Source organism: Coregonus lavaretus (genome assembly GCF_964263955.1).
Source record: "Coregonus lavaretus genome assembly, chromosome: 11".
Classification (NCBI taxonomy): domain Eukaryota; kingdom Metazoa; phylum Chordata; class Actinopteri; order Salmoniformes; family Salmonidae; genus Coregonus; species Coregonus lavaretus.
In genome coordinates this window covers 35,888,858-35,960,946 of record NC_139998.1, presented here as the reverse complement: position 1 = coordinate 35,960,946, position 72,089 = coordinate 35,888,858, and the positions used below count along the sequence as shown (strand labels likewise).

The window sequence follows — 72,089 nt, the reverse complement described above, 5'->3', positions numbered from 1 at the left end:
TAGCAGATCTAGGCAACTGTCCTTTCTAAGTAGGCTACAAGTAACACCAAACACATGCCGTAGTTGACCAGCATATATTTAATTGATCTCCATAGTATTAATATCCAATGTAGTGATTGACGTTCCTTATTGGAAACCCTAAATTGGCTTTGTACAATATTAAAACTCACGTCTTTAACCACATTACTTCTGGTCAGTTTATTCAGAAACCCCATATTAATTATGTCTCACCCATGACGTATGTCTACGTTTGGGTGAGCAAGTTAATATATAATTATTATTCCAATTATTATTTTATGAAGTCTCTAGCCTCTCATTCAACACAAATCCCCTTCATCAAATATACTCCCAGCTGAACTGACAAAAAAAAACACAGACTGTGATTTCCAGGACACTGTCCCTTTGTTTACATTTACATCATTTAGCAGACGCTCTTATCCAGAGCGACTTACAGTTAGTGCATACATTATTCTTTTCATACTGGCCCCCCGTGGGAATCAAACCCACAACCCTGGCGTTGCAAACGCCATGCTCTACCAACTGAGCTACCTCCCTGCCGGCCATTCCCTCCCCTACCCTGGACGACGCTGGGCCAATTGTGCGCCGCCCCATTGGTCTCCCGGTTGCGGCCGGCTACAGCAGAGCCTGGATTCGAACCAGGATCTCTAGTGGCACAGCTAGCACTGCGATGCAGTGCCTTAGACCACTGCGCCACTCGGGAGGTTTGTTCTGGCCTACTATCTCCCCGCTCTGCTCTTGGTAAACTGCATACCTTTTAACCTCAATCAGTGTTTCTGTACCCCAGCCAAATCAGGGTCTTTTTTATTGTTTGAGAAATTTCAGGCCTCATTCCGCTTAAAAAGGCTATTTTTAATTGTTGATGATACGGCCCATCTGCTACCTGTTTGCACTCATGGATTTTAGAAAAATCAGCATGTCTATGGTAGTAATCTCTAAGATTGTTACGTAGTTGATTAAGTTTATCTCGATACTCTCCATCTACGGCCCACTGTAAAATAAGTCTGTCCCCCCTTCCTGGGGTCCAGTCTCCCTTCACAGCTGCCCAATCCTTTCCTACCACTATCTGTCTCACTGCTCTTTCCAGTTCCCCCGTGTTTAACTTAAAACTTGCAGTGAGCCCTTCCATATCTCTCCTGAATTTCTACTCCTATTTTCAGGTGTACCACCCCTTCTACGGCTCGGACCACATCTCTCTGGGTCCATGCCCTGTATGCGTCTAAGGTTGCCGGGGCTCCCTTAGCCACTGCCAATCCATTGGGTAAGGCTATCATTGGGTACCGGCCCCCTCCTACTCTCTCATCTCCTGACTCATACTGACTCTTCCTCTTCTGCCTACTCTCTTTCCTTTCTGTTGGCCTCAGTTATGTACCTCTCTGGCTTTCTCCTTTTCTCTACTTTCTCTCTTTTCGACTCCTGTCTGACTTTCTCTGCCCTTGTCCTGTACTCCTCTACCTCTGGCTCTTCCTCACCTTCGTCTTCCCTTCCTGCTCCAGCCCCTCCTTCCTCATAGGGAGGTGGGGCCGGTGGGGGGGCGATGTTATTCCCCTGCACTCTCCTCCTCACTACGTACTCATCATCTGGATTTTCTCTCCATGCCTGGTCTGCCAAGTTTGGATATAACATTTCTTGCTTAGCTTTTAAAGGGGCTGGCAAGGTCTTAAACTCTTCTTCACTGCTCTTTTCACCCACTTCTCTTTTCTTGCTGCCTCCTTCCAGCTTTCTAGCTTCTGCTAGCCATATCCTGGCTGTATCTAAGCCCTCTCTTTTCTGTTTCTTTAGATCAGTACCACAATTTACATGCATTTGTTTAATCATGGATTCCAGTTTAACTACATCAAGTTGCCCAATAAATCCATATTTCCTTCTCCAATTAGGTCCATAATACACATTCAGTTTGTCTCGCATTTCCATATATTTCTCGTCCCCAGTTAATTCTGGGACCTCTTGTGAGGATTTGCCTCCTATGAACCTGGAATCACCCCTTTCTGTTTATGTAGTCTTGACTAGTCCCCCAGAATTATCTCATACCGTTACAGAGGAATGAATCCCCTCAAATGTAATCTTGATAATTCCTGACAGTCTCATACAACAGAAATGGGTTCTCCCTCTTCTCTATACAACCACCTGGAATCACCCCTTCCTGTATAGGTAGTCTTGACTAGTCCCCCATAATTATCTCATACCGTTACAGAGGAATTTATCCCCTCAAATGTAATCTTGGCAATTCCTGACAGTCTCATACAACAGGAATGGGTTCTCCCTCTTCTCTTATTGTTAGATTAATTTGGATTTTAAGAATAATGACTAAAGAATTTCACCCCAAACACAGTATAAATGTTAGAATGATCATATAGTGTCAACCCACTAACAGAGGGGGCGGTACTAACCATTCAAGGGGGAAGGCGGGAACTGTTTTAAGAAAGCCACCTAAAGGTGGGAGGAGCATAGTGCCTTTGTTTGTCAAGAAGTATAAAAACAGTGTGTATGTGTTTTTAGCGGGAGAGCTCTCTCCATGAATAAATATACAGATAGTACTTGTTGGTTGTGGACCTTGAATCATTGATGATTAAAACCAGAGCCTTACAACCTCTGGTAATGATTCAAGCTTAGGTTGAATTAGAGATAGAAATTCACATGACAGATTGGTCCTTCGAAGCGGAGCTTAATACATCTTTATCGTTCTAAAGACACCGAAATCCGTGCATGGGCGGGTGATCGCATCCGTAAAAGAGTCCTGGCCTTCGATGTTAAGGTTATAAACAGGCCGGTGATTACTCTTTAGGAACGATAAAGACGTTAACAAGTTTGAAAAAGCATTTTAATCCAGACTGCGAGGAAAAGGTCAGTAATTTTTATTCATGGATTTTGGTAAAATGATTTGAACTTGTATGAGAATAAGTGATTCTTGTATGAGGGCAGATAATAGTTACCAAAGTCAAAGGAAGTAATAATTATTGCGAAACAGGGAGGGTCCGCAATTGACCCTAGGTAAATAGCTATTACCAGAATAATCTAGTCCGAAATGACAAGGGGTGAAGGCCATCACCAATGTAAACTAGTTTTTTATTGAGACTGTATTGGGTACAGTACTACGATAAACAGGGAAAGGGATGATTTTCGTCGTGTGCTATAGATAAAACGGGTCAAAAGTCGCGTATACAACTGGGGATTTGCTAGAACTCTGTGTGTTTCATGAAACTACATTTACATTTACGTCATTTAGCAGACGCTCTTATCCAGAGCGACTTACAGGAGCAATTAGGGTTAAGTGCCTTGCTTAAGGGCACATCGACAGATTTTTCACCTAGTCGGCTCGGGGATTAGAACCAGCGACCTTTCGGTTACTGGCACAACGCTCTTACCCACTAAGCTACCTGCCGCTAAGCTACCTGCCGTAACTAGAGCAGTTACGACCTCTAGGTTACAAATAGGTTTAGCAAATGACTGTATAATGTTATGTACGTGTGAGACTTGAGTATCCATCAGTATACGTGATAATTATTTCTAGGAAGGAGCTAAAAAATTAGGTTGCGTGAGAAAAAATGGTTATCGACCCCTTTCATGAAACCGGAGTTTTAAATAAAAGCTCTGGGTTAGGGGTTAAATAATTTTAAATGGTTAATTACAAAAGCAAATCATACGTTGGCTCAAAAGACGCACTAAAATAATAGCTCCTAGAACAATAATTCTGGGAATTATTACGAAAGGGGAGAATTTCTTATTGTTCCACCATGGGAAAGACATCTTCTGAAGAAATATGTTTTATGGATCCATTTGGGAGAAGAGGTATGGATTTATTGGGCATCTCGATGTTGCAAAGTTAGAAAATATGATTACGCAAATGCATATCAACTGTGGAGCAAATTTTTAAAAAACAGCGAAAGGAGGGGCTGGAGACAGCGAGTGTGTTTTTTTTAAGCGCGAAATTGCTTTAACGGTAACAAAGGAATATTTAACTATCGTGACTGCATGGGTAAAGAAAAGGAGGAGGACAGTCAATTTTTGGTTCAACGGGTAAAATGTTTGAAAAAATGATTAGTGTCAATTAAGAATTGGCTAAAAACACCACAAAGCGATTATTTGAGAGGTACCTATAAAGTCCAACGATGCTAGTGGTCCTCTGTAGCTCAACTGGTAGAGCACGGTGCTTGTAACTCCAAGGTAGTGGGTTCGATCCCCGGGACCACCCATGCACAAAATTTTTTTTTATGCATGCATGACTGTAAGTCGCTTTGGATAGGAGCGTCTGCTAAATGGCATATTATGTGTATGAACTTTCGCACTCAAACGTAGACGTATGTAATGAGTGAGAAAGTAGAGAATATTTGCATTTTTGGTCAGTTGGCGGACGCTCTGGTCCGGAGCGACTTGAAAAACCAATAGAGAGTTGCATTGAACTATTCTGTCGTGTTGGGCATTTGAATGGCATAAGGTGAAATATGTGTGTATGAGGGAATTAAACGGCGGGTATGAATGATAACCGGATACTACTTAGTATTTGGTTGGTTAAATGCTGAATAAAATATTTGAGGCGTGGTTATGGGGTAACTAGGAAGACGCACTTATTCAATAGAGAATGGGTGGAGAGAGAGAGTTTTTTTACGTGTATTAAAAGTTGCATGAGATAGGTCTATGAAAATATGTTACAAGTACGAATGACATTATTTCCTAAGAAGGAAGATTGTAGGGAAGTTTCCCGCGCCTCCCCCATAATGTAGGAAGGAGCAGGAGAGGGGGGGGGGAGACAGTAAATAAGTTCAGATGGTAGGAATGTCATGTATGCTGATCAACGATATCAAGCATTTGTTTTATTGATTGGGGCCGAATCAGAGAGAACTGTTAAAGATATTGAATAGCGAACTGAAATGGGTTAGCGGGAAAATACAAATAGTTGGAACATTTTAGAACGATAATTTATTTTCGTTACAGGGAAGCAAGTGGCATTGGCTGTTGTGCTGGGGGAATAGCGCCAGCCTGTGGTGTGTTCTGGATTTGTTATAAATAACTTTATATTTTAAACTAAAGTGATGGAATAGACTACAATTATAACATTAGAAAAAGGACAATATAATTCGTAATAGTTATTATAATTATTATTGATAGTTATTGCAGTTATTATTATCCTGAGTGGCGCAGTGGTCTAAGGCACTGCATCGCAGGGCTAACTGTGCCACTAGAGATCCTGGTTCGGATCCAGGCTCTGTCGCAGCCGGCAGTGACCGGGAGACTCATGGGCGGCGCACAATTGGCCCAGCGTCGTCCAGGGGAGGGGGGTATGGCCGGCAGGGATGTAGCTCAGTTGATAGAGCATGGTGTTTGCAACGCCAGGGTTGTGGGTTCGATTCCCACGGGGGGAGGCCAGTAAAAAATAAAAATAATAATAATAATAAAAATGTATTCACTAGGTCGCTCTGGATAGGAGCGTCTGCTGGGTGACTAGAATGTAAATGTATTATCATTGATTCAGTAATGATAGGAGGGAAGTAGCGATAGAGCTGTGAGGGTTGAGTTGAGGACAAGGAGAATGATTTGTGGCTCTGGTTGGCGGGAAAAAGGAGAGGCAGAGACAGAGGAAGTTAGAGAGGAAGGACAAAATAAAAAATTATTAGAGATGCAAAGAGAAAGGGGCAGAAAAAAAAGAAGTTTCAGGGCCTCCCCCAGAGCAAAGAACAAGGAGGTTATATCCAGAGTTGGTAGAGCAAGCTTGGAAAGAAAGCCCAGATGATACCGTTGTCATGTGTAGGAGAAGATTAGGGGTGATCCCCGTCCCTCCCCCACCATATGTCGGCCAAGCCGGAATGTTGGAAGGGCAAGAAGAGGGGGGGCAGAGTAAAGAGGCCAGTAAAGAAATAAAAGAAGGGGCAAGCAAGATAATCGGGGTGGAAAAAGAGAGAGGGCCTACAAACACCCATCACCCAGTTCCGGTAGGGAGGAAGAGGAAGATAAAGCATGACTAAAACAAGGGGAAGATAGTAGTACAGATAGTGGAGGAGAGGGGTCAGAGGAACCCAGTGATATGGGGTGTGAAGTGTTTGAGTTGGAAGCAATTGAATTGGCGCTGCAGCAAGAACAGAAACCATACCTCACCTTAACAATATTGGGGAAAAATATTAAATTCTTGTGTGACACAGGGGCATGTCGTACAGCGATCTGTGTAGCCGACATACCCAAAGGAATTACAATTAATGGGGAAAAAATCATGGTACGCTCGGCCTCGGGCCATCAATTTATAGAGCGGTTATCGGCCCCTGTGACTTTAAAACATGAAGATTCAGGGGGAGAGGTATGCATACCTGTACTTGTATCAAGCCTGTGTCCAGTCAATTTGCTAGGAAGGGATGCCATGACTCAGTTGAACGTAGCTGTAAAGCCGACGCTGAGGGGTATGAAGGCATATGTCGTAAGGGATAATATGGTATTGAGCGGGGAGGGAAAACCATGCTATTGGTATAGCCAGGATCTGCTAAGAGGGGGACTTACAGACATACCGAAATCACTAATAGACCTAAGTAATGAGTTAGTGATTGGATCAACCAAGATGACAGTAGACGACTTACACTGTACATTATGGTGTAATGAGCACCCAGGCCCTAACCCAGATTATGAGGAAGAATTGTTAAAAACCACAGAAAAAACAATTGGGTTAAAATGGGTTCACTATGATAAAAAACGGGCAGCTGTAGAGGTGGAGTTAGGACCACAAAGCCAGAGACTGTACAGAGAGAGGTGGAGCCCCCATGTTTCCCTAGTGAAAGAACCTTCAGAGGAAGGGTTATCACTAGGTCAATGGGTAAAACAGGGGAAAAACATCACTGACTGGCAAAATACACCAAATGGGGATCAGTATAGCCACTCCACGGGGAGATATAGAAGAAAATTGAATTGGAGAGCAAAAACCCAGCCCGGGGTCCACCTGGAGACAAATTTTAATGGATGACAGGAAGAGATTTTCTTAACTCAGGAACAGGAGGATGAGTTGGCAGCAATTCCGTTCAAATTATGGTCACAAGGACCAGCCGATGTGGGACTAATTAAGGGGGTAGCTCCAGTACAAGTGATTCCTCGATCCGATCATAGACCATACCAAAAGCAATACCCTATGAAACCAGAAGCAATAAAAGGGATAACACCTACATTTGAGCATTTACTTAAGGGAGGGGTGATAATTCCTGGAGATGAGGCACAATGCAACTCTCCAGTATTTCCTGTTAAAAAGGCGGCACCTAGCGCCGACTGGAGGATGGTAATGGACTTGCAGGGGGTTAATAGAAATATCATTCCCAGAGCTCCATGTGTACCAGATCCACATACATTGCTGAACCAATTGAAACCAGAGTCAGAGAGATTTTACTAGGGGGTGGATCAAATAATTGATAATGGATCATTTGAAATGAGATCACATGTAGCAGATTTAGAGTAATCAATTAAATAATCATTGTATACTCGAGGAATTTTGAGGGATTTTATGAAGTTAGGCAGTATTTAGGTCATAAGAGGGAGCTACCAAATTAAGTTGAGCCTAACTATCTTTGATTGTTATTTTTCAATTGGGTTTTTCAAATAAAATAAAAAACACACCCAGCATGATGTTTATAAAGGGTTGTTATGTTGAATTTAGGGGATTTTCAACAGTTCATAGGTGATGTTTACTATGCTGTGGGATGGAACGGTTTATTGGGTGATATTTGAAACTAAAATTAATGGAATAAGCTGCAGTAATCAGAGGAATGTACAATCTAAGGCGAGACAACTATTGCCTAGATCATTGATTTAGCAATAGGATCAGGTAGATAAGGACTAGAAAAAAAATATTTTTAGATGAAGAATGATGAGCTTTTTGGTAAGGATAGACTGCTGTAAAGCTTGGGTACTCATTATGTACTGCATACGGGTAAATTAAGTGATCTTATCTATGGGAAGGCAATGGCAGCCCATGGTAAAATCATTTGGAACTCTGAGGAGGAAGAACAGGTTATGTTGTTGCTCTCTTCCCAAACAGTCTTAGCTTTTCATACATATATCAGGGATGTTACCCAAATAGTAGAGAGTAAAGAGGGATATGACATTGGTCGTGATTAAGATGATGGGTTTTTTTTGGTGGGCTATTAGAGATAACTGGGTTAATCACGAACATAGAGGTTTTTATTCTTTGTTGCTAGGCAGAACACTTAGGTGACCTAAAAATGGAATTGTCAGGTCCAACAATCAGTCTTCAGGTCAAGCCCGGGAGAGCCGGGGTAGAACAGAGGTTGAACTAAACATAAGTGTTTTTACAAGATAAGAGATTGTTTGATTGGATTACTAATTGATTCTGAACTGAATGAAAGTTGAATTTAGCCGCCATAAAGACAAAGGAAGTGGGAGGAGCAATAAAGAAGCAAAAGACAATCTCAAAAATGAAAGGCATGGCAATTGGTTGATAAATTACCTAAGGGAATGTTTAGGAAGGTGGAAAAAAAATTGACACATAAGCAGAACTATGTGTCAAGAGGGGGGAAGAGGCTAATTGTAGGATTAAATAATATACGAAGGAGAGGACAAAATACTTTAAAAAATATATATATATTTTTAGATACAGTCTAAAAAGAGAATGCAGTCAGAAATTGTTACATTAATCTGAACATGTGTGAAGATAGTTTATTAACCACACCCGTATGTCAGAGGTTTTGTGCCCCACAGGTGAACTAAAGGAGAAGGTGACCCACTATCTAACCAGGTGACTGGTGAGCATCCAGTCACTAGAAGGAAAACTGGAAGCAGGCCTGTTGGGAAGGGCCCTATCAGGTTATGTTGGTAACCACCTTGGCCATTAGAATAGCAGAGAGAGGAACCTGGGTCCATGTTACCCACTGCAAGAAGGTAAGACCACATACAAGCACCGCTTAGCACACGCAGAGTTGACGAGCGGAACTGGGCCACAGGGTCCGGGGGTCACCTCTGTCAATGAAGATCTCCTACCCAGACCTATCATCACTGTAGTGTGTTCCTAGGGTGTGAGTATGGGGTGGTACCGAGCAGAAGGACTCAAGACAGGAGAGGGTTGGCGGTTTTTGGGAATATGGGTGACCCTGAGCTGCATCATAGTCTCGACAATAGTCGTGGTAGGTCAAGATCCACCACCACCTCGCACCAATTACGCTATGGCCTTACCATTATTAAGAAATAAAAGGGAAGCGACCCGACATACTGACCGTCAAGGGTGAGTGATCTACAAAATAGGAGTCAGAGAGGGGTGGGGAGTAAGATTCAAAATTAGGATTAGGGATCTTATCAGAGCGGATAAGCAAGCAACATGGGATTATAAGATCCCGTTGTATTTATGTTCAGCTCCCTCGGCAGATTGTTCCTGGGCTCAGGTATTTAGATATACTGGGGGACGGAGATATGAGACGGGGGGGGGGCTGGACGTCCAGATGGAGGATAAGAAGGTATAACGACATCCCCACGGAAATGGTAGTAACAATAGTAAAAGTCACTAAAGAGGACATGAAAAGAACTTACTGGGCTTGCGCGGACGTATACGGACGGGATACTTGTCTAAGATTATATTTGATAGAGTCAAAAGATATAGAGGGAGCAGGTACTGTCATTAATCCACTAACAGCAAGAGACCGAGTAAATCAGTCAAGGGATGACGGAGTCAATTTGACTAACCCGTCCACTATGAAAGATTTTCTCCTCCAAGAATGGAACAATGGGGAAGTGGAGGGGGTCCCTGATGAGAATCTCTGGTTAAAGTGGATGAAATACACCGCTAGGGCCTTGGGGGAGACCAATTGTTATGCATGCTCCATTGGGCGACCGACAATGTTGACCGCCCCAATGCCAAAGGCAATATTTCCCTGTGTATTAGACCTGGGGTCCAATCAAAAAGAGCCAAATTGCACAGGGATTGGGCTGGCAAAATTGACATACTGGGCCAGCCCACCTAGATTCACTTTAACTCCTGTTGAATACCAGTGTTACAGACATAGAAATGGCACCCGTAACTTGGGTGATTTTGATGGCTGTAAGGAGATAATTAATGTGACTGATTTAGATAAGGAAGGGAGGAAAAAAAATTAGGAGCCTAACCATCCCTCTGACTGATGTGTGGTGGGCATGCACTAACAAAGGGAGCATTCGGCAGACATTACCAGAGGGATGGGTGGGTACTTGTGCACCAGTATTGTTGGTCCAACCTGTAAGAATTGGTCATCAAAGACCAGTGACAGGAAGAATAATTAGGAGAAAAAGAAATATAAGTCAGGAAGGAAATAGCCCAATTTGGATAGATGGTATAGGCATCCCCAGGGGTGTTCCAGACGAATACAAAGCTATAAATCAAATATGGGAGAGTTTTACTACAACATTTTTCTGGTGGGTGACAATAAACAAAAATATGGATTGGATAAATTATATCTATTACGACCAACAACGATTTATTGACCAGACCAGAGATGCAGTAAAGGGGATCTCTGAGCGATTATCCGCCATCCTGCTCATAACTTAGTAGAGGTTGGTTCTAGATCAGGCAGAAAGGGCCGGTGTCTATAGAAAGATAAGCCATTGTTGCACATTTATCCCTAACAACACCACACTGGATGGGACAGTCACCAGAGCTCTTACAGATTTAACTGCACTAAGTGAAGGATGAACTGAACTCAGAAGTTAGTACATTGTGGATAGATGGTTTGATGAAATATTTGGTAAATGGAAAACCCTAGCAGCCACCATCTTAGGAGCGATCAGTGTTCGTATGGGTATTCTTGTATTATGTGGTTGTTGTCTTGTTCCCTATGTACGAGGATTGGTGAGTCAGGCGTTGGTGAAATGCAGTATCTAAACAATGATGAGAGATGGACTGACTCCGGACTCTGACCAGGGGAATGTGAAAAACGATCCTCCAGGCTTGGTGGATGACGAGGATTTGGACCCTGAAAGACCGCAATTGGATGAAATGTTTATTAGTTCTGATGTGATCTCTGAGATTAATCATGCTTGTAAAATACATTTATCCTGAATGTGGGAATATTTAGTCAAAGGGGTGGATTGTTAGATTAATTTGGATTTTAAGAATAATGACTAAAGAATTTCACCCCAAACACAGTATAAATGTTAGAATGATCATGTAGTGTCAACCCACTAACAGAGGGGGCGGTACTAACCATTCAAGGGGGAAGGCGGGAACTGTTTTAAGAAAGCCACCTAAAGGTGGGAGGAGCATAGTGCCTTTGTTTGTCAAGAAGTATAAAAACAGTGTGTATGTGTTTTTAGCGGGAGAGCTCTCTCCATGAATAAATATACAGATAGTACTTGTTGGTTGTGGACCTTGAATCATTGATGATTAAAACCGGAGCCTTAGAACCTCTGGTAATGATTCAAGCTTAGGTTGAATTAGAGATAGAAATTCACATGACACTTATACAACAAGTTATTCAGAACGGCTTCACACAACACCTGGAATCACCCCTTCCTGTTTAAGTAGTCTTGACTAGTCCCCCAGAATTATCTCATACCGTTACAGAGGAATTTATCCCCTCAAATGTAATCTTGACAATTCCTGACAGTCTCATACAACAGGAATGGGTTCTCCCTCTTCTCTTATACAACAAGTTATTCAGAACGGCTTCACACAACACCTGGAATCACCCCTTCCTGTTTAAGTAGTCTTGACTAGTCCCCCAGATTTATCTCATACTGTTAGAGAGGAATTTATCCCCACAAATGTAATCTTGACAATTCCTGACAGTCTCAAACATCAGGAATGGGTTCTCCCTTTCCTAGTGATCTTAACCGTCCACATTTCCGGTTAGTTTCTTTTGGTAATGGCCTATTACCGTGAATCGTTACGGACCCACACTAACCAATCCCACACTGCTTCACTTTTAATTGGCTAATCCATTGATCTGTTGCTACTTTGAATTATGACGTTTACTTCAGTCAATATTTTAGCAAGTTCTCAAATCAATTTCCCCAGTGAATGAATAAAGACTACTGACCTTATCCTTGCAGCTGAGATTCAATGTAGGTTGGATTCCGTCACCGTCTCTGTCATTATCCAGGTGTCCTCTGGCCTGTTTTAACCCTTAATGCCAAAGGGCAGGTCTTTCTATTTACGAATGTATCATTCGCCCGTCGACGGTTTTCAGAGTTACCTGGAATGACAGAGGCAGGTATTGGAATCCGGCTCGAAGGACCAAGCTGTTAAGATAATTTATTAACTTCATTAATTATTTCAGTGTCTCTGTGCGTTTCCCAAAGTTTGTAAGACTTTGGTTCAAGAAACGGACAGAGCCTCAATGCAATAGCCAGGTCTTTATTCAGAGAACTCTGCCCAGAGAATTCTGTTATCACAATTTCAGAGTCCATCTTTTATACACACACGTCATACAAAAATCCCACCCCGCTTTAGGCGGGCTGTATTTTTCCACTGTAAATGGGTTTAGCTCATGTTTTCCTCTGCTCTCCTGACCATCAGGTCACACACACACATACACACACAAACACACACACATGTTCTTATCATAGTCTACTCCTTGCTCGGGCAGGCTGCATTTTTTTTGTTATCGCCGTTCTCACAATATTCTGACTGCCTCATTGTACTTCTAACTAAGCTACACATATTATCAGATTATAGTCTTATGATTCTAACACTTTTCACACAGTTTCAGGGTGTAATAATTAGTCATTAATAATTAGTCATTACCAAATTCTTCTATCAACATGCCCGTCTGAAGTTTGCCAATGAACATCTGAATGATTCAGAGGAGAACTGGGTGAAAGTGTTGTGGTCAGATGTGACCAAAATTGAGCTCTTTGGCTTCAATTCAACTCGCCGTGTTTGGAGGAGGAGGAATGCTGCCTATGACCCCAAGAACACCATCCCCACCGTCAAACATGGAGGTGGAAACATTATGCTTTGGGGGTGTTTTTCTGCTAAGGGGACAGGACAACTTCACCGCATCAAAGGGACGATAGACAGGGCCATGTACCGTCAAATCTTGGGTGAGAACCTCCTTCCCTCAGCCAGGGCATTGAAAATGGATCGTGGATGGGTATTCCAGCATGACAATGACCCAAAACACACGGCCAAGGCAACAAAGGAGTGGTTCAAGAAGAAGCACATTAAGGTCCTGGAGTGGCCTAGCCAGTCTCCAGACCTTAATCCCATAGAAAATCTGTGGATGGAGCTGAAGGTTTGAGTTGCCAAACATCAGCCTCGAAACCTTAATGACTTGGAGAAGATCTGCAAAGAGGAGTGGGACAAAATCCCTCCTGAGATGTGTGCAAACCTGGTGGCCAACTACAAGAAACGTCTGACCTCTGTGATTGCCAAGAAGGGTTTTGCCACCAAGTACTAAGTCATGTTTTGCAGAGGGGTCAAATACTTATTTCCCTAATTAAAATGCAAATCAATTTATAACATTTTTGACATGCGTTTTTCTTTTTTTGGGGGGGTTATTCTGTCTCTCACTGTTCAAATAAACCTACCATTAAAATTATAGACTGATCATTTCTTTGTCAGTGGGCAAACGTACAAAATCAGCAGGGGATCAAATACTTTTTTCCCTCACTGTATATACTTGTTTGCAAGCTAATTCTATCCAACAGGTGCCAACCATTATTGAGTGTCACTCCTCGCCACATATAGGATCACGATATCATGTTGCACCCTAGTCAGGATATTCCATGACATACTCCTTCCAAGATTAGCACCAGCGGCCCCCCAGCTATCTTGGCCCGCATACCTTCTGGCACCCACCAGTGACAGAAATAAATACATGGAATGTCCTCATCCTCCAAATCCGTATGCAGCTCTCAATATTCCAAACATTAACTAATACTGTATAAAATATGTAATATCACCTGTTGTCTGTTTCCTTGCCCCCAGAAACCTCACATTTCCCTGTTGTCTGTTTCCTTGCCTCCAGAAACCTCAAATATCCCTGTTGTCTGTTTCCTTGACCCCAGAAACCTCCTATTTCCCTGTTGTCTGTTTCACTGATCCTCCAGGTCTGGGTTATATGTTCATAATCCCACGTGTTGTGTCTGAGTTCTATGTGTCACGTGTGTTGTGTGTGCGGGAGGGTGGGCGGGCGTGAGCGTGCGTGCAATACAACTACACAGACCTTACCCATCAGCACTGAGACAGAGAAATTGTAACCATAGCAAATGTCGCTGTCCAGATGAGAACTGTCTGTGCTTTGTGAGTGTCATGACAGAGGGAGGTAAAGGTTCAAACACATGCCACCTCATAATGTGACTGGAGGTTTCACTTATTCTCTCTCTTCTCCTTTCAGCTGATGTGTCACACAAAAAACGAAGGACTGGAGATAGCTGAGCCTTTTGAGGGTACAGCTACTGAGAGAGAAGTAGTTGGGAGGAATCAATCAATGTCAGGTCAGAATCTGGGAATTTCTCTCTCTCTCTCTCTCTCTCTCTCTCTCTCTCTCTCTCTCTCTCTCTCTCTCTCTCTCTCTCTCTCTCTCTCTCTCTCATCCCTTCACCTCTGCCCCACATATCTCTCTCTCTGTTTCTCTGCTGACCTGTCCCAGTCATCCTTTTCCCCTCTTTTCATCCGTCCATCTGTCCAGTGGTGAGTAGTGACCCGCACTGGAAAGCTAGTAGAGTTGGAGCTCTCAGCTGTGCTTTTAAATAGCTGTGATGTTTTAATGGCCCCTTTCTGCATATTTATCCCTCTCCTATGTGTGAATGTTAATAAAGAGGACCTCTCTCCCATGTGACGCTAACATGGTCAGGCTCGCTCTTATCTCTGCATACATTTAAATTAATTGGGACGTGCGAAGCAGACAGCTTTTCATCTTCAAATTCTAATTAGGTACATTTTGCACACTCTGTGAGTGTTAATTGTTACTTTAGCCACTCTGATTCCCAACTTCTGCAGGTACAAATAGGAGGTTTTAGGAGGTTCTATCAGATTAAATGGCTCACAATACGTAATTTGTCCCAAAAGTTATTTCATGGTTTGTTTCAGGTCAGCCCTGAATGCTATATCTGTGTTGGGTTGTGCAGTATTTGTCCCCATGCCCCAAGCTATCGAATTACAGTGACTTTGCTTAGTGACCGTGCTGGAATATTGAGACGTAATGACTAATGTTCTACCTTCAGATAACATGAGCTGATTCCCAATGACTAGAGCTTCAGAAATAAGACAAGCACACTGGCACAGGCCTAGACCAGTGGTTCATCCGAGCACAGAAACCTCAGGTCAGAGGGACAGGAGGACAGTTGGATGGGGACAGAGAGAGAGGAACGCCAAGGGTTTGGTTTCTAATGTCCCTCAGATTGCTTTGGCCAGTCAGTGCATGTGTGTGCATGCACAAAACAAAGCATTTGGCATGTAATGTATGCATGTGTGTGTTTGCATGTGTACTCTATGTGTACACTTGTGCATGCATCCATAGGCTCTAACTTATGTGTCCCTGTGTGTCCTGGCCCACAGGGCCTGTTAAGGTGGCAGTGGAGATGACAGTGGCTCGTCAGAGTGAGTGACATGGAGGTAATGGTGGTGGAGGAGAGTCAGGAGACAGTGACTCACTGTGGGCCTGTTATTACAGGAGAGGATTGGCCTGCCTCCCCTCACTGGGACGCCAGCTATTGATCCTCAACGTCAACACTTCACTTCTCCTCTGTTTGCTGAGGATGTCAAAGACCCAGCTCGCCTCTGCACACACTCACAAACGCGCGCGCGCACACACACACACACACACACACACACACACACACACACACACACACACACACACACACACACACACACACACACACACACACATGCAAATACACGTAATAACACAAACACAATCATCATCACTCCACATGTGGTATCTTTAAATCCCTATACATTTTCTTGGATCTCTGGAGTAAAGTGAGAATAACATGTTTTTTCACTACTGAGCACAGTGCAGCACCGCAAAACAAAACAGGTTATTCTCACTTTGCTCCAGAGATCCAACAAAAACGATAGGTTTTTAAGGATACCACATGTGGAGTAAACTGCACAGTAAACCACACAGCACAGATCACAGCGGTGCACATTCACCCAGAGAAATGCATCCAAACACACCCTCACTCACACATGCAGTGGATTTGTTAATTATCCCCAGACACTGTGGTTGTGTTTGCCCTCTCAGACGTGTGCTTTGAGGGTGTTTATGTCATTAATAATGAACATCCACAGTAACTTCAAAGGAGTGCCAATAATCAGCCTCTTTTCCACTGATAAATCATGCTCCACTACAGAGTAAAGAACTCCTCTGCTACTACGTATCCCTTAAACACATGATACTTATGCTAATATAGAGGCTACTCTACCATTCAACGTGCTTCCGCTAGAATATGTGTTTGTATTTTCATTGTGGATTTAGTCATTTAAATTATACCAATATAGATTCGGATATGGCACTGTTATCCCAGCTAACATCAAACGTTCCCACAACTTTAGAGAACGTTCCCTTTAGTCTCATTAGGTCATTAATTTACGTTTTCATAGGAACGTTCCCATGATGTGCAAGGAATGTTTCCAAGAGACCATTCCCTTAATGTCAAATAGAATTGACCCAGAACGTGGTTACCATGTTCTCAGAACTTGAGATATTAACGTTCTAGACACGTTTCATGGGAACATTACAAGAACATTCATGCGTCCAATTTTCTGTGGGTTACGTGAATATTCCATCAACATCCCACCAAACATACATACAACATGGTTGCTACATTCTCAGAACATTCATTAAGATACTAATGTTCTTGATATGTTTAATGGGAATGTGCCAAAAACATTAATGTGTCCAGTTATCTGTGGGAGAATATTCCATCAACGTCCCACCAAACATAAACAGAACATGGTTGCCATGTTCTCAGAATATAAGATATTAATGTTCTAGACACATTAAATGAGAACATTCACAGTGCTTTTAACATACAGTGTTTTCAACGTACATATTTGACATAAATGATTACATTGTACATTTTCATTTATACAGTAGTTATTATTCAACATGTCCTCACCTGGGATTTGAACGCACATCCTCTTGGTTCTCAGTAATCCGATCTTCCTGCTACGCCACCATGTCCATGTCATGTATCAGTTAATTTGACTATTCTCTCATCATTTATTTGATTTCCTTATTTCAGCAATTGAAGGGCTTTCTGTATAGTTGTCTAATGTTGGTGTGGTATATTAACCTGTTTTAATGTGAGAGTAGGGCAACTACCCTAGTCTCAAACCCAGGCCACATGATGAACGCCCTAACCACTGTCCCAATAAGGGATATCTCTAAGGCATGTGCTTATTGGGCCAGTATAGTTAGGCCCTGTCCAGAAGAAACCCTAAACCCTCCTCCCTAGGCATGTCAGTGTAGCTGTAGGTGGGTGTGGTGGTGGAATCAGGCGCAGGACGCAGAACGTTAGTCCAAAATACTTTAGTAGATGCACAAAACACAAGCACGAATAAATGCCCTGAGGCGAGAACTCCGCACGCAGGCGAAAACAAACGGGCGCACAAAACAGGTGCGACAAAACACTCCAAACACTATGGAGAACAGCTCAACCGAGCAAACAGTAGAAGTACTAGCCAACCGCACGACAGTAAAACAAACACACACAACACTTGACAAACACAACGAGAACTTATAGGACACGAATGACACTAAACGATAACAGGTGTAACAACAATCAGACAAAAGCAAACGAACATAGAAACATGCAACGGTGGCAGCTAGTATTCCGGAGACGACGAACGCCGAAGCCTGCCCGAGCAAGGAAGAGAGGCAGCCTCGGCCGAAACCGTGACAGTACCCCCCCCTTGACGCGCGGCTCCAGACGTGCGCCGACTCCGGCCTCGGGGACGACCAGGAGGACGCGGAGCAGGGTGCGTCGGGTGACACGATGGAATTCCGTCAGGAGAGACGGGTCCAAAATGTCTCTCCTCGGCACCCAGCACCGTTCCTCCGGGCCGTACCCCTCCCACTCCACTAGATATTGGAAACCCCCCATCCGACGTCTCGAATCCAAGATGGACCGCACGGAGTACGCCGGTGCCCCCTCGATGTCCAATGGGGGCGGAGGAGTCTCCCTGATCTCACTTTCTTGGAGTGGGCCAGCTACCACCGGCCTGAGAAGAGACACATGGAACGAGGGGTTAATACTTTTATACTCAACAGGTAGTTGTAATTTGTAACACACCTAGTTCAATCTTCTCAGGACTTTAAATGGCCCTACAAACCGCCGACCCAGTTTCCGACAGGGCAGGCGGAGGGGCAGGTTTCTGGTAGAGAGCCAGACTCGATCACCAGGTGCGTACACCGGTCCCTCACTGCGGTGGAGATCGGCGCTCGCCTTTTGACGACGGAGGGCCCGCTGCAGGTGGACGTGTGCAGCGTTCCCTGTCTCCTCCGAGCGCCGCACCCACTCATCCACCGCAGGAGCCTCGATCTGGCTCTGCTGCCAAGGTGCCAGAACCGGCTGGTAACCTAACACACATTGGAAAGGGGTTAGGTTAGTGGAGGAATGGCGTAGGGAATTCTGGGCCATTTCGGCCCAGGGAACGTACCTTGCCCACTCCTCCGGCCGGTCCTGGCAGTATGTTCTAAGAAACCTACCCACATCCTGGTTCACACGTTCCACCTGCCCATTACTCTCTGGGTGGTAACCCGAGGTGAGGCTCACCAAGACCCCCAACCGCTCCATAAAAGCTCTCCAGACTCTGGAGGTAAATTGGGGACCTCGATCAGACACAATATCCTCGGGTACCCCGTAGTGCCGGAACACATGGGTGAATAGCGCTTCGGCGGTTTGCAGGGCAGTAGGAAGGCCCGGCATAGGGAGCAAACGACAGGCCTTAGAAAACTGGTCCACAACGACCAGTATAGTGGTATTCCCCTGTGAAGGAGGAAGGTCAGTGAGGAAATCCACCGAGAGGTGAGACCATGGTCGTTGTGGAACGGGCAGGGGTAGTAACTTACCCCTAGGCATATGTCTAGGCGCCTTACACTGGGCGCACACCGAGCAGGAGGAAACATAAACCCTCACATCCCTCACCAACGTGGGCCACCAGTACTTGGCACTAAGACAGTGCACTGTCCGGCCGATACCAGGGTGTCCAGAGGAGGGTGACGTGTGAGCCCAATAGATCAATCGATCCCGAACCTCGAGCGGAACGTACTTCCGACCCTCCGGGCATTGAGGTGGACTAGGGTCGGTGCGTAACGCCCGCTCGAGTTCAGCATCGACCTCCCACACTACCGGTGCCACCAGACAAGACTCCGGCAGTATGGGAGTGGGCTCCACGGACCTCTCCTCCGTGTCATACCGCCGAGACAGTGCGTCTGCCTTACCGTTCTGTGACCCAGGGATGTACGTGATCTTAAATATGAACCGGGTCAAAAACATATTCCACCTCGCCTGGCGAGGGTTCAGTCTGCTCGCTGCCCGGATGTACTCCAGGTTACGGTGGTCCGTCAAAATGAGGAAAGGGTGTTGAGCCCCCTCAAGCCAGTGCCTCCACACCTTTAGGGCCTGTACCACGGCTAACAGCTCCCTGTCCCCTACGTCATAATTTCGCTCCGCCGGATTGAGCTTCTTGGAATAAAAAGCACAGGGGCGGAGTTTAGGTGGCGCGCCGGACCGTTGCGAAAGCACGGCTCCTATACCGGCCTCTGACGCGTCCACCTCTACCTGAAATGGTAAAGAGGGATCCGGATGCGCCAGCACCGGGGCCGAGGTAAACAGGTCCTTCAGCCTCCCAAACGCCCTGTCCGCCTCGGCTGACCACTGCAGACGCACCGGACCCCCCTTCAAAAGAGACGTTATGGGAGCTGCCACCTGTCCAAAACCCAGGATAAACCTCTGGTAGTAATTCGCAAACCCCAAAAACTGCTGCACCTCCTTCACAGTGGTTGGCGTTTGCCAATTACGCACGGCTGACACCCGGTCTACCTCCATCTTCACCCCTGACGCAGACAACTGATAACCCAAAAAGGAGACCGACTCCTGGAAAAACAGACACTTCTCTGCCTTGACATACAGGTCGTGCTCCAACAGCCTCCGCAACACTCGGCGCACCAGGGCCACATGCTCGACTCGGGTAGGCGAGTACACGAGAATGTCATCTATGTACACGACCACCCCCTGCCCCTGCATGTCCCTGAAGATCTCATCCACGAATGATTGGAAAACTGAAGGAGCGTTCATCAACCCGTATGGCATGACAAGATACTCGTAATGGCCCGAGGTGGTACTAAAGGCTGTCTTCCATTCATCGCCCCCCCTAATGCGCACCAAGTTGTACGCACTCCTGAGATCTAATTTAGTGAAGAAACGCGCCCCGTGCAATGACTCCGTCATGGTCGCAATCAGCGGGAGTGGATAACTGTACTTCACCGTGATCTGATTGAAACCACGGTAATCAATGCACGGGCGTAACCCACCATCCTTTTTCTTCACAAAAAAGAAACTCGAGGACGCAGGGGAAGTGGAGGGCCGTATGTATCCTTGTCTCAGAGATTCGTCTATGTAAGTCTCCATAGCTCTCTTCTCCTCCTGAGACAGAGGATACACATGGCTCCGTGGGAGCGCAGCTCCTGCCTGGAGGTCTATCGCACAATCTCCCTGCCTATGGGGAGGCAACTGCGTCACCCTCGACTTACTGAACACAATAGCCAAATCCCCATACTCAGGGGGAACGTGCAATGCGGGCACCTGGTTTGGACTCTCCACCGAGGTAGCCCCTACGGAAACGCCTAAACATCGACCCACACACTGGGCAGACCACTCCATCAGAGCCCTCTCCTGCCACGAAATAGACGGGTTATGGGTACTCAACCAGGGCATGCCCAGCAACACCGGATACGCAGGCGAGTCGATCAGAAATAGCTGGATCATCTCCTGATGACCCCCCTGCGTACACATCCTAAGTGGCGCCGTGACCTCCCTGATCAAGCCCGCACCCAACGGACGGCTATCTAGGGCATGAACGGGGAAGGGGACGTCAACAGGGAGAAGGGGAATCCCTAAGGCTAAACAAAATCTCTTATCAACAAAATTCCCAGCCGCGCCTGAATCTACCAGCGCCTTATGCTGGGAATGAGGTGCGACCTGTGGAAAACGCACAGGTATACAGAAGTGTGCAACAGAGAGCTCTTGGTGAGTGGGGCGCCTACTCACCTGGAAGGGCTCCCCAGTGCGGGGCCTGTCGTCTTCTCCCCGAGGAGGCCATCCCCAGCACCTAGCCGCGGTGTGTCCTCCCCGACCACAGTTGGTGCAGGAGATGGACCCCCTCGTACTCCGACCCCTCCTCTCTCTAGCGCCAGCGCCCCCGAGCTCCATGGGGCACGGCTCGGATGCGCTGGAGGGTGAAATGGACGGACCCCCCTCGGGACGTCCGCGGGTAGCTAGCAGGGTATCCAGCCTGATGGACATGTCGACTAACTGGTCGAACGAGAGGCTGGTGTCCCGACAGGCCAGCTCCCTACGGACGTCCTCACGTAGACTACAGCGGTAGTGATCAATGAGGGCCCGCTCATTCCACCCTGCATCCGCCGCTAGAGTCCGGAATTCCAACGCGAACTCCTGGGCACTCCTCCTCCCCTGCCGGAGGCAGAACAGACGCTCCCCCGCCACTTTCCCCTCCGGGGGATGGTCAAACACTGCCCTGAAGCGGCGGGAGAACTCGGCGTACGTGATGGTAGTAGCGTCTATTCTCCTCCACTCAGCGTTGGCCCACTCTAACGCTTTGCCGGAAAGGCAGGAGATCAGGGCGGACACGCTCTCGTGTCCCGAGGGCGCCGGGTGCACGGTGGCCAGGTAAAGCTCCACCTGGAGAAGGAAGCCCTGACACCCGGCAGCGGTCCCATCGTAGGCCCTCGGGAGCGAAAGTCGAACTCCTCTGGGTTCCGGAGCGGGAAGGGGCTGACTTGCCGATGGTGAGGGCAGGGAAGATGGCGTTGGGGGTGTCCTTCGGGTCTCCCAGCGTTGGAGGGTGGTGATCACCTCCTGCAGGGCGGACCCCATCCACAGGATCTGGTCATTCTGCTCCCGGACTCTGTCCTCCAACGTCTCCTGTGCGGCTGCGGCTCCTGCTGATTCCATTCGAAAGGTGTGTGTTTCTGTCAGTGTGGCTGTAGGTGGGTGTGGTGGTGGAATCAGGCGCAGGACGCAGAACGTTAGTCCAAAAGACTTTAGTAGATGCACAAAACACAAGCACGAATAAATGCCCTGAGGCGAGAACTCCGCACGCAGGCGAAAACAAACGGGCGCACAAAACAGGTGCGACAAAACACTCCAAACACTATGGAGAACAGCTCAACCGAGCAAACAGTAGAAGTACTAGCCAACCGCACGACAGTAAAACAAACACACACAACACTTGACAAACACAACGAGAACTTATAGGACACTAATGACACTAAACGATAACAGGTGTAACAACAATCAGACAAAAGCAAACGAACATAGAAACATGCAACGGTGGCAGCTAGTATTCCGGAGACGACGAACGCCGAAGCCTGCCCGAGCAAGGAAGAGAGGCAGCCTCGGCCGAAACCGTGACAAGGCACTTGAAACAACTTGATAGGCGTAAGCAATAGGGGTGAATGCACTTTGAAGTAAATCTCAGCTCTGTTAAAAGTACACTCAATAAAATATTTTATTGATCATGGTGATTCAGGAGTATCATTAAAAAGTGAAATGTTTACTTACGGGCCCTTCCCAACAATGCAGAGAGAAAGAAAATAGAGAAATAATAGAAAACTAAAACACACAGTAATAAAAGGATTAATAAATACGTAATGAGTAACGATAACTTGGCTATACAAAGGGTACCAGTACCGAGTTGTGCAGGGGTATGAGGTAATTGAGGAAGATAAACTATATATACAAAAGTATGTGGACACCCCTTCATATTAGTGGATTTGGCTATTTCTGACAGGTGTATAAAATCGAGCACACAGCCATGCAATCTCCATAGACAAACATTGGCAGTAGAATGGCCTTACTGAAGAGCTCAGTGACTTTCAACGTGGCACCGTCATAGGATGCCACCTTTCCAACAAGTCAGTTCGTCACATTTCTGCCCCGCTAGAGCTGCTCCGGTCAACTGTAAGTGCTGTTATTGTGAAGTGGAAACGTCTAGGAACAACAACGGCTCAGCCATGTAGTGGTAGGCCACACAAGCTCACAGAACGGGACTGCCAAGTGCTGAAGTGCGTAGCACGTACAAATCGTCTGTCCTCGGTTGCAACACTCACTACTGAGTTCCAAACTGCCTCTGGAAGCATCGTCAGCACAAGAACTGTTCGTCGGGAGCTTCATGAAATGGGTTTCCATTGCGAAGCAGCTGCACACAAGCCTAGAATCACCATGCGCAATGCCAAGCGTCGGCCGGAGTGGTGTAAAGCTCGCCGCCAAGTGGAAACGCGTTCTCTGGAGTGATAAATCACGCTTCACCATCTGGTAGTCTGACGAACGAATCTGGGTTTGGTGGATGCCAGGAGAACGCCAGGAATAATGGTCTGGGGATGTTTTTCATGGTTTGGGCTAGGCCCCTTAGTTCCAGTGGAGGGAAATCTTGATGCTAAAGCATACAATGACATTCTAGACAATTCTGTGCTTCCAACTTTGTGGCAACAGTTTGGGGGAGGCCCTTTCCTGTTTCAGCATGACAATGCCCTGTGCACAAAGCCAGGTCCATACAGAAATGGTTTGTCAAGATCGGTGTGGAAGAACTTGACTGGCCTACACAGAGCCCTGACCTCAACCCCATTGAACAGCTTTGGGATGAATTGCAACGCCGACTGCGAGCCAGGCCTAATCGCCCAACATCAGTCCCCGACCTCACTAATGCTCTTGTGGCTGAATGGAAGCAAGTCCCCGCAGCAATGCTCCAACATATAGTGGAAAGCCTTCCCAGAACGTTGCAGGCTGATATAGCAACAGAGGACGGACCAACTCCATGTAAATGCCCATGATTTTGGAATGAGATGTTCGACAAGCAGGTGTCCACATACTTTTGGTCATGTAGTGTATGTACATATAACTACATAGGAATAAAGTGACAGATAATAAACAGTCGCTTCATTGTATGTGATGAGTCAAAAAAGTTAGTGCAAGAAAGGTCAATGCAGATAGTCTGGGTAGCTATTTGGTTAACAATTTAACAAACAATTTAGCAGTCTTATGGCTTGGGGTTAGAAGCTGTTCAGGGTCCTGTTGGTTCCAGACTTGGTTCATCGGTACCACTTCTCGTGCGGTAGCAGAGAGAACAGTCTATGACTTGGGTGTCTGACACCACCGGGTACAGAGGTGCTGGATGGCAGGGAGCTCGGCCCCAGTGATGGACTGGGCTGTACGCACTACCCTCTGTAGCGCCTTGCAGTCGGTTGCCAAGCAGTTGCCATACCAAGCGGTGATGCAGCCAGTCAAGATGCTCTCAATGGTGCAGCTGTATAACTTTTTGAGGATCTGAGGGCCCTTGACAAATATTTTCAGCCTCCCGAGGCGGTAGAGGCGTTGTCGTGCCCTCTTCACGACTGTGTTAGTGTGTGTGGATCATGATAGATCCTTGGTGATGTGGACACCGAGGAACTTCAACCTCTCGACCTGTTCCACTACAGCCCGTTGATGTGAATGGGGGGCGTGCCCGGCCCTCCGTTTCCTGTAGTCCACGATCAGCTCCTTTGTCTTGCTGACGTTGAGGGAGAGGTTGTTGTGCTGGCACCACACTGCCAGATCTTTGACCTCCTCCCTAGAGGCTGTCTCATCGTCGTCTGTGATCAGGCCTACCACTGTCGTGTCGTCAGCAAACTTAATATGCCCCACCAACATTAGACAACTATACAGAAAGCCCTTTAATTGTTGAAATAAGTAAATCAAATCAATGATGAGAGAATAGTCAAATTAACTGATAACTGACACAGACATGGTGGCGTAGCAGGAAGATCTGAATATCATGAACCAGGAGGTTGTGTGTTCAAATCCCAGGTGAGGACATGTTGCATAATAATTACTGTATAAATGAACATGCACTATGTAATCATATATGTCAAAGTGTGTCAAATATGTACGTTGTGTGAGTATTTCTAACCTTCCCAACAGACAAAAAGAGCTGTGAATGGATCAGTGGTTCACCATTCATATCTTATATTCTGATAACATGGCAATCATGTTTGGTGGAACGTTGATGGAATATTCTCCTAACCCTTAGAAAACTGCAACATCCCATAAAACGCATCTAGAACATTAATGTTGTATATTCTGAGAACATTGTAACCACGTTCTAGATGAGTTCTGCTTGACATTAAGCGAATGGTCTCCTAAATTTTACACCAAAACATTCTAAAAAGGTTTTCAGAAGGTCTGTGCTAACATTCCCCTTACTTATGGAAAACTGGACACTCAAACATTAGGGGAACATTACGGGTAACATTACCAAAACGTTCTCTCTCCCTAGAATTGTTAGCTGGGATGCTTCCTTGTTTTCTCATACCAGAGAAACAACCATGCATATTTATGAGGCATTTGCTTTTCCCCCTAGTACACTTATGGCTGCACTGCATGGGATATGGACAACATGGCATCTTAAAGCATCAGATCAGATGCCAATCAGAGCAGAGAACTAACATGTATTCTATTACTATCTCATGAGGAGTCTTGATTTGGTTGTGACACTTGTGGCAGATATCAAAATATTCTGCATTTTACATGGAGAAGGGCTTGCTCTATATTTATAAAACATTGCACACCGCTGCTTGTCAAAGCTGTCAGGAGTGTGCGTCTGTGTGTTTGTGGGTGTTTGGGTGTGTGTGTGTGTGTGGCTGTATGCAAACTAATTGTTTTTGTCTTGATTTACAGCTAAGTTTCACTTCCGTGTTGTTGTCTTAAAGTAAGCATTCCATCAAACACTGCCAATGTTATCTTTGTGTATCTCGCGTCTCCCACATATTTTCTTTATAATGGCCACACTCACTCCCACTCTCATTCACCTCACCCTCCCCACCCTTGTGTTCCTCTACTCTCTCCCTCTCTCTGCTCCTCACTGTCTCTTTCCATTACCAAAAGTCTCAGTCTCTCACTCCGTCCTCAGAAACCTCAAAAATTAAGAGAGGAAAGAGAGCATCGAAACAGGCAGAAAGTGATGACAGGTTATTTTTCACCTCCCCTCTCCTGACAGTACAATGCTATTTCCTCCTCTCCTCTGACACACACAAGATTTAATCTAGCCATCTCAGGGCGGCCCTTCCGCTGCTGTAACCAAATAAAAACCATTATTACACACGTTACACAGAGATGGGGAGGAAGGGGCCTGCCGCACCAACAAAAGACCAGAGCAGCACTTTCACAAGACTCAGCAATGTGTGTGTGTGTGTGTTTATGTTTGTGTCTGTGTGTGCCCATGTGGTAGCTCTAGTCACAATAGTAAAGGGCACTGGGGTTTTGGTGAAGTGAATACTTAATTGTTTTCATGTTAGTTGAAGAGGCTTATTGTTCACTAGGCAGTATAGGTACATTGGAGACACAGTAAACCATTACATTAAAAGCCCACTGAAGACTCCTCTTCTGCTGCTCTAAATTGTTATTTCAGAATCATCCCCCCTCTTCTGATTTAAGTGGACTACCCATCCTCCTCTCTACCAACTGGTGGAGAGAGGCAGAGAGAGGGAAACTAATCTTATAGACTTGGAGATGGTCCAGGGTATATGCTCCTCTTCTACGACATGATTAAGATTGGGTTATGGGATTTATTATGATTTGTAACTTGGGTGTAATAGAGAATGATTGTACAGGTGATGTTTGGATTATTGAGGTTAGTGTATAGTCACCTGAGATAAAGAATGTAGACTGTGAAACTATAATTTGATGTATAGGGATGAGGGGAAAGATTAGTTCAAGTTTCAAATTTCAAGTTTTATTAGTCATCCGTACGGGATACGCATGGTGTACATCGTCCAACGAAATGCTTACTTGCAGGTTCCTTCTCAACAATGCAACAACAATAAGAAATAATAAAAGATAAGAGTACAAACATAAAGTACACTATATATACAAAAGTATGTGGACACCCCTTCAAAATAGTGGATTTGGCTATTTCAGCCACACCTGTTGCTGACAGGTGTATAAAATCGAGCACACAGCCATGCAATCGCCACAGACAAACATCGGCAGTATAATGACCTTACTGAAGAGCTCAGTGACTTTCAAAGTGGCACCGTCATAGGACGCCACCTTTTTAACAAGTCAGTTTGTCAAATTTCTGCCCTGTTAGAGCTGCCCCGGTCAACTGTAAGTGCTGTTATTGTGAAGTGGAAACGTCTATGAGCAACAACGGCTCAGCCGCGAAGTGGTAGGCCACACAAGCTCACAGAACTGGACCGCCTGTCCTCGGTTGCAACACTCAATGCCGAGTTCCAAACTGCCTCTGGAAGCAACGTCAGCACAAGAACCGTTTGTCGGGAGCTTCATGAAATGGGTTTCTATTGCCGAGCAGACGCACACAAGCCTAAGATCACCATGCGCAATGCCCAGCGTTGGCTGGAGTGGTGTAAAGCTCGCCGCCATTGGACTCTGGAGCAGTGGAAACGCATTCTCTGGAGTGATGAATCACGCTTCACCATCTGGCAGTCCGACAGACAAATCAGGGTTTGGTGGATACCAGGAGAACGCTACCTGCCCGAATGCATAGTGCCAACTGTAAAGTTTGGTGGAGGAGAAATAATGGTCTGGGGCTGTTTGTCATGGTTCGGGCTAGGCCCCTTAGTTCCTGTGAAGGGAAATCTTAATGCTACAGCATACAATGACATTCTATTCGATTCTGTGCTTCCAACTTTGTGGCAACAGTTTGAGGAAGGCCCTTTCCTGTTTCAGCATGACAATGCCTCCGTGCACAAAGCGAGGTTCATACAGAAATGGTTTGTCAAGATGGGTGTGGATGAACTTGACTGGCCTGCACAGAGCCCTGACCTCAACCCTATCGAACACCTTTGGGATGAATTGGAACACCGACTGCGAGCCAGGCCTAATCTCCCAACAACAGTGCCCGACCTCACTAATGCTCTTGTGGCTGAATGGAAGCAAGTCCCCGCAGCAATGTTTCAACATCTAGTGGAAAGCCTTCCCAGAAGAGTGGAGGCTGTTATAGCAGCAAACAGGGTACCAACTCCATATTAATGCCCATGATTTTGGAATGAGATGTTCGACAAGCTGGTGTCCACATACTTGTATTGTAAATGCCAGTAGAATAGAATAATACATTTTAGCATAAGTATTTCTACAGGAAGTCACTATTTATTTATAGTCCAATATTTACACATGTATTGGGGAAGGGGGGTATGGGGGCAAGTGTATAAATTGAGCAGTATAATAAGAGTCTGGTAGTAGCAGTTATGGTGTGTGTGTGTGTGTGTGTGTGTGTGTGTGTGTGTGTGTGTGTGTGTGTGTGTGTGTGTGTGTGTGTGTGTGTGTGTGTGTGTGTGTGTGTGTCTGTGTCTGTGTCTGTGTCTGTGTCTGTGTCTGCATGTGGTAAGGTACAGAGAATCAGAGCAGGTGGTCAGTTCAGTTCAAGTGTTCAGCAGTCTGATGGCTTGTAGATACAAACAGGCTCAGAGACAGTTTCTATCGCCTTAGGAAGTAGAGACGCTGTTGCGACCTCTTGACAATAGTGGTGGTGTTGTTGGTCCATGACAAGTCCTCGTTGATGTGGACGCAGAGGAACTTCAAACTTGTGACTCTCTCTACTGCAGTCACGTTGATGTGGATCGGGGCATGTTCCCTCCTCTGCTTCTTGAAGTCAACAATCAACTCCTTTGTTTTGCTGACGTTGAGGGAGAGGTTGTTGTCATGACACCACAATGCCAGTTTTCTTACCTCCCAAAAGGTTGTCGTCGTTATTGGTTATCAAGCCTATAACCGTGGTGTCGTCAGCAAACTTGATGATGAAGTTGGTGTCGTGCAAAGCCACGCAGTCGTGGGTGAACAGGAGGTACAGCAGAGGACTGAGGACACAACCCTGGGGGGCCCCTGTGTTAAGAGTCAGTGTGGAGGAGATCTTGTTGCCAAACCTCACAGACTGTGGTCTGCCCATCAGGAAGTCCAGGATCTGGTTGCAGAGGGTGGTGTCCAGACCCAGGGTCCTCTGAGCTTGGTGTCGAGCTTGGAGGGAACAATAGTGTTGAATGCTGAACTGTAGTCAATGAACAGCATTCTCACATAGGTGTTCCTCTTGTCCAGATGTGTTACAGCCGTGTGAATAGCGATGGGAATGGCATCTTCCGTGGATCTGTTGGAGCGGTAGGCAAATGAGTCCAGTGTGCGGGCTTATTGTGCCCTATATCCTTTTTTTGTGACCAACTTTTAATTCGTTTTTTCATTCCCCAGCCCAACATATCTCTGTCCAGATTTTTTTTAAATTAAGGAATATATCAGTAAAAACCACCTCTTCTAGGGCAATAGGAGACACCATATTTCTCTCCATACTCAGCCAGGGGGAGGAAGAATCATGTCGCAACCAATTTAGGTTGGCGGGGAAATGCTAGTGCCTGGAAATACAATTAAAGTTTGGTACGGATAGTCCTCCTACATCTTTACCTCTTTGTAAGTTTGTTAATTTTATCCGGGACCGCTTACCTTGCCATATAAGGAGCCTTGCCAAACTGGAGCAGCAGCACGACCAGGTGGACTGGGGACAGCAAGGAGTCATCAGGCCAGGTAGTCCTGAGGCATGGTCCTAGGGCTCAGGTCCTCCGGGATGGGAGGGAGAGAGGGAGAGAGAGAGAATTAGCATACTTAAATTCACACAGGACACCGGATAAGACAGGAGAATAACACCAGATATAACAGACTGACCTAGCCCCCCGGCACATAGACTATTGCAGCATAGATTTATTTATTTATTTATTTCACCTTTATTTAACCAGGTAAACCAGTTGAGAACAAGTTCTCATTTACAACTGCGACCTGGCCAAGATAAAGCAAAGCAGTGCGATAAAAACAACATATGGGGTAAAACAAAACAAAGTCAAAAATACAACAGAAATACATATATATACAGTGTGTGCAAATGTAGCAAGTTATGGAGGTAAGGCAATAAATAGGCTATAGTGCAAAATAATTACAATTAGTATTAACACTGGAATGATAGATGTGCAAGAGATGATGTGCAAATAGAGATACTGGGGTACAAATGAGCAAAATAAATAACAATATAGGGATGAGGTAGTTGGGCGGGCTAATTTCAGATGGGCTGTGTACAGGTGCAGTGATAGGTAAGGTGCTCTGACAACTGATGCTTAAAGTTAGTGAGGGAGATAAGTGTCTCCAGCTTCAGAGATTTTTGCAATTTGTTCCAGTCATTGGCAGCAGAGAACTGGAAGGAATTGCGGCCAAAGGAGGTGTTGGCTTTGGGGATGACCAGTGAGATATACCTGCTGGAGCGCAGACTACGGGTGGGTGTTGCTATGGTGACCAATGAGCTAAGATAAGGCGGGGATTTGCCTAGCAGTGATTTATAGATGGCCTGGAGCCAGTGGGTTTGGCGACGAATATGTAGTGAGGACCAGCCAACAAGAGCGTACAGGTCACAGTGGTGGGTAGTATATGGGGCTTTGGAGACAGAACGGAAGGCACTGTGATAGACTACATCCAATTTGCTGAGTAGAGTGTTGGAGGCTATTTTGTAAATGACATCGCCGAAGTCAAGGATCGGTAGGATAGTCAGTTTTACGAGGGCATGTTTGGCAGCATGAGTGAAGGAGGCTTTGTTGCGAAATAGGAAACCGATTCTATATTTAACTTTGGATTGGAGATTCTTAATGTGAGTCTGGAAGGAGAGTTTACAGTCTAACCAGACACCTAGATATTTGTAGTTGTCCACATACTCTAGGTCAGACCCGTCGAGAGTAGTGATTCTAGTCGGGTGGGCGGGTGCAAGCAGCGTTCGGTTGAAGAGCATGCATTTAGTTTTAGTAGTGTTTAAGAGCAGTTGGAGGCTACTGAAGGAGTGTTGTAAGGCATTGAAGCTCGTTTGGAGGTTTGTTAACACAGTGTCCAATGAAGGGCCAGATGTATACAAAATGGTGTCGTCTGCGTAGAGGTGGATCTGAGAGTCACCAGCAGCAAGAGCGACGTCATTGATATACACAGAGAAAAGAGTCGGCCCAAGAATTGAACCCTGTGGCACCCCCATAGAGACTACCATAGGTCCAGACAACAGGCCCTCCGATTTGACACATTGCACTCTATCTGAGAAGTAGTTGGTGAACCAGGCGAGGCAGTCATTTGAGAAACCAAGGCTATTTAGTCTGCCAATAAGAATGCGGTGGTTGACAGAGTCGAAAGCCTTGGCCAGGTCAATGAAAACGGCTGCACAGTACTGTCTATTATCGATCGCGGTTATAATATCGTTTAGGACCTTGAGCGTGGCTGAAGTGCACCCATGACCAGCTCGGAAACCGGATTGCATAGCGGAGAAGGTACGGTGGGATTCGAAATGGTCGGTGATCTGTTTGTTGACTTGGCTTTCAAAAACTTTTGAAAGGCAGGGCAGGATGGATATGGGTCTGTAACAGTTTGGATCTAGAGTGTCACCCCCTTTGAAGAGGGGGATGACCGCGGCAGCTTTCCAATCTCTGGGGATCTCAGACGTTACGAAAGAGAGGTTGAACAGGCTAGTAATAGGGGTTGCGACAATTTCGGCGGCTAGTTTTAGAAAGAAAGGGTCCAGATTGTCTAGCCCAGATGATTTGTAGGGGTCCAGATTTTGCAGCTCTTTCAGAACATCAGCTGTCTGGATTTGTGTGAAGGAGAAGCGGGGGGGGGCATGGGCAAGTTGCAGCGGAGGGTGCAGAGCTGGTGGCCAGGGTAGTGGTAGCCAGGTGGAAAGCATGGCCAGCCATAGCAAAATGCTTGTTGAAATTCTCGATTATTGTAGATTTATCGGTGGTGATAGTGTTTCCTAGCCTCAGTGCAGTGGGCAGCTGGGAGGAAGTGCTCTTATTTTCCATGGACTTTACAGTGTCCCAAAACTTTTTGGAGTTAGTGCTACAGGATGCAAATTTCTGTTTGAAAAAGTTAGCCTTTGCTTTCCTAACTGCTTGTGTATATTGATTCCTAACTTCCCTGAAAAGTTGCATATCGCGGGGGCTATTTGATGCTAATGCAGTACGCCACAGGATGTTTTTGTGCTGGTCAAGGGCAGTCAAGTCTGAGGAGAACCAGGGGCTATATCTGTTCTTAGTTCTGTATTTTTTGAATGGGGCATGTTTATTTAAGATTGAGAGGAAATTACTTTTAAAGAACAACCAGGCATCCTCTACTGACGGAATGAGATCTATATCCATCCAGGATACCTGGGCCAGGTCAATTAGGAAGGCCTGCTCGCTGAAGTGTTTTTGGGAGCGTTTGACAGTGATGAGGGGTGGTCGTTTGACCGCAGACCCGTTACGGACACAGGCAATAAGGCAGTGATCGCTGAGATCCTGGTTGAAGACAGCGGAGGTGTATTTAGAGGGTAAGTTAGTCAGGATGATATCTATGAGGGTACCCATGTTTACAGATTTAGGGTTGTACCTGGTAGGTTCGTTGATAATTTGTGTGAGATTGAGGGCATCTAGTTTAGATTGTAGGATGGCCGGGGTGTTAAGCATATCCCAATTTAGGTCACCAAGCAGTACGAACTCTGAGGATAGATGGGGGGCAATCAATTCACATATGGTGTCCAGGGCACAGCTGGGGGCTGAGGGGGGTCTGTAGCAAGCGGCAACAGTGAGAGATTTATTTCTGGAAAGGTGGTGGATACTGGAGGCTGAGACAGGGGGGGTCGGGAGACACTGTGGCCCCGTCCGGACGATACCTCCAGACAGGGCCAACCAGGCAGGATATAACCCCACCCACTTTGCCAAAGCACAGCCCCCACACCACCAGAGGGATATGAACAGACCACAAACCTACTACCCTGAGACAAGGCTGAGTATAGCCCACAAAGATCTCATCCACTGCACGAGCCCGAGGGAGTGACAAACCGGACAGGAAGATCAAGTCAATGACTCAACCCACTCAAGCGATGCACCCCTCCTAGGGACAGCATGGAAAGCACCAGTAAGCCAGTGACTCAGCCCCCGTAATAGGGTCAGAGGCAGAGAATCCCAATGGAGAGACAGGAACCGGCCAGGCAGAAACCGCAAGGGCGGTTTGTCGCTCCAGTGCCTTTCCGTTCACCTTCGCACCCCTGGGCCAGACTACACTCAATCATAGGACCTACTGAAGAGATGAGTCTTCAGTAAAGGCTTAAAGGTCGAGACCGAGTCTGCGTCTCTCACATGGATAGGCAGACCATTCCATAAAAATTGAGCTCTATAGGAGAAAGCCCTGCCTCCAGCTGTTTGCTTAGATATTCTAGGGACAATAAGGAGGCCCGCGTCTTGTGACCGTAGCGTACGTGTAGGTATGTACGGCAGGACCAAATCGGAGAGATAGGTAGGAGCAAGCCCATGTAATGCTTTGTAGGTTAGCAGTAAAATCTTGAAATCAGGCCTAGCCTTAACAGGAAGCCAGAGGCTAGCACTGGAGAAATATGATCCAATTTTTTGGTTGTAGTCAAGATTCTAGCAGCCGTGTTTAGCACTAAATTAAGTTTATTTAGTGCTTTATCCGGGGTAGCTGGAGAGTATAGCATTGCAGTAGTCTAATCTAGAAGTGACAAAAGCATGGATTAGCTTTTCTGCATCATTTTTTGACAAAACATTTCTGATTTTTGCAATGTTACGAAGATGGTTAAAAGCTGTCCTTTAAATATTCTTGATATGTTCGTCAAAAGAGAGATCAGGGTCCAGAGTAACGCCGAGGTCCAGTTTTTTTTTTTTGATGACTGTACAACCATCAAGATTAATTGTCAGATCCAACAGAAGATCTCTTTGTTTCTTGGGACCTAGAACTAGCATCTCTGTTTTGTCCGAGTTTAAAAGTAAAACATTTGCCGCCATCCACTTCCTTATGTCTGAAACACATGCTTCCAGGGTAGGCAATTTTGGTGCTTCACCATGTTTCATCGAAATGTAGAGTGTGTCGTCCGCATAGCAATGAAAGTTAACATTGTTTTTCCGAATTACTTCACCAAGAGGTAAAATATATAGTGAAAACAATAGTGGTCCTAAAACGGAACCTTGAGGAACACCGAAACGTACAATTGATTTGTCAGAGGACAAACCATCCACAGAGACAAACTGATATCTTTCCGACAGATAAGATCTAAACCAGGCAAGAACTTGTCCGTGTAGACCAATTAAGGTTGCCAATCTCTCCAAAAGAATGTGGTGATCGATGGTGTCAAAAGCAGCACTAAGGTCTAGGAGCATGAGGACAGATACAGAGCCTTGGTCTGACACCATTAAAAAGTAATTTACCACCTTCACGAGTGCGGTCTCAGTGCTATGATGGGGTCTAAAACCAGACTGAAGCATTTCGTATAACTTTTTTTGTCTTCAGGAAGGCAGTGAGTTGCTGCACAACAACTTTTTCTAAATGTCCTTTACAAACATATTTCATATCTGAAGTAAAATATGTACAGTGAGGAAAAAAGTATTTGATCCCCTGCTGATTTTGTACGTTTGCCCACTGACAAATAAATGATCAGTCTATAATTTTAATGGTAGGTTTATTTGAACAGTGAGAGACAGAATAACAACAAAAAAATCCAGAAAAAGGCATGTCAAAAATGTTATAAATTCATTTTGCATTTTAATGAGGGAAATAAGTATTTGACCGCACTCAATAAGAAAGATTTCTGGCTCCCAGGTGTCTTTTATACAGGTAACGGGTTGAGATTAGGACCACACTCTTAAAGGGAGTGCTCCTAATCTCAGTTTGTTACCTGTATAAAAGACACCTGTCCACAGAAGCAATCAATCAATCAGATTCCAAACTCTCCACCATGGCCAAGACCAAAGAGCTCTCCAAGGATATCAGGGACAAGATTGTAGACCTACAAAAGGCTGGAATGGGCTACAAGACCATTGCCAAGCAGCTTGGTGAGAAGGTGACAACAGTTGGTGTGATTATTTGCAAATGGAAGAAACACAAAAGACCTGTCAATCTCCCTCGGCCTGGGGCTCCATGCAAGATCTCACCTCGTGGAGTTGCAATGATCATGAGAACGGTGAGGAATCAGGCCAGACCTACACGGAAGGATCTTGTCAATGATCTCAAGGCAGTTGGGACCATAGTCACCAAGAAAACAATTGGTAATACACTACGCCGTGAAGGATTGAAATCCTGCAGCGCCCGCAAGGTCCCCCTGCTCAAGAAAGCACATATATACAGGCCCGTCTGAAGTTTGCCAATGAACATCTGAATGATTCAGAGGAGAACTGGGTGAAAGTGTTGTGGTCAGATGAGACCAAAATGGAGCTCTTTGGCATCAACTCAACTCGCCGTGTTTGGAGGAGGAGGAATGCTGCCTATGACCCCAAGAACACCATCCCCACCGTCAAACATGGAGGTGGAAACATTATGCTTTGGGGGTGTTTTTCTGCTAAGGGGACAGGATAACTTCACCGCATCAAAGGGACAATGGACGGGGCCATGTACCATCAAATCTTGGGTGAGAACCTCCTTCCCTCAGCCAGGGCATTGAAAATGGGTCGTGGATGGGTATTCCAGCATGACAATGACCCAAAACACACAACCAAGGCAACAAATGAGTGGATCAAGAAGATGCACATTAAGGTCCTGGAGTGGCCTAGCCAGTCTCCAGACCTTAATCCCATAGAAAATCTTTGGAGGGAGCTGAAGGTTCTTGTTGCCAAACGTCAGCCTCGAAACCTTAATGACTTGGAGAAGATCTGCAAAGAGGAGTGGAACAAAAACCCTCCTGAGATGTGTGCAAACCTGATGGCCAACTACAAGAAACGTGTGACCTCTGTGATTGCCAACAAGGGTTTTGCCACCAAGTATTAAGTCATGTTTTGCAGAGGGGTCAAATACTTATTTCCCTAATTAAAATGCAAATCAATATATAACATTTTTTACATGCGTTTTTCTGGATTTTTTGTTGTTATTCTGTCTCTCACTGTTCAAATAAACCTACCATTAAAATTATAGACTGATCATGTCTTTGTCAGTGGGCAAACGTACAAAATCAGCAGGGGATCAAATACTTTTTTCCTTCACTGTATGTGATAGGCCTACACAAAAAATATGTATAGCCCATAGCAATTAGGCCATTCAAGGCCATTTGAGCCTTCCTTGACAAAAACTGTTGACTAGGCTGCCCTCTTGGACCAAGGCTCTCCTGGTTACAGAGATTGTTTCTAATTGGGACAAACTTCCTAGAAAAACGATTTGAATAAGATGCAGGCCCACTGAATCCTAGAGAGTTTTCTCCTCACTCTTCCTCTCTCTCTCTCTCTCTCTCTCTCTCTCTCTCTCTCTCTCTCTCTCTCTCTCTCTCTCTCTCTCTCTCTCTCTCTCTCTCTCTCTCTCTCAGGCCTGTGGAACCCTGTGGCATTGAGGGATATGCTGGTGCTGCTGCATAAAGATGGGTATTCTCCTAGTCTAGTGGATGGGTGACCCTGTGTAACCCTTCTTGGCCCTGCCTTCCCCCCTTTCCTCCTACCCTTGTGCTGTGTACTTCACATTCCCAATCAGCCTGCCATATGCCAACCCCTTTTATATCACATAATCACAGCACCTACAGGACACAAACTATATTCCTGACAAGCCACTGTCAGTTCGCCTGTGATGATGATCTAATGTGATTTGCTAAATTGCATTTGTAGTGCTTTACATATACCTGATTAGATTATTTCCTGCAAATCGCTGGACACGATGATACGCTGATTAAGTTAATCTCGCAGCCCTTTCCAAAAACCTGTCTATAAATAATAAGCAAATGTTTCATTAAGACGAGCGCTAACTCAACGTAATTAGATTGACTGTATATTATTCTGCCTGCAAGGCACCATGTGACGTGAACCATTTTCTGTATCAAAATTCTGAGTGAGTGGGCCCACCCACTTCTTGCATTTTCTACTACTATCTAATTTGCTGCATGAGTTTGTCCCTATGGTGATTTTTGAATAATGACCCTAAATGTCTTCCTGTGCTATAAATAGATCCAGTGTGTCAATATAGACAGGCTCATTTTACACACAGAGATACAGACAGACAGGCTTATGCATGATCCTCTCTCTTCCACAGACAGAACAGGGCCCAGATTCACAAAACACTTCTTATGCAAACACTTAAGAAGCTTCTTAAGAAAAAATAGAAGAGGTTCATAGGATAGTTCGTAAATGCAATTTCTCAACAATATCTTAAGATTTCATAATTTTCTTAACTACTTCTCAAATGTCTTCTTACGAACTTCCTAACTATCTACTTACGATGATTGCTACTAGACAACCATTCTAGCAATACTCTATCTAGCTAGCAATGGCAATAATGTTAGCTTATTTCTTATGGAGATTACTGTTCTAAAACATGTTCTTGGGTTTAAAATAATCAATACTGAAACTTTCAGATGAAGTTTGTGAGTGAATTAAACATGGTAAATTGCTTTCATTATCTTATTCTCACACTGCCCTTAGTTCAAGACAAGGTTTAAGCTATCTTGGAATTAAGAAAATGTCCAAGAAGAAATCCAATAACTTTATTTTCAAGAATCTAATTTCTTCTTAACCTTTTGCTTAAGGAGAAATATAAGAACTTGTAAGAACTTGTTTGTAGAATAGCAACTTTGCTTAACTTTCTTCATAAGTCTATAGTTAAGGAAAAAATTGCAGTTAAGGAGACATTGTTTCTTAAGAAGGATTTGTGAATCTGGGCCCTGATCTCCAGTCAATATGTCTCCTTGTCTTGCTCAACTGGCGTGGCGTGTGAAACTGTGGCAGCTCTTATGCGCCTCACTCCACTTCACTCCTCTCCGACAAATTTCACGGGCATCCTGACGCTCATGACTGGCTAGTATGTCACTGCGACACCCCCACTGTACCTTTATGTGCCTCTATAGTCCATTGCGCGTAAGATGGCGCTGTCGAGCAAGATGAAACATCATTGAGCAAGGAAACACTGAGTAGAGAGCACAGAGGATGGGTCCTGCGGGCAGTGGATGAGTGTCGCGAGCGCACAGACCAGTCGAGAGCACAGAAATTTGGTTGAGAGAGCAGGTGGGCAGGCCAAACTTGAGAGCTTGCAATTATGACTTGGGTGAGAAGAACATCCTTGCAGCAGATCAAAAAGAAAAATGTCTGAATCAAAAAATTATAAACGTTATAAAAATAAAATTGAAAGCATCAAATTGTCAACCAACAATAGTTACGTCTTTGTCAAAGTTTCTCAAGTTGCCCTAACTCAAGTCTTAGCACCTTTGGGTTTCAGTTTCTTTTTTTTCTCTGTTGGATTTCAGGCTGGTAATTTTATACACAGCGTTCACATAACAAATATATTTCTTCTTTATATACACATTATATTTTGGATAGATAGTACTCAGACATCTCTGGTATACATTCCTGAACCTGTGACCATAAATAGGCAATATCAGAATAAATTATCTAATGATTCAGTCTTTGCAGCAAAACCTGCAGAGCTGAGATTGTTGTATGCCCTATGTATACTTTTGTTTTTAAGCCCTGGAAATTATAACCCCTTGATGTTCTTGTTGGGTCTGATTTTAATAACTAGCATTTTCATTTCCATAAATAGATATGGAGACAGCAGACAGCCTTGTTTTACTCTTCTTGACAGTTCAATACTTTCTGAGAAGTAACCATTATTTACTATTTTACACTAGGGGGTTGCTATACATAACTTTAACCCACTGTATAAGAGATACACAAAAATTTAAATAGTCTAGGAATTTACAGTTGAAGTTTACATACAGTGGGGGAAAAAAAAGTATTTAGTCAGCCACCAATTGTGCAAGGTCTCCCACTTAAAAAGATGAGAGAGGCCTGTAATTTTCATTATAGGTACACGTCAACTATGACAGACAAATTGAGATTTTTTTTCTCCAGAAAATCACATTGTAGGATTTTTAATGAATTTATTTGCAAATTATGGTGGAAAATAAGTATTTGGTCACCTACAAACAAGCAAGATTTCTGGCTCTCACAGACCTGTAACTTCTTCTTTAAGAGGCTCCTCTGTCCTCCACTCGTTAACTGTATTAATGGCACCTGTTTGAACTTGTTATCAGTATAAAAGACACCTGTCCACAACCTCAAACAGTCACACTCCAAACTCCACTATGGCCAAGACCAAAGAGCTGTCAAAGGACACCAGAAACAAAATTGTAGACCTGCACCAGGCTGGGAAGACTGAATCTGCAATAGGTAAGCAGCTTGGTTTGAAGAAATCAACTGTGGGAGCAATTATTAGGAAATGGAAGACATACAAGACCACTGATAATCTCCCTCGCAAGATCTCACCCCGTGGGGTCAAAATGATCACAAGAACGGTGAGCAAAAATCCCAGAACCACACGGGGGGACCTGGTGAATGACCTGCAGAGAGCTGGGACCAAAGTAACAAAGCCTACCATCAGTAAAACACTACGCCGCCAGGGACTCAAATCCTGCAGTGCCAGACGTGTCCCCCTACTTAAGCCAGTACATGTCCAGGCCCGTCTGAAGTTTGCTAGAGTGCATTTGGATGATCCAGAAGAGGATTGGGAGAATGTCATATGGTCAGATGAAACCAAAATATAACCTTTTGGTAAAAACTCAACTCATCGTGTTTGGAGGACAAAGAATGCTGAGTTGCATCCAAAGAACACCATACCTACTGTGAAGCATGGGGGTGGAAACATCATGCTTTGGGGCTGTTTTTCTGCAAAGGGACCAGGACGACTGATCCGTGTAAAGGAAAGAATGAACGGGGACAATCGTGAGATTTTGAGTGAAAACCTCCTTCCATCAGCAAGGGCATTGAAGATGAAACGTGGCTGGGTCTTTCAGCATGACAATGAACCCAAACACACCGCCCGGGCAACGAATGAGTGGCTTCGTAAGAAGCATTTCAAGGTCCTGGAGTGGCCTAGCCAGTCTCCAGATCTCAACCCCATAGAAAATCTTTGGAGGGAGTTGAAAGTCCGTGTTGCCCAGCGACAGCCCCAAAACATCACTGCTCTAGAGGAGATCTGCATGGAGGAATGGGCCAAAATACCAGCAACAGTGTGTGAAAACCTTGTGAAGACTTACAGAAAACGTTTGACCTGTGTCATTGCCAACAAAGGGTATGTAACAAAGTATTGAGAAACTTTTGTTAGTGACCAAATACTTATTTTCCACCATAATTTGCAAATAAATTCATTAAAAATCCTACAATGTGATTTTCTGGATTTTTTTTTCTCATTTTGTCTGTCATAGTTGACGTGTACCTATGATGAAAATTACAGGCCTCTCTCATCTTTTTAAGTGGGAGAACGTGCATAATTGGTGGCTGACTAAATACTTTTCTTCCCCATTGTACACCTTAGCCAAACACATTTAAACTCAGTTTTCACAATTCCTGACATTTAATCCTAGTAAATATTCCCTGGCTTAGGTCAGTTAGGATCACCACTTTATTTTAAGAATGTGAAATGTCAGAATAATAGTAGAGAGAATTATTTATTTCAGCTTTTATTTCTTTCATCACAATCCCAGTGCGTCAGAAGTTTACATAAACTCAATTAGTATTTGGTAGCATTGCCTTTAAATTGTTTAACTTGGGTCAAACGTTTTGGGTAGCCTTCCACAAGCTTTCCACAATAGGTTGGATGAATTTTGGCCCATTCCTCTTGACAGAGCTGGTGTAACTGAGTTAGGTTTGTAGGCCTCCTTGCTCGCACACGCTATTTCAGTTCTGCCCACACATTTTCTATAGGATTGAGGTCAGGGCTTTGTGATGGCCACTCCAATACCTTGACTTTGGTGTCCTTAAGCCATTTTGCCACAACTTTGGAAGTATCCTTCGGGTCATTGTCCATTTGGAAGTCCCATTTGTGACCAAGCTTTAACTTCCTGACTGATGTCTTGAGATGTTGCTTCAATATATCCACATAATTGTCCTTCCTCATGATGCCATCTATTTTGTGAAGTGCACCAGTCCCTCCTGCAGTAAAGCACACCCACAGCATGATGCTGCCACCCCCGTGCTTCACGGTTGGGATGGTGTTCTTCGGCTTGCAAGTTCCCCCTTTTTCCTCCAAACATAACGATGGTCATTATGGCCAAACAGTTCTATTTTTGTTTCATCACACCTGAGGACATTTCTCCAAAAAGTACGATATTTGTCCCCATGTGCAGTTGCAAACCATAGTCTGGCTTTTTTATGGCGGTTTTGAAGCAGTGGCTTCTTCCTTGCTGAGCGGCCTTTCAGGTTATGTTGACATAGGACTCGTTTTACTGTGGATATAGATACTTTTGTATCTGTTTCCTCCAGCATCTTCACAAGGTCCTTTGCTGTTGTTCTGGGATTGATTTGCAATTTTCGCACCAAAGTACGTTAATCTCTAGGAGACAGAACGCGTCTCCTTCCTGAGCGGTATGATTGCTGCGTGGTCCCATGGTGTTATACTTGCGTACTATTATTTGTACAGATGAACGTGGTACCTTCAGGCATTTGGAAATTGCTCCCAAGGATGAACCAGACTAAATTTTTTTCTGAGGTCTTGGCTGATTTCTTTAGATTTTCCCATGGTGTCAAGCAAAGAGGCACTGAGTTTGAAGCTAGGCCTTGAAATACATCCACAGGTACACCTCCAATTGACTCAAATTATGTCAATTAGCCTATCAGAAGCTTCTAATGCCATGACATCATTTTCTGGAATTCTCCAAGCTGTTTAAAGGCACAATTTAGTGCATGTAAACTTCTGACCCACTGGAATTGTGATACAGTGAATTATAAGTGAAATAATCTGTCTGTAAACAATTGTTGGAAAAATTACCTGTGTCATGCACAAAGTAGATGTCCTAACCGACTTGCCAAAACTATAGTTTGTTAACAACAAATTTGTGGAGTGGTTGAAAAACGAGTTTTAATGACTCCAACCTAAGTGTATGTAAACTTCCGACTTCAACTGTAGGTGTACAATCCACTCCATGCGTCAGTATTATTGAGCCATAAGAAACATTACTTAGACCTTTAGTTACAAAAGTATTCAGACCCCTTGACTTTTCCACATTTTGTTAAGTTAGAGCCTTATTCTAAAATTGCTTAAATTGTTTTTGTTTCATCATAAATCTACACACAATACCCCATAATGACAATGCAAAAATTCAAACCCTTTACTCAGTACATTGTTGAAGCGCCTTTGGCAGCGATTACAGCCTCGAGTCTTCTTTGGTATGATGCTACAAGCTTGGCACACCTGTATTTGGTGAGTTTCTCCCATTCTTCTCTGCAGATCCTCTCAACCTCTGTCAGGTTGGATGGGGAGCGTCGCTGCACAGCTATTTTCAGGTCTCTCCAGAGATGTTAGATCACATTCAAGTCCGGGCTCTGGCTGGGCCACTCAAGGACATTCAGAGACATGTCCCGATGCCACTCCTGAGTTGTCTTGGCTGTGTGCTTAGGGTTGTTGTCCTGTTGGAAAGTGAACCTTCGCCCCCGTCTGAGGTCCTGAGCGCTATGGAGCAGGTTTTCATCAAGTATCTCTCTGTACTTTGCTCCGTTCATCTTTCTCTTGATCCTGACTAGTCTCCCAGTCCCTACCTCTGAAAAACATCCCCACAGCATGATGCTGCCACCACAATGCTTCACCGTAGGGATGGTGCCAGGTTTCCTCCAGACGTGATGCTTGGTATTCAGGCCAAAGAGTTCAATCTTGGTTTCATCAGACCAGAGAATCTTGTTTCTCATGGTTTGAGAGTCCTTTAGGTGCCTTTTGGCAAACTCCAACCGGGCCTTCATGCACGTTTTTATCGTTTTCCTTCTGGAAGGTTCTCCCATCTCCACAGAGGAACTCTGGAGCTCTGTTAGAGTGACCATTGGGTTCTTGGTCACCTCCCTGACCAAGGCCCTTCTCCCGCGATTGCTCAGTTTGGCCAGGCCGCCAGCTCTAGGAAGAGTCATGGTGGGTCCAAACTTCTTCCATTTAAGAATGATGGAGGCCACTGTGTTCTTGGGGACCTTCAATGCTGCAGACATTTTTTGGTACCCTTCCCCGGATCTGTTCCTCAACACAATCCTGTCTCGGGGCTCTACGGACAATTCCTTTGACCTCATGGCTTGGTTATTGCTCTGAAATGCATTGTCAACTGTGGGACCATCAAGTTGTATAAACATCTCAAGGATGATCAATGGAAACAGTATGCACCTGAGCTCAATTTCAAGTCTCATAGCAAAGGATCTGAATACTTATGTAAATAAGGTATTTCTGTTTTTTATTTTTAATGCATTTGCAAACATTTCTAAAAACCTGTTTTTGTTTTGTCATTATGGGGTATTGTGTGTAGATTGCAAAAACATTTTAGAATAAGGCTGTAATGTAACAAAATTTTGAAAAAGGGAAGGGGTCTGAATACTTTCCGAATGCACTGTACAAGTATGTTTAATTATATTTAAGCAGTCATACATGACTGTTGGGAGTGCGATGCAATACCTTTAGCTCCCAGGTGCAGCAGAGCTGACGCGCTAAAGATGAAGTTGCGGATGATGTCAGTGGAGGGGGTCTTGACCACGCTCTGGCTGTTCTCCAGATAGCGGTAATGCTGGAACGTTTCCCAGGCACTGTTGGTGGCCACGGCACCTCCCTCACGACCAGTGAAGATCTCCAGGTGTTTACAGTGGGGCATCAGCACAATCTATAGAGAGGACAGAAAAATACAGAAGATGGAATTAGATTTAGTATAGAGTCGAAGGGCTGAATCCCAACTTTAAATCCTTGTATCTCAAATTTTTATGCCAGTGACATCAATGCATGATTTAACAGTGTGTGTGTGTGTGGGAACTAGGACTCCACGATTACTCGAAATTGCGATATTGACATCTGCAATATCCGTATTGCAAACGGCTGCCATATTTTGAAACGCCATTTAGCCCTCTGTAATGCCCTTTTTTTAAACGTTTGATTTATTGCTCGAGTTAACGGCGTTCTCTCTGTCTCTCCTCCATTGGTTGCTTCCCAATCCCACATACACCAAGCCTTGTCACTCAAGCAGGCACTTCCTCGTGCTCGAGATTCACTCTGCATGCATAGACCAAACAGCATGCAGTCAACAGATTTTTCCAAACAAGAACAACGCAGCTTTCCACTTTGCTTCTTAATAGATATCCACGTTTTCTATATTATACTATTTGTTTGTGTAACTTGCTCTCTGAAGAATGCTAGTTAGTTGGTCTTAGCAAGCTGCAAATGTGCCTAAAATATGTATGTTATCCCTTAATGCTAATCGCTAGCGAGCTAATCCACAGAGATAGGGCAAATCTAGCTAGCGAACTTTTGCCCTAATATAGGCCATTACCAGTGGTGGAGTAAATCAGCATTGTTTGTGCAACAGCTTGTTCATAATCAGAGAGGAAAAGTCTAAAATCTTTGTCTGAATGTACCCATCAACAGTTGAAGTCGGAAGTTTACATACACTTAGGTTGGAGTCATTAAAACTTGTTTTTCAACCACTCCACAAATTTCTTGTTAACAAACTATAGTTTGGCAAGTCGGTTAGGACATCTACTTTGTGCATGACACAAGTATTTTTTCCAACAATTGTTTACATACAGATTATTTCACTTAGAATGCACTGTATCACAATTCCAGTGGGTCAGAAGTTTACATACACTAAGTTGACTGTAGCTTGGAAAATTCCAGAAAATGATGTCATGGCTTTAGAAGCTTCTGATAGGCTAATTGACATAATTTGAGTCAATTTGAGGTGTACCTGTGGATGTATTTCAAGGCCTACCTTCAAACTCAGTGCCTCTTTACTTGACATCATGGGAAAATCAAAAGAAATCAGCCAAGACCTCAGAAAAAAATGTGTAGACCTCCACAAGTCTGGTTCATCCTTGGGAGCAATTTCCAAACGCCTGAAGGTACCACGTTCATCTGTACAAACAATAGTACGCAAGTATAAACACCATGGGACCACGCAGCCGTCATACCGCTCAGGAAGGAGACGTGTTCTGACCCACTGGAATGGTGATACAGTGAATTATAAGTGAAATAATCTGTCTGTAAACAATTGTTGGAAAAATTACTTGTGTCATGCACAAAGTAGATGTCCTAACCAACTTGCCAAAACTATAGTTTGTTAACAAGACATTTGTGGAGTGGTTGAAAAACTAGTTTTAATGACTCCAACCTAAGTGTATGTAAACTTCCGACTTCAAATGTATTTGGCTAAGGTGTATGTAAACTTCCGACTTCAACTGTATTTAAATCTAATTAGGGTCCCATGGGAAACACTGACCAACACTTTGGTTCCTACTCTTTCACAGCCATCTCCTCCCTTTCTTTTTCATTCATTGTCACAAAACTGCATTCCAAGTGCCCACTGTATTCCAACCATAAAATCATAGTGCTCATTCTATTTCTATGATTCCAACAGTTGACCCAAGTGTTTTGATCTATAATCACAAGTAAAATCGCAATCGCAATAGTTTGTACAAAAATTACATCTTAAATTTTTTTCCCATATCGTGCAGCCCTAGTGGGAACTAACCAAGTTGATGTGTGTATGAGGACTGGAAATCACTAAGTGCAGAGTAGAGGGGAAAGCTCAGACAAACAGTGTAGTCCATTCCTGCCTTAACACTGGTCTGGGGATATCTGAGCAGACAAGAGATAAATGGATGTGACAAAACACTACACTAAATCACACACAAGAAAACGGTGTGCAAACAAAAAACAGGCATTATTACATGGTGTCTACAGACTCAGAGTAGACTCATATACACAAAACGTATATCCTACACTACACACACTTGCATATACAGACCCATTACTCACTCTCTCACGCACAACAGACATACACAGAGAGAGAAACTGAGTGTGTGTTTACCGTGATCCAGTGTGGAAGATATCATTTGGTTGTCATTATCAGGCATAGTGTTGGCACAGCGGCTGTTTGTTGAGATCACACTCGGATGCATCACTGTCATCAACACCTCCACCCACTGGTCCCGTAACTACGCCAACACAACAGGTACATAGACATTGGAGTTTGATACCCCTGGTCAGGACTTCACTGAAGAAGGTGGAGGGAAACATATGTGCTGAGTTGTGTAAGGCACAAGATGAGTTAGGGAACACCCATGACCCCAAAAGCATTAGAAGAAAGTTATGTCAAGGTCAAAGGTGACTCACAGGTCTAGATTTTGTCGTCCTCTGCCTCGTAGGTGTAGTGGTCCAGGTTGATGAACTAGAAGCCTGACTCCACCTTGTCAGACATACGTTTTCTACACACACCCTGATCTGTCTCCTGGGAAAACAACTGCAGTGAGAGACAATAAAAAATAGATGTCAGGAAATGTCATAAACAAAGTTCAATTGGAGATGACAAGTTTTAAGATGTTAGTGTTGCATTCAAGGTAACAGTCCATTTAAAGACTGCAGCTGTCTCAAAAGAGGCAACTATGGATAATCATTTAGCCAAAGAAGTGATAACATACTATGTCAGATTGAGGCGAGCTGTACCAATCCACGTCACTCATCAGTCAGTATGGCTCAGTATTTAACAGCTTGCTGTCATTTAATGCCCAACCCTTGTCGTAGAGAGCTATCCTCCTATAGGTTTTCACTTCATCCCTTACCTAACCTACTTCTACACATTCAGTATAGAACCATCTTTCTAACTAAATAAACAGCAGTTGGACAAAGTCAATAACATGTCATCCTCTCTGCGTGACAAATGTCCTAATAACAATGCCTCCATACAGCGTCAAAGCATTTAGAGGAACTCTCAGTACCACTAATGATTAAGTTAGGGGGGTGATTGATAGAAGTCATGGTTACCTGCAGGAATTTCCCAGAGTGCTGTGCATAGAGGAGAGCCAAGGAACTTGGAACAGAGTGGACTCCTGTATCTCCTATCTCTGTCAGATAAGCAAAGGACAACTTCCCCACCACATACTAAAAGTGGGCCTGCATGGAGAGAGAGAAGATGGTTAGAGGTCATTCTCGTACATTGTACTGCAAAAACAAATGCCAGAGTAAAAGTAATCAAATGTGTATTTCAAATAGACTGTATCTCAAAGTATGCAATTAGAACTTTACAATGTTGGCTGTTTAGTTCGGAGTTTGATCTCTCTTGGCTCCCTCTCACCCCATCTCAATCAAGGGCCTCTTCCCCAGTGAGGGTCTTCCCTGTCTGTTCTCACCCTGCCTCTCCCTCCTCTGCCACTCCCTCCCAGTCATGCTGGTCTTCCAAGTCCTCCTCCTCTACTAACCCCTTATTGACTTAGACAGCTAGCTACAATGCTCTTGGTTAAACCAAAGGTACTGTTAACTTTGATATGTGGTTAAACATTAGCTAGATAACTAGCTAGCTAGATAGTTGCTTCCTAGCTAGCTGCTAGCTGACCTAACCTAGCTTGCCTAATCAATAGCCTGCTTTTTATTAGGCAAGCTAGGTTAGTTGATTAGTTAGTTAGTTAGGTTCTTTACTGAAAAACTATTGAGCTTACCTTTTTATCGTTGGCCATCATCCCTACTTCACCACTATCACCTTGCATTTCACTGTCAACATCCGGTAGATAACACAGCCACAAAGTCAAAATTGTCTGTATCATAAAAAGTCATGAAAACAAACATGTGCTTGTTGGTCTTAATTTAATGTTAGGGTTAGGCATACAGTTAGCAGTGTGGTTAAGGTTAGGGTTAGGTTTATAATCAGAGTTTAAGAAGATACATTGTATAAATAGGCGGGGATTAGCCATAATAATTATGACTTTGTGGCTGTGTTAACTACTGACGACCATGTTCATTGGCTAGAATTTTCACCTGTAATAAAATGATAGTAAAAGATTGGAGTTGCCAGAGAAAGATTTTTTGGTGTGAGAGGAGAAATCCATATGGGGATGCAGTGTATTTGTGGGAGCGCAGTAACTTCTGAGTCTTGACATGTAGTAAGTATCTCTGCAAAACAAAACAAAAATCTCTGCTTTCGAATTAATATTTTGCGTGTGGCAATGATGTTTTGCTTGTTCAAAGTCACACTTGCAACTCTAGTTTAATTTTCACGCCCCCGCTGCCTGTGTGCTTGCAGGACCGATACTCTGCTTGCTCGACCACATTCTGCGCTCTTGACTGGTCTGTGCGCTCGTGGCACTCATCCTCTGTTCGTGGGACCCATCCTCTGCGCTCTTGACTCAGTGTTTGCTTGCTCAATGATGTTTCATCTTGCTTGACAGCGCCATCTCGCACGCAATGGACTTTGGAGGCTGATTTGACGCCATACACCTTGGTGGCACATGCACACACACACACACACACACTCTCTCTCTCTCTCTCTCTCTCTCTCTCTCTCTCTCTCTCAAGCACACTCACAGAGCAACATATGTGTTTATTTATACCAGTCCTGCTCTGTGATGCGGGGAAAGAGAGCACCTCAGGCGGCGGCTGTGTGATGCAATGCAAGCGGCAACTTGTGGCGTGTGAAAGGAGGGCCCTCCAGGGGAGCCTGTCACTAGGCGTCATCCTCCCATCCCGATGCTCCGCTAACCTGGGACTCACTGTTCACCTTCTACCTCACTGTCTCACTGTGTGTGTGTGTGTGTGTGTGTGTGTGTGTGTGTGTGTGTGTGTGTGTGTGTGTGTGTGTGCGTGTGCGTGCGCGCTTGCTTGTTGGGCTGAATAGAACAACTGCTGGAGGTTTTGAAACTCCCACTTGTGCTTATACTGAAGCGGAGTCATGTGACAACAGAATCTTGTCTCACATCTCATCTAAGTGATACTTATTGCATTGTAGGCTGATTTGCACAACAATGTTTTCCTTTGCTTGTAATGGCAGGAGCTGTCCTTATTGTTGGTGCTTAAATGTATTCACTGCTACCTTGGAGAGCGCCATTCGACTTTCAGTCATTCCTCAATGTTCAATACAGGACGATTTAGTCTCAGAACACTATATACACTTTCATTAAGATTGTGTTTGATCTCATCATGTTATATCAGTCGCTTTACTTATGTAGTAAAGGAATGTTATAGTTGTTGTTATTTCTCTCCTTTTCTCTGCATGTGGTTTTGTTTGTCTCTCCACCTAAAAGGAACTCAGTGATCTAATTTATTAAATGCCATGTAGTCATTGCGCTGGCGCAGAGTGAGCGAGCCTTGTCAGATGCGACTTGGACAGGGCCCTCCGCAGGCAATGACAGCCTTCATAACATTACATACACCGAACAGAAAGACGCCAGGCTGATTCTGTCATCATGTTTAAACTGCAGGCGAAGACTCATGTGAAACAATATAATAAGCCACTTTCCAGAAGTCCTTTTTCCCAATTCAGTTATCGTCAACATGGTTTAACTTTGGCTTTCCGCTTGTGCGGGGTACCCCCAGCAGAGGTAGAGAAAAATAGAAAATAGTGTATTGTCCCCATGAGTTTTATCTATAGCTTTGTTTATCTTTTATATTGTCTCTCTCAATCATTCTCATTATCTTACAATTTCTTGATCAATATAGTATTTCAGAACGTCCTCTCTTATCTCTCTTCACGCATGATCGATATCCCCCCCAAAATAATTGACTTTTGGCTTCATTAGGCTTTCACGTGAGGGTAAGAAACTTGCATTGCGCCTCTGCAGTTTTTCTTTGAATCCAGATGATAGATTTTCGTCCTGTTATTATTTCTGCTTCATTGGCAATTCATCATAGCGTGCAAAATCAGAGTAATGATGATATGAGAATTGGTGGTCCGTGTAGGTTCTCCTCTCAAACATTCCGGTGTCATTCCCTCCGGTGTCATCCCCTCCGGTGTCATCCCCTCCGGTGTCTGCTCTGCTCTAGCCAAGTCCACCTGTAAAACACCTCCGGAGCGGAAAAACTACTCCACCACCGTCACATGGTGGGGAGGCAGGCTCGAGCGCAGCGATAGGAAATCTGGAGATACGCTAGTCTGTGAGGGAGGAGGGAGGAGTCTGTGAAAACGAGCGGGTGGGAGCATTGCGCGTCCGAGCCTTTGTTTTTCAGCTCTAATATCTCACATATCAATAATTCAGCGCCCAAGAAGAAGACCCCGCGCTATGTATTCAACTGCGCTTCAACTCGACAAGGGCCTCATACCGCTCTCGACTGGTTATTCGATTACGGAGTGACAAGAAGGTGCGGGGAGGCTTGAGCCGAAAGGGGGGGAAATAAGTTAACAGTGGGAACGACTGGGTAAAGGGGGACTCTTCATTTAAAAAAAATAAAAAATAAACGGGAAAACCAAACCTGTCTTTGACCTTTTTTCAAGACTTAGAGAAACACACAAGAGGAGGTTTAATTCAAGAAACGAAAAGGAGTTGGTCATTTGAATAGGCTGAATTTTGCGGAAGAGAAGAAGTAGTATATTATCTATCCGTGAAATCAGAAAATTCTCCCTTTCTTTGTGCGGGATACAGCAACGAAGTGCAGAGTGAAGTTGCCGTAATGTTGACGCTCCTACTGGGTGCAGTGTGGCTAGTGACTCTAGTGAACTCTCAGAACGAGACGGAACCCATCGTACTCGAGGGTAAATGTCTGGTCGTTTGCGATTCCAACCCAACTTCGGATCCCACCGGGACCGCGCTCGGGATATCGGTGCGCTCCGGGAGCGCCAAAGTGGCTTTTTCCGCGGTGAGAAACACCAACCACGAGCCCTCGGAGATGAGTAACCGGACTATGGTAATCTACTTTGACCAGGTAACTTTCACTGACTTGTCTGTCTGCAATATCACACTGTATGGCTACCTTGGTAATGGGGAGCGAGTGAGCGAGAGTGTGTCGGGAGGGGGTTTGGATGACTGTTGAAAATGTATTTAAAAAGCTCACTGGCTATTCTATTCGTGAGTTAGAGAATGGAGGCTCGCGGTTTAATATAGAGATTAGATTTATAGATAAAGACAGGTGAAAGTAGTCAGCCTTTGAATATTTAAGTTCCTTTTGATGATATGAAATGAAGTCTGACATCTCTCCAAATAATGTAATACCATGTCAAGAGGGTGAAGTCATACTCCATGCTACTCCATATCTCAAAAGGTTAATAGCCAACAAATGGCTATTCAATTAAATTAAATTGTTCTGCTTGGCAGGATTTTGGTCTCATAAAATTAGACATTTGAGCCCCAGAACTTCGTCGATGGATGCATTCCAAAATGTATTAACTTGGTATTTGTAATAGTTTTAATTTGAAACTAACAAAGTTATAGTCAAATGCCATCTGACCTACAATATATCAGGGTGCATTGCGTGATTTCCTTTTAACTTTGTGATGCAAAGACATTAAAAAGCATTTATACTATGACAACGACGAGTGTCTTCGATGTTAGTGTGACTTTTCCCTCTTCACACTCTTTCTCTCTTCCCCAGATACTTGTAAACATTGGTAAGAATTTCGACGAAGAAAGGAGCAATTTCATCGCCCCGCGCAAAGGGATTTACAGTTTTAATTTCCACGTGGTGAAAGTGTATAATCGCCAAACGATCCAGGTCAGTGCACTGTAGGCCTATAAATAATGAATACTTTATTTAATGTGTGTGTGTGTGTGTGTGTGTGTGTGTGTGTGTGTGTGTGTGTGTGTGTGTGTGTGTGTGTGTGTGTGTGTGTGTACGCACCCGCTGGTAGACCTCATAAAAGTTGAATACACTAGTACATTCAAAAAGATTCCGCTAGAAATAATTTGTAGATTTGTGAGATGTCATTCCCCAGAGAAAATGATAGTTTGCAGATGTAAGTCACCCACTGAATCATAATTAATCGATGAGCATATGGAGCCAATTTGGCGCAGGAACAGCCAGTCAGCCAGTACAGTAGCTGCGGGTGCGGCTTCAGGACCTTGGACAGCGGCAGCGTAGAACACGCTATGTCCTGCTGCGTGGCTTTGTCCTGCTGCCTGGCTTGGCGTTTGCATTTGACAGCAGGTGAATAGACCAAACAGACCAAACCCAAACAGACCAAACAGGTATTTTAAACAAACTACTTGATTGATAATATCAATGTCAGCTTTACATACACATATACATATTTTACAGCGCAAATCCATCGAGCAGCGACTCACAACTACATTTTCCCATGCAAGCAACACAAATGGAGTAGAATAATCCTTTGATGCGTTAAATAAGCGAATACACTTGATCAGATGTAACCCTTTTAAAATAACATTTAACACAGACAACGTGGCTTTTAAAACCAGCCCCTCTTAATTAGAGTGCATATTTCACTAATTAAACCCTGTTCTAATTATGCAGTGAAATCCACAGGGCTTCAGTATTACATGCTGTTATTCATCTCTTATTGGAAGCTAAATTAATTAATTGAAAACAAACCAGGCAAGCCAAATTAAAAGGAAAAGCCCTGTAAAACCATATTCACCCATCATGTCATTGAGTCCAACTAACCTTAAACAGAGGTACAAATTACAGACACCTGACTCAAGCAACTAACTATAATGCATTAAAACATATTTCACTGTTAATTTTTTTGTCACAAAAGAGTTAATGACTTTGAGATTACAAATGTAGCATCCTCCATATATATGTGAATCAAATAACAAAGAGGAGAGGATTCACAGATATATGGAGGATTCACAGCTCAGTTCAGCTCTGATACACTAGTCCAACATAGCCACAACTGCTGTGTTAAAAACTCACACTGTTTGATTGCCTTAGAGCTGTTTGTCATGTGGACACAGAGGGAGGGAAGAGGGGAGGGAGAGAGGGAGGTAGAGAGTGACAGAATGAGAGAGAGAGGGAGAGGGAGAAAAGGAAGAGAGATGAGATGAGAGACTAACATAGATTTATATGGATTGGTAGGGATAGAGATAATAACTTTCAAGGTTCTTTCTAGAAGGATGTGGAACAGGAGTGTCTTACCACTCCAGTATTTTGCTATTGAAGGAGGAATACAGGCATTACCATCTTGAAACATCCATAAATAGCTCACCTCCTCATATCTGTGTAGATCTCATTGAGACCAGGGTATTGAGAATTGAATCCACTGAACATACAGTACCAGACAAAAGTTTGGACACACCTACTTATTCAAGGGTTTTTCTTTATTTTTATTGTAGAATAATAGTGAAGACATCAAAACTATGAAATAACACATATGGAATCATGTAATAACCCAAAAAAGTGTTAAACAAATCAAAATATAATTGAGATTCTTCAAAGTAGCCACCCTTTGCCTTGATGACAGCTTTGCACACTCTTGGCATTCTCTCAACCAGCTTAATGAGAAATGCTTTTCCAACAGTCTTGAAGGAGTTCCCACATACGCTGAGCACTTGTTGGCTGCTTTTCCTTCACTCTGCGGTCCAACTCATCTCAAACCATTTCAATTGGGTTGAGGTCGGGTGATTGTGGAGGCCAGCACTCCATCACTCTCCGTCTTGGTCAAATAGCCCTTACACAGCCTGGAGGTGTGTTGGGTCATTGTCCTGTTGAAAAACAAATGATAGTCCCACTAAGCTCAAACCAAATGGGATGGCATATCACTGCAGAATGCTGTTGTAACCATGCTGGTTCAGTGTGCCTTGAATTCTAAATAAATCCCTGACAGTGTCACCAGCAAAGCACCCCCACACCATCACACCTCCTCCTCCATGCTTCACGGTGGGAACCACACATGTGGAGATCATCCGTTCACCTACTCTGCATTTCACAAAGACATGGCGGTTGGAACCAAAAATCTCAAATTTGGACTCATCAGACCAAAGGACAGATTTCCACCAGTCTAATGTCCATTGCTCGTGTTTCTTGGCCCAAGCAGGTCTCTTGTGTTATTTTAAAGTTTTGATGTCTTCACTATTATTCAACAATGTAGAAAATAGTAAAAATAAAGAAAAACCCTGGAATGAGTAGGTGTGTCCAAACGTTTGACTTGTACTGTAGATACATGCTTATCTCCTCCTAATTCCATTGCTGTTGAATGTAAGTAACTATTCATACTTCATAGAGAGGCAGTGAATTTTAGTTGGCACAAGTACAGATTGTTCCAACATGAAACTTCAAGGACAAACAGGAGCACACTTCTCTTTTCAGAGGCTGCCATTGTTATAAGTATACTCCATGGTCATAGAGTGTTACATATGAGCCCCAAGTACAACGTACTGAACCCTGAAAAAATCTATTAACCAACTAATCAATAACTGTAGTTTAGTATGAGTCCCTATACTAGTGATGGACCATAAGGATTTTGGGCACTGGCCAGAGGGGCAAGTAGACCACAGTTTTTACTAGCCTTGTTCCAAAATCTGTGCTAGTTGGGCACATTTTCTACTAGCCCAGTCTGAAAGGTACTAGCCTCGTGCTAGCCTACTTTAGCGGGCTAGCTTAATTTCATTCAAGTAAGATAGAGCAGGCAAACAGCCATTCAAACTGACAGTGAGAGATGAAGGCTACAGAACCTCACACTATACTGGATGGGGGCTCTTCAGACCATCCTCCACATGCATTAAATGGACATTTCACAATTCGTCAACTTCATATTCTTCATCTCCAGCACCACCCCAACATCAACATATGTGAAACTGGCACGTTTCTATGTGTTGTAGTAAAAAAAAAAGAGGAAGATAAGTGTTTCCCATGACGTTATCAACCAATTAGTAGACAATTAGTAGGCAATTAGTAGGCAACGCCTATTCACAATTGGTCAAACTCACACGATGCACACCAATGATGTCACTGGAAACACTTATTTTCCTCAATCTTTTTTACTACAAAACATAGAAAAATTTCACATATGTTGATGTTGGGGTGGTGCTGGAGATGATGAATATGAATTTGATATTTCCCTTTAAAAGAGAAGCAAGAGTGTTGATTGCACAAGCTGTTGAATCATGTGAGCACATTAGTGTTTATTATGAGCCACCATATCCGCTGTAAAAACGTGCATTTTTTAGCAATCTTCTCCTTGAGTCTCCCTTAGGCAACTTTGATCAAGTAAAAAATAATACTTTAAAAGCATACTTCTCCCAAAAACATGACATTTCTAAATATGTCCTTGCTGCCCACTGGCCAGTCATTGTGTCTCCCTTCACTGAGTGGAGAGAAAGTGGTCTGTTGTCACGTCACTGCTGTCGTCTGTCTCTTTGGACAGGAAATGATGTGTCATGAGAGGAGGATGTCTTCTTTTTCATTACAGCTAAGTGCTGCATTAAACTGTGGGCGGAAACCCACTCACCAAATGTATATCTAAAGCTTCTCTCTCTGGGCTTAATTGGGTGCTTACGCGTTAAAGAATTCAGCAGCTCTATGGAATGCTGACACCATGCACCAGCCATTATGCCATTTACACATGTGCTGTAATTTGCAGTGGTTGGCGTGATTGGAGTGATTGAGTGATGGTGTTTTTGGGAAGGGGTGGTGATTACCCCCCCCCCCCCCCCCTTAATGAATACAGGGCTCAGTCAGGGGTTTGTACATGTGGTCTCTATTCCTCACCCTCTCACCCTTCTTCCTAGCCTCCCCCTCATGACTCTGCTGTGAACAGGACCATCCTGCAAATGTTCTGTCACCGGTTTATTAGTCCCATACATAACTGCCACAGAAGAGGGATTTCTGCCAGTTTGAACCATCCAGCTGAATGAGGTTCCCTCTCCCCTCCTCAGTGTGAGTGGGTATGGGGCTGGGGATGGTGCTGGGGTGAGGGTGGGGCTGGGTGGGAGCTGAGTGAGTCTCCCCTGGGCCCTGGCTGGGTGGAAGTGATGTAGAGGCTTGGCTTTCCTCCAGTCCACCTCCCTGTTCACCGTGAACTCATTTAGCACACTGAACAGAGGCTGCTTTGTCCTGCCTCTCTTAGATGACATCTCTCTCTCTCTCAAACCAAGCACCTCTTAATCTTTCAGGCCTAAGATGAGTGTTTTGATCTCTTTTATGCACTCTTATGCATGATTTAGATGCTGTCTGTTTGTATATTTAGGGCATGTATCAGTCAAGGAGCGTTTTTACTCTTCACTCTTAAACTCGGCACAAGGCAGGTGAACCGTGTATGAGTCTGAATTAGTGAAATTATGTAATGTTCATGTCTGTGTCCTCTGTGTTCTAGTATTGCCTGTAGGGTGTGTGTGTGTGTGTGTGTGTGTGTGTGTGTGTGTGTGTGTGTGTGGTGTGTGTGGTCTCACACAGAAGTCAGGGCTCAGTGGGGAGTGACCTATGGGCAGAGATTGACAGGTGCGGTGTGTCTTTGTGTGTGTGTGTGTGTGTGTGTGTGTGTGTGTTTGTGTGTAGAGATGTGGGTGTATTTAACCATCTCTAACTGTAGTATGTCCTCTCCTGTAGGTAAGCCTGATGCATAATGGATGGCCTGTGATCTCGGCCTTCGCTGGGGACCAGGATGTGACACGTGAGGCTGCCAGTAACGGAGTGCTGATCCAAATGGAGAAGGGGGACCGAGCCTATCTCAAACTAGAGAGAGGAAACCTCATGGGGGGCTGGAAGTACTCCACGTTCTCTGGGTTCCTGGTCTTCCCCATGTAGAAGACAAGGAGACAGGAGGGACTAATGCTTCTCGGCTTGGCTGCTTGGAAGACTGTGGAGACAGACAGAGAGAGATGATGAAAGATAAAAAGAGGGAGAGGAGGAGAGAAAGAGATATGGGAGAGGAAGTTAGAGAGATGAGTAGGGTATAATTAGTTGGGCAGGCTCTCCAACACACTCACTCACTCCGCTGCCTGGCTACAGCTCTGGACAGCCACAACTTTTTTATCCTTAGAAATACTATCATTTAAAAACGTTAAAGAGAGTTAACCCTAGAGGCCAAGTCCACCCCTTCCCCCTCATCATCTGTTTCTGCATCTGCTTTGAGGAATGTCTCTGTATTACCTACAGTGTCAAAGAGCTGCATCAACCATGTTTCCACATTCTGTATGGCCATCCCCATCCATTTTCTGTGACTCCATTTTCATTGTATTTTTATGTCTGTGTACAGTCTGGCAATACATTTTCTACATCCCACCCACCTCTGTCATTTCAAGTCCAGACAGATACAGTACTGTACCATTAAGTTCTCCTCACTCCCCACCCCATTTCTTCATGTTTATTGATCCCCTGTTCAATGCTCCTTCTGTCCTTTACTCCTCTCCTGTTCTTTTATCCTCCCCTCTGCTGCTCTTCTTTCTAGCCTTCTCCTCCCAGTAAGGGTGTCCCTGCTTTGTCATGATTGGATGATTGGAGGATTGCTGAAACTCTAAAGACTCCTGCTGTATACTGGATATATATAAAATCTGAAAGTTTCTATACGATATAACATGTGATTAACAGAATCTGGTTGAATATCTGTATTTCCGTATTTTAATGTTAAAACGTAGTGATTGTGTGTGGATTATGAGGCTCCCTTAACTACTGATGCTTCTTGTTCTTGTTTCGGTTGAAATGTGGCTAAACTGAAACTATACCAGAAAAACTATAAAGGAATTTTATTATGATTATTAACTGTAAAATACATGTGAATATTTAGAAGAGACAAATCCTCCCTTTTATTTACCAATCAATCAATTGATCTATTGTTTTTTATTTGCTTTTATCCAATAAAATATAAATTGTACTTTTATTTTTCTTAAACTTAATCCGAAACTCTCATTGCGATTCATTTGCTGAAACCTAATTGGCATAACATCTAAGACCGTCTCTATCCATCTCCCCATCTTCCAATGAATTCCAAAAAGTTGGCTGGAGTAAGTGATGATCAAGATGTAATGTGTGTGTGTGCGTGTGCTTGTGCGTGTGTGCGTGCACGCATGTATACAGTATGTACTGTATGTGTGTGCTCATGTGTGAAAGAGCCAAAGATCCACGCTGATGTTCTTTCTGTGTGTGTGGCGGTGTGTGTTGTTCCCAGTAACGTTATGCTGCCTGCCTGGCCCAAGATCCACTGTAGAGAGAGCAATTCAGTCTGGTCATTGGGGGCTTCCACCACTCTTCTCTTACTGCTGCTCACTCTCAAGACTTTAATGAGCTCCTGAGGGGAAATTAGTGCTGGCATAATAAGCTCTACTGCTTATACAAAGATCATGTTGTGTTCATTTCTCCCATTTACTATTTTGCTCTCTTCATTCCCCTTTTCTCCCACTTTCTACTTCCTAATGATAAACATTTAAAGAGAAGCGAAGGGAATCTTGACCCTGTAATTTGTTTTATGTCTTAATGATTACGTAGTCATGTTTATCTATGTATTTATGGGTAACCTTTTGGTGTGACCTTTAAAAAAATATATGTTTATCACGTATTAGTTTATGAATTTAACTTGTGCGTACAGGGCTTTTGTTGCTGTGCGGTCAATCCAAGGTCTACTTCCTCTAACATAATTTGATTGAGGGAGATGGACTGAAATGTAATTGTCTACAGCAGGTCACAGCCTAGCAAGCAGGGTGGTGGGGAGACAGCCAGGCTGGCATGGCACCCACCCTACCTCACCCCTCTGCCCTCCCTCATCCTCTATTTCAATGTCAGGGAAACAGCTGACAGGGAAAATGAGGCCCATGTATGGAAATGTACACACATTTCCTGCTGGCCTCCACACTTTTCACGTAGTAATCTCATATTGGAAGACAGGGGTAATGGAAGAAGAGATTCAGCCCTGCTTCATACACCCTACTCACCCCATGACACTTACCCCCTCTCACCATGATCCAGTTCACACTTTTGCTGTGCATTGTCAAAAAAAGTATATTTCATGGTGCAAAGTGGGTGAGGAAAGATTGTCATCATAGATTTAGAGAAGAGTGAGAGTGTGCATGTGAGCTGACTTGAGTGATATGTGTTTGGAGATGATATGAGTTTTGAGATTCATGGAGCGAGCTGAGCTGAGAGGAGGGGAGGGGTGCATAACCTTTGGCTGTTTGGGAAGTTGATATTATTCTGACATGACTGACTGAAAGTCCACTTTTTTGTACTGTTTGACTGTATGTGCCATATGCACTGATTTTACTAGGCTGGTGGAGAGAGATGAACTGAGCGATGAGAAATAGGGTTAGAAAAACTAGCTTCATTTGTTTACATTTAACTTATTCATTGCTTGATATATAAATATTTCAGTGGATGTTCTGATTCTGTACAATATAGTTTTAGTGTTGGCAGTGAAGCGTCTAAGAGGGCAGAAAAAGACCGGGGAGTGGCAGCCAGAGTGGCAGCCATATCTGGTGGTAGTAGTCTGGGCAGTGTGGTGGTAGTAGTCAGGGCAGTGTGGTGGTAGTAGTCTGGGCAGTGTGGTGGTAGTAGTCTGGGCAGTGTGGTGGTAGTAGTCTGGGCAGTGTGGTGGTAGTAGTCTGGGCAGTGTGGTGGTAGTAGTCTGGGCAGTGTGGTGGTAGTAGTCTGGGCAGTGTGGTGGTAGTAGTCTGGGCAGTGTGTGTTGCCACCGTGCCGCCCCACATTAGTATCCACTGGCCGGCCCAGCCATCTGAGTATGTGACACTAACCAGAGCTGAGGCCCCAGCCACTGAGAGAGAGAGAGAGAGAGAGAGAGAGAGAGAGAGAGAGAGAGAGAGAGAGAGAGAGAGAGAGAGAGAGAGAGAGAGAGAGAGAGAGAGAGATCCATCCATCTCTGGAGAGCTCACAGGAATACAGTGATATGACATGTTTGTGTGTCAGAGACATTTGGGTGGTAAACTACATTTGTAGAGGTTAAGGAGATGCTTGTGAAGGAGCTGTTGGTAAGGCCTGTAGTGGAGGTTAGGCCTACCAGACCTAGGGATAGTTGCTGTCCAGGTGCTGAATTCCATTTGAAGTATTATATATTATGTGTATTTACTCTGCCCACTCACTTTGTGTGTGTGTGTGTGTGTGTGTGTGTGTGTGTGTGTGTGTGTGTGTGTGTGTGTGTGTGTGAGGGTCAGTGATAGAGTAGCCAAGGTGCTGTCTGAGGAAATGGGCTAATGATTATTTATCGTAATAGTCATTCAAAATCATTGGGAGAGACTGGGTGAGATTCGGTAGGCCACTGTAATTTGTTTTGTCGCATACACCAGCGGTTGGGCACAGACCCAGTTCATGCGATCCATCTCTTCTGCTCTTGCAAAGTTCGAACGCGGTGCTAGAACAAAGACGGCAGGGGAGAGCAGAGCCCTAAAGTAACAGGGATAGAACCGTAGCTCTTCTGGATGCACTACTTCAGCTAATGATCAATAGATGGGATAGGCCTACATACAGTAGGTGACCATCAAACCACACACAGGCACACACGTCAACACACACGCAAATACACTATTGTACACTCCATGCACGCACACACACACATTCACTCACTACTTCATTTTACGACTACGTGAATTTTAGCTTTTATATTTCGATGACAGCACTTATTATGCAATATAACAATCAATGTAGATTTAAAAACACGTTTAATAACACGTTGTAGAAAACTTAAATATGTGCTTTATAGCCTACTTTGCCTACAAAGCAATACACTATATTCCAATATCGACAAAAAAAGGTGGATCATATTCAAAGGTATTGATGTAATGAGTCCAAGGAAAATACGGCATGGGACGGCATCCACATAGACGTGACCTCCAGAACGCACTGATCAGGCTTCAGACAGTGTAGACTACAGTAGGTTATTGAAAACTCCACTCATAATTGCTGAGCCATGAATAGACAGCCTGACGTGCCATGTCATATTGTGCCTAATTGGCGAAAACACACTGTTGCTGTACACGCAAATAAAAACACAGTTAGAGGAAAGGAATTAAAATTACTGGAGAAAAATGTCAGGCTCATTTTAGTGTAGAGTCTACATACGTGGCTACGTGCATTGAATATGAATAGCATTGAGTAATTGTAAATACTGGTATAGAGGAATGTTTTCTCTAGAGAGCTGCACTTTGGTCCCAGCTCCCTGAAGGATTAGGCTCGAAGAAATGTCGCTCTACAGTATGTTGAGTTAATAGCAGAGACACTGAAATCACATTTGAAGTAATAATTTTATAAAATATGCTCACTTGCAAAATTATATATAGGCCTAGCTATTATATTGCTGTCATAGTAGGCCACACTAAGATACAGACCAGGGCTATGTGAGTTATTCACATGTAAACAATTGTTTGAATCTTGATTCATAATGTGAATATAATATCTTATCACATTAATGGTTTGCAGTTCATCCAATTAATTTGATAAAGACATTTTGTAGAATATAATCGAGAGGCAGTGGACAAACAAATAGTCTACTTAAAATGAATAGCCTAATATGATACGGTACAGGCCTACTAACAATTAGGCCTACATTAATCTATTCATTTTGCAGGTCAATTTGTTTGTAAACATCCACAACTGCTCGATTAAATTGATTAGAGGGAATATGACAAGCAGTTGTTTAGAGGGCATAAAACTCCTTCCCCCAAATTGCTCAGTGAGCACATCAATAGTTTCCCTCTCCTCTCACAATCCCAGCACGCTGAGGGGAGGCGCAGTCACTCGCCCGGTTCCATCATAGCCAATTTTACACTAAATTAGTCTCCAAGCAAGCTCAATAAAGACAGACTCGAGTTGGCAACCCGTGTGAGTGTAAACCTGATTATTTCTAGGAAGTGGCTTCAAATTTGGAGTACAGTCACAAGTAATTATAGGCCAAGTTAACAGTGTAATTCTTAAAATGCTGTGGTTAAAAGAGAGACGGAGAGCAAGCGCAGCCATTAAAAGGGAAAGTGGCGAGAGACCGCAGATTGAATCTTAATTGCCGTATACCGGACCATATTAAGGATGTTTACTTTTACTGATGCTCGGGCGAGATGGGAGTAATTATACCCGTTCTGAAATTAAATTAACAGCCCGCTGGATTTGATCTGCATACTGCTGTAGGGATTGTGATTCGGCAGCGTATGGTAGTGGTTTTGACACCACTCTGTCAATTTTCTGAGGTTATTTGAAAACCTAACCCGCAGAGACAATTACGCACGCTTTCTGCACTCAGAAGAGATTGTTTTGAACGTGCCCATGATTGTTCCGTTTTCCATGTTTACCTTATCAAGTCAGTAAGCTATAGTATAGGGGGATTCATGTAGATGTATCTTTTCTGGATTTTACACTGGCTCATTGGTAAATAAATGCGTATTATCCTACGCATCGATTCGTGGAAGTCACCACGGGAACTACGCGTAAAAGCGAGTTGTTAATCGCCTGTCACGTCCCACATGGGTAAACACTCTTAATTCGCATAATCAACTAAGTGAGATCCTGTTAAAAATGTATTCGTTTCACTGTGGCTTTTTAGTATACCGTGCTCTCTGTGGAGCATAACGGCTGATACATAGAATACCGGACCGCCAGGTAACACTTTTTGATTAAGTGATAAACCACGCTGTTTCGTTCGTAATGGGTGCTGTCGGAATGATGGAATCTGCTTCAGGGCGCAGTGCCAAATACAGTAATGGCATGATTAACCTATTGTCATCCATGTAGCATTATAGTTGTGTTCATTTTTTTTGCGTAATAGACCCTCTTCTCTGAGTGGTGGAGATGGAGTGTCTCACCCGGGTTCAGGTGGCTTTTAGCCCATTCTCTTGCGCACGCACTTGTGATCGAATTCCAATTAACTTTATTACTTCTTTATATCTATTTTTACTTATCCCAGGCCTCTATGATCACAATCACGACCCCATAGCTACAGAAAATATGGAAAAGTCCCCTGAGATCAGTTAAAATGATTAAAACATTGGGAGGAATAGACGCTTGAGGGGAATTCCCATCACTTCACAACCTCGCCGTGTGTCACCTGGGTCGCGATGGGCCGTGCCGGGCACCTTGTTGCCTTTACTGATCAGAAAGGACACCATTTCGTTTTTACTACTCCTACTGCACCTGTTCATGTCGCTTACCAGCTTTATACCAACGGTTTAGGCCTAAGTGTAGCCTAGTTCCTCTATGCTAACTGGAAACCCAACACGATCACAATAAATGCGATGCATAACAAGCATCATCAAAGGAGGAGAAACTATCAGTTATTGCTTCTTGTGAGCCTCGGCACTAGAATTTAATGTGCCCCAAGCGTGCCTTTCCTCGGGGAAATAAACCTGCAAACCACAGGGATTATTAACATGATTTACAAAATGGTCAAACACAACACCGTAAACTGCTAGAAAACCTGGGGAATCGATGTTGCTGTGGACTTGTCTCTCCTGATAAGTTTCGATTTATTTCCTCTCATTGCTTCTGAGAAGTATAGGCTATGTGCACGCTGCGTTAAATATGGTGGTCATTGTGGAATAGATGGTGTTAATTTGTGCCCCAAAATCTTATTTGAGCTCTCCAATAGGCAGTGTTACAGGTGCTACTGATATGTGATAAACTCACCACAGAAACACTCCTTCCTACCGTTGAGTCCAGATCAGGAAGAGACACATTGTGTAAGTTTTTTCACATTACCCCCTGGTCACAAACGTATAGCATCACAGCCATTGCCAAAAAAGGTGGGATTTACAAATGCCACCAACTTCTCTAGTGTTCTTGCTTCTTGTTTAGGTCTCTTCTCCCATTTAAATGTTTTTTTTTTTTCAAGTGCCCAGTTATATAGCCTGAGACAGCTGCTGTCCACTGACTGCCCTGTGGTGCTGAACGTTAGGTCTCGGAATCCTTACTGTGCCTCTGTCAATGGTGCTGAAATCTCAGACCTCCTCTTTACATTGGGCCTTCTGTGTGAGTGTGTGTGTGTGTGTGTGTGTGTGTGTGTGTGTGTGTGTGTGTGTGTGTGTGTGCGTGTGTGTGTGTGTGTGTGTGTGTGTGTGTGCGCATGGGTGTGCATGTAAATATGTGAAATAGTGTGAGAGCACACTTGCTGAGTGGTTCAGTAATTCAGAGGAATAGGGCTATTTTGAATTGAGCTGAATACATAGACCATTACAATATTACATGTATTGCCCTGCGATTCCTCCTAGAGCTCTTTAGGAGCTGTAAAACTGTCTCTGCGCCTGTATTTGTCATTGCTACAAAGGCCTGCAAATCTATAAGTCATAAAATATGGATAGTGGTAAATATAAGAGCAGCTGCACACAGAACAGAGAGCAATCATATGACTTATCATGACTGAATAAGTAGTCTTTATGTAATGACTTTGAAGACAGAGAGATAAAGTGTGGGTGGGTGGGGAGGAAAGGATTCAGATGTGGCTTAGTTGACTGTTTGGAATCTCTGCTATTGTTTTTTAAAAGTATGTTTCTATCATCATGCAGACCAACAGCCAGCCCGACCTTACAATTTGATTAATAAGATAATCATGAATTAATATATTTCCGGCAGATGGTCATTAGGAGTAATATTAAAAACGATGATACATTATAATCCTCTACTTTTTCTAACGTTTAATTAAGCCCTACATCCATAATGCTTTATTCCGTGGCTATAATGAATTATCAGAATTGCTTGTCATATTCCTTATAATGTGTTATTATCATCACACAATGATCAATGATCATCAATGATCATCAGCCATTTAGAGTTTAGAAAAATTGTAACATAGGAAGACATAACATATTGTATTATGAATTCATTATAAAACATCATAAGGGATTAAAATGCTTATAACAAGTTATAATCTATTATACCTGTGGCTTTAATAAAGAGTTACCCAATGTACAATATCATATACGTTAAACATGATGAATAATGCGGGTTAAACTATGTTTCATACGGTTTAAGGTCTTGACCATGTTTGCAGTGATAAGAGGGGTTGTCACACCATGAATAAAGTTATCACATGCTGTGAATGAGCTTCTACAGAACGGTATGTGCAGATTGCAGAAGCTTCAGTTTCCATGGATGTGTCCTTGATGCAGAGCCGTGGACAAAGTCGTCAATAGATGGTGTGCCTACTGGAGAGGCTTACTCCCTCCCACGGCTGGGAGGAGCAGATGATCATGTATAGCAGCACGTTTCTGAACACACTGACCCTGCTCCCAATCACCCCTCACACACGCAGCCCATCTAAGAAGAGGGACGGCACCATTGAAGATGATGAAAACTCACCATCTGACATTTAGTAACCTTTCAATAGAGAGAAATGGAGATGTAAGACTGAGGGAGTAGAAAGGATAGAGAGAAAGAGAGGGGGAGGGTAAGGGGAGACCTGTATGTGGCATTCTTATTTCCTCTCTCCTGGCTGGCCTTGTTTCCACCCCTCTCCTTGGTGGCGGACTATAGAACGGAAGTCATTCAACGCATCTGCTGTGTGTGTGTCTGTGTCTGTGTCTGTGTGTGTGTCTGTGTGTGTGTGTGTGTGTGTGTGTCTGTGTCTGTGTGTCTGTGTCTGTGTCTGTGTGTGTGTCTGTGTCTGTGTCTGTGTCTGTGTGTGTGTGTGTGTGTGTCTGTGTCTGTGTCTGTGTCTGTGTGTGTGTGTGTGTGTGTCTGTGTCTGTGTCTGTGTCTGTGTCTGTGTCTGTGTCTGTGTCTGTCTGTGTCTGTGTCTGTGTCTGTGTCTGTGTCTGTGTCTGTGTGTCTGTGTCTGTGTCTGTGTGTGTGTGTGTGTGTGTGTGTGTGTGTGGGTGTGTGTGTGTGTGTGTGTGTGTCTGTGTCTGTGTCTGTGTGTGTGGGTGTGTGTGTGTCTGTGTCTGTGTGTGTGTGAGTGTGTGTGTGTTCATCTTGCCATACACAATAAAATATAATTCATTTCAGCAGAGTTTACGGACATATTCAGGTGTGTTTACGGACATATTCAATCTCTCCCTATCCCAGTCTGCTGTCCCCACATGCTTCAAGATGGCCACCACTGTCCCTGTACCCAAGAAAGCAAAGGTAACTGAACTAAATGACTATAGCCCCGTAGCACTCACTTCTGTCATCATGAAGTGCTTTGAGAGACTAGTCAAGGATCATATCACATCTACCTTACCTGCCACCCTAGACCCACTTCAATTTGCTTACCGCCCCAATAGGTCCACAGACGATGCAATCGCCATCACACTGCACACTGCCCTATCCCATCTGGACTAGAGGAATACCTATGTAAGAATGCTGTTCATTGGCTATAGCTCAGCATTCAACACCATAGTACCCTCCAAGCTCATCATTATGCTCGAGGCCCTGGGTCTGAACCCGGCCCTGTGCAACTGGGTCCGGGACTTCCTGACGGGCCGCCCCCAGGTGGTGAAGGTAGGAACAACACCTCCACTTCGCTGATCCTCAACACTGGGGCCCCACAAGGGTGCGTGCTCAGCCCCCTCCTGTACTCCCTGTTCACCCATAACTGCACGGCCAAGCACTACTCCAACTCAATCATCAAGTTTGCAGACGACACAACAGTAGTAGGCTTGATTACCAACAATGACGAGACAGCCTACAGGGAAGAGGTGAGGGCTCTGGGAGTGTGGTGCCAGAAAAATAACCTCTCACTCAACGTCAACAAAACAAAGGAGATGACTGTGGACTTCAGGAAACAGACAATATGGTGAAGAAGGCGCAACAGAGCCTCTTCAACCTCAGGAGGCTGAATAAATTTGGCTTGGCACCTAAAATCCTCACAAACTTTTACAGATGCACAATTGAGAGTATCCTGTCGGGCTGTATCACCGCCTGCTATGGCAACTGCTCCGCCCACAACCGCAGGGCTCTCCAGAGGGTTGTGCGGTCTGCCCAGCGCATCACTGGGGGCAAACTACCAGCCCTCCAGGACACCTAAAGCACCCGATGTCACAGGAAGGCCAAAAGATCATGAAGGACAACAACCACCCGAGCCACTGCCTGTTCACCCCGCTATCATCCAGAATGCGAGGTCAGTACTGGTGCATCAAAGCTGGGACAGAGAGACGGAAAAACAGCTTCTATCTCAAGGCCATCAGACTGTTAAATAGCCTTCACTAGCACATTAGAGGCTGCTGCCTATATACATAGATTAGAAATCACTAGCCAGTTTAATAAATGGAACACTAGTCACTTTAATAATATTTACATATCTTGCATTACTCATCTCATATGTATATACTGTATTCTATACTATTCTGCTGTATCTTAGTCTATGCCGCTCTGACATTGCTCGTCCATTGCTTTACTTAGATTTGTGTGTATTGGGTATACAGTATGTTGTGACATTTTTAGATATTACTTGTTAGATATTACTGCACTGTCGGAGTTAGAAACACAAGCATTTCGCTACACCCGCAATAACATCTGCAAAACACGTGTATGTGACCAATAACATTTTATTTTATTTTATTTGAAAGACTACAGTCATTTCAGCAGTTTACAGTCATTTCAGCAGAGTTTACATTCATTTCAGAAGAGTGTACAGTCATTTCAGCAGTTTACAGTCATTTCAGCAGAGTTCACATTATTTTCTCTCCAAACTATTTAGAATCACATCACATGGAAGTGCCTAATAAAGTGATCTGAAATCAAATTAAAATGTTTGTCTTTTTTTCTCTCTTCCATTTTTTACATTTTTTCACATTTTAGTCATTTAGCAGACGCTCTTATCCAGAGTGCATAATTTTATTTATTTTTCATACTGGAATCGAACCCACAACCCTGGCGTTGCAAATGCCATGCTCTACCAACTGAGCTACATCCCTGCCGGCCATTCCCTCCCCTACCCTGGACGATGCTGGGCCAATTGTGCGCCGCCCCATGGGTCTCCCGGTCGCGGCCGGCTACACAGTGGCTGATGATCGTATTGTCTTTATTGCTAGAGTGTGTGTAGTGATGTGCTGCATGCTGATGTTTTACTTTAGAGACCAGCACAGAGTTGATCAGCTGAGGGGGAGGGAGGACAGGGTCTGTGTACATAAATGAGAGGATGATGGACAGAGAGATATGCTAGCTTGATCATTTATGACTTTACATGTATGTATATTTGCATGCATAACATGATCCCAAATTACCCTAGTAAACACATGCCATGAGTCATTTGACTTAGACTTTCAGATACACTGACAAATAGTACGCTATTTCAACATTAGTCTGTCTATGTAGTTTATTTTCAAATCTTTATATTCTTGCCTGCTGACTAAAGGCGAGAGAAACAAAGAAAAACGCTTTTGGTCTCCATCCCTATGCTGACACTTGAAGTGGTTGTGTTGGATTTCTCAGTGACTACACCCTCAACTGTGAGGTTTACTACTAACAACCCAAACTAGCCTGGGTGAAGTGTCCTGCATTGCCTGTTGTTGTCTTTGACCCTGCAGGCCCTGTGGGCTGTGCCTGGGGAGATGGCCTGAGAGATGCTCTGTCACCGACTGCTGACCCCAGAGTAGTGCAACTGCAGAGGGATGAATGGAAGACAGATAGAGGAGAGGAGATGGTTGAGAGGTGGACTGAGAGGATCCAGCTGGGACCTACACTTAAACACTCTAACCATAGGCAGGGAAGATACTACCACTTAGCTACCATCCTAGCCCTCCATTTTCCCCCTTCACACGTTTTGTGGTCTTTTCCTAGGGCTCGATTCAATCAGATCCGCTTTAGCCAACATCCTCATAGCGGTTGTTTTGTTGGTGTCGAAGGTGGAACTGTGTTAGCGCTGTCAAATCCAAGTGGCTCCTGGCATTACACCTAAAGTGGACATTGCCATTGGCTGCATGGAGTCCCATTAACAGAAATCCCATGCAGCCTTGTTTACAAATTCTAACACTGGAATGTGAGATGTAATCTACAGCTCGATTAGGATAATAGAAATCTTCAATATTCCGTTGAATGATTTTTCAATTTGAACATAATTATTTCTATATAGGCTACACTTTCTCTTTCTGAACTTCTAACTCGATTAGGGCGGGTGTGGCTTCGTGACAATGATAGTAAGAGCAGCTGCTCACTGATTTGACGGCTCCAATGCAGTTCCACCTCTGACACCTCTATCCGCTATGCAGGGGTCTGCTATCGCAGGTTAACGCTTGATCTGATTGAATATAGGCCCTTGTCTCTATTTGATTTTTATCTCAATATAATCCCAGTAATTGTTGCACATTCTCTCAAATAAAAAAACGTAACTCCCAACAGCCATACCATTATGAAACAGTGCAAAAATGATGTTATTTTCTTATGATCTACGAAAAAGATCTGTCAGATAGGCTATAGGTTGATATATGCATGAGTGTGACACGTTTTGGTAGATGGCAATGTACACAATCAAAATCAGTCAACCCCTACTCAAGTGATGTTTTTTTACTGGTCGGGAGAGGTTGTGTTTTCTCTAGCAGGAGGTAAGCTTGGCTTCTTATATGATGTTGAGTAAAGCTTAAACCATGTATTTAGATTGTAGGTAGGTATTGTAGTCAGGTATTATAGGTAGTTTACTTAGGTAGTTATTGTAGGTTATTGTAGGTAATTATTTTAGGTAAGTATTGTATTCGGCGGACCCCGGCGAAGCACGAGTGCTAGCTAACCCACTACTTGGACCAACAAAGCTAGCTAGCTAGCGGGTAGCTACTGGTAACTTTTAGCAACTGTGGTTAGTAGTTTCCAATGTTATTTCACGCTTAAGAGTACCTGTAATTGAGCCAGCTAGCTACCTACCATTAAGCTGTTTTTCTAACCTCATTATCCGAGGCATTAACGTTAGGTGGTTGGTAGCTGCTGTACTTAATTACAGCTACTGATTGCAGTCTGCCACCCAGTTAGCTGGCGTTGGGTAAGTTTGGCTTTATACATAGCTTGGGCTTTGTCGAGTAAGGCTTAAACTATGTATTTAGATTGTAGTTAGGTATTATAGGTAGGCATCGTGGGCTGTATATTATTAGGTATTATAGGTAGGCATCGTGGGCTGTTGTGGGTAGTTGTTGTATGTAGTTATTGTAGGTTACTTTTGTATTCGGCGGTGCCGGGTGTAGCACGAAGCTAGCTAGCTAACTCACCTCCTGGACTAGCTGGCTAGTAGCTATTAGCAACGGTAGCAACTAAATGCAATATCTTTTTAGCCAGCTACATTCGTTCGCAGCGACGCCGTTTTTCAAACAAAGTCAACACAGCAGCCATTGCTAGCTAGCCAACACTACCAGCTGGCTGTACTGTGGTAGCTAAATACAATATCTTTGTGCTAGCTAGCCAACGTTTAATCATTGCTGCGTTATGAAAGAACTAGACACGGACATGAATTATCTGTTTAGTGTGTTAACACACTATTGGTAGTTTGTTGTAACCAAGTATTGGTGCTAAACTGTGTGTTATTGGATGCTAGCACGCTAGTTAGCTATGGCGTCATAGTTAGCTAGCTGAATAAAGTAAGTTGAGTCTAGTCCTTGAAACATTGAACCGCTGTAGTTTACAACAATTCTAATTTCTAAAGTGGAAGTTGGGAGAGTTTTATTCGGGTGGTTCAGTGAAACAATTATAGTTTCTGAGGTGGAAGTTGGGAGAGTTATATTTTTTTCAGTGAAACAATTATATTTTCTGAGGTGGAAGTTGGGAGAGTTATATTTTTTGGTGAGGGAGGCCTTGCTCTCTCCTTTCCCAGATGTTTAGTTCATTTCATTCCGATCTCCTCTACATTATTGTAGCCATCTGCTACAGCCTGTCAACTATGCCTCTGCCTATCCCTGTTCTCTCCTCTCCGCACAGGCTACACAAACGCCTCACACCGCGTGGCTGCTGCCTCTCTAACCTGGTGGTCCCTGCACGCACCACACACCTGGAGTTCCAGGTCTCAGGCAGCCTCTGGAACTGCCGTTCTGCTGCCAACAAGGCTGACTTCATCCCAGCCTATGCTACCCTCCAGTCCCTCGACTTCCTGGCGCTGACGGAAACATGGATTACCACTGAAAACACTGCTACTCCTACTGCTCTCTCCTCGTCTGACCATGTGTTCTCGCATACCCCGAGAGCATCTGGTCAGAGGGGTGGTGGCACAGGAATCCTCATCTCTCCCAAGTGGTCATTCTCAATTTTTCCCCTAACCCATCTGTCTATCTCCTCATTTGAATTCCACGCTGTCACAGTCACTAGCCCATTTAAGCTTAATATCCTTGTCATCTATCTAGAGTTCATCAATGAGCTTGACGCCTTGATAAGTTCCTTTCCTGAGGATGGCTCACCCTTCACAGTTTTGGGGGATTTCAACCTCCCTACGTCTACATTTGACTCATTTCTCTCTGCCTCCTTCTTTCCACTCCTCTCCTCTTTTGACCTCACCCTCTCACCGTCCCCCCCCTACTCACAAGGCAGGCAATACGCTTGACTTCATCTTTACTAGATGTTGCTCTTCTACTAATCTCACTGCAACTCCCCTCCATGTCTCCGACCACTACTTTGTATCCTTTTCTCTCTCGCTCTCCTCCAACACTACTCACTCTGCCCCTACACAGATGGTAACGCGCCGCCGCAACCTTCGCTCTCTCTCTCCCACTACTCTCTCCTCTCCCATCCTATCATCTCTTCCCTCTGCTCAATCCTTCTCCCTCCAATCTCCTGATTCTGCCTCCTCAACCCTCCTCTCCTCCCTTTCTGCATCCTTTGACTCCCTGTGTCCCCTATCCTCCCGGCCGGCTCGGTCCTCCCCTCCAGCTCCGTGGCTTGACGACTCATTGCGAGCTCACAGAACAGAGCTCTGGGCAGCTGAGCGGAAATGGAAGAAAACTAAACTCCCTGCCGACCTGGCATCTTTTCACTCCCTCCTCTCTACATTTTCTTCATCTGTTTCTGCTGCTAAGGCCACTTTCCACCACTCTAAATTCCAAGCATCTGCCTCTAACCCTAGGAAGCTCTTTGCCACATTCTCCTCACTGCTGAATCCTCCCCCCCACCCCCCCCCTCCTCCCTCTCTGTGGATGACTTCGTCAACCACTTTGAAAAGAAGGTTGACGACATCCGATCCTCGTTTGTTAAGTCTAATGACACTGCTGGTCCTGCTCACACTGCCCTACCCTATGCTTTGACTTCTTTCTCCCCTCTCTCTCCAGATAAAATCTTGCGACTAGTGACTGCAGGCCGCCCAACAACCTGCCCGCTTGACCCCATCCCCTCCTCTCTTCTCCAGACCATCTCCGGTGACCTTCTCCCCTACCTCACCTCGCTGATCAACTCATCCTTGACCGCTGGCTATGTCCCTTCCGTCTTCAAGAGAGCGAGAGTTGCACCCCT

General features: G+C 44.3%; 1 protein-coding gene across 1 annotated transcript; it reads left to right on the top strand.

Annotated features, from left to right (window-relative positions):
* Positions 1–50,025: 50,025 nt before the first annotated feature.
* Positions 50,026–57,666, top strand: LOC311137427 (cerebellin-1). Its single transcript, XM_084171921.1, has 3 exons — positions 50,026–50,805; positions 51,472–51,591; positions 56,383–57,666. Exons 1-3 carry the CDS (start codon positions 50,554–50,556, stop codon positions 56,578–56,580), a joined length of 570 nt encoding a protein of 189 aa, XP_084028047.1. The 5' UTR covers positions 50,026–50,553; the 3' UTR covers positions 56,581–57,666.
* Positions 57,667–72,089: the final 14,423 nt, after the last annotated feature.

Bases quoted from the DNA above. Each gene is read 5' to 3' on its own strand.
- LOC311137427 (XM_084171921.1), top strand. From the start codon at position 50,554: ATGTTGACGCTCCTACTGGGTGCAGTGTGGCTAGTGACTCTAGTGAAC. The intron at 50,806-51,471 runs GTAACTTTCACT...TCTCTTCCCCAG, and splicing joins TGGTAATCTACTTTGACCAG to ATACTTGTAAACATTGGTAA. The intron at 51,592-56,382 runs GTCAGTGCACTG...CCTCTCCTGTAG, and splicing joins ATAATCGCCAAACGATCCAG to GTAAGCCTGATGCATAATGG.